This window comes from Polistes fuscatus, unplaced genomic scaffold (genome assembly GCF_010416935.1).
Source record: "Polistes fuscatus isolate 324 unplaced genomic scaffold, CU_Pfus_HIC Scaffold10, whole genome shotgun sequence".
NCBI classification, from domain to species: Eukaryota; Metazoa; Arthropoda; class Insecta; order Hymenoptera; family Vespidae; genus Polistes; species Polistes fuscatus.
The window spans coordinates 6,740,919-6,806,588 of NW_025112998.1; the positions used below are offsets into that span (position 1 = coordinate 6,740,919).

Genomic DNA, 65,670 nt, shown 5'->3' on the forward strand with positions numbered 1-65,670 from the left:
AACATTCTTTGTTAATTCCTATTTTTATTTCTATTGGTGTTAATCATCTTGCGGCTCGCTGACATCTGTGTATTTGTATCAATTCAAAGTGGTCCGAGTCCCGTGAAAGATTCATTGGGTTGGTCGATAAATATAAGAGAATTTTTTAATATATTATATTTAAACGAATGAAACTGTAATAATGTATTGGATTGATCATTGAATAATGTATAATAACTTGTAATTAAAAATATTGATTAGCGTTGTTTATTTAAATACAGAATATCGAAGATTCTGACATTACATATTGGCGAATTGAATATATTTGAAATATAATTAATTTCGATTAATTAATCACATTATTTTAGTTAGTAAGGCAATCAAATATTTCTGAACGTTCCTATCGTCTCAGATAACTTTTATTTATTTAATAATATAGTTTCTTTAATCGAATATATATAATAATAATTTGAAATTTGTTATTAATTTAAATAAGTTTCATCTTCGCGAACGAAAAATGCAATTATCTCGAACGTTTCAAAGGAATGTTCCAAGTGATCATCAAGACAAAGTTTATATTATATTAATCATTGGACCAAAGTTACGTCCACGTTCGCAAATAAACGATACGTTATAAATTTTAGAAAGTTTTCCCAGTGACGTAATGCATCTTCTGTCGAAGGTAATCCCAGGAAACAACGGAGAGAGCGAACGACTTTCACGAGAGCACAGCTCGATATTCTCGAAGGACTATTCTCCAAGACGAAGTATCCTGACATTTTTATGCGCGAGGAAGTAGCGATGAAGATCAACTTGCCGGAATCTAGAGTCCAAGTGAGTCTAATTATGGGACCTACCAGGTGATGTTTGAAATTTGATGTTGGAAATTATTGAAATCAGGGACGGTGACAGAAAAGTTAAGCCGATTAGAGAGTGATAGAAATTCAATCCTAAAGATGTAATGGAGAGATAGAGATGAAGATAGAAGGAAAGAATGGAGTTGTCTGTTGTTTTTCTCTCGAAGGGGTCAGAGGACCCACGCACGATGAGCTGCGCCGGCACGCGGACACCATAGACGCGCGGCCATCGATTTATCTTACCCGGCGCGACCTAACTCGCTCGTTCGCTTTAACCGAATTAGTCGTTTACCCTACAAGTACATCGACCCGTACCTATCCTCGTACTATGAAAAGACACGCAGCCCTTCTTTCCCTTCCGGCATACCTCGTAATTTAATCTCGAAAAATTCCGCTACAGTCATCCTAAAAAGTACTCCTACCTTAATCTTGCAAACAAATCACATTCTGATACGGGATATATTACTTTCTCATCCTGACATTCGCCATATTGGATGTATTTCTTTTTTTATCGATCAAATTCTTCAATGACAAACTGATAAAAATTTATTCGTTAAATTTGTTTAATTTACTTCCGGACGACATAAAGTATCCAAAATTAACCAACTAATCGTTACGTTGGACGAATGTTTTTAAATCAGATAATTTAAAGTGCCTTTCGGTTAAACGAACCCAGTTAAATTTCGACGTCTTCTGGTTCACTATAAAATGAGCACAAAAAAAAAAGGGACTGGACTTCGTAGAATTCTTTTCATTTAAACATTTTTTTTCGAACGACTTCGTGACGTTTACTATTGAAATTTTCGTTTCGGGCCAAGTACGTGCCGATGCATATTCCACCCTCATATTCCTTGGGGCGAGAAAGGACACACGTAGCATCCGCAATCGCGGGACGTAAAGAACACCTGGTTGACTCTTCTCCTGCAATTGAAATGAATACCACTAACGCAAAGTATAGTCTTGTGCACGTTCGTTGGCGTCTGCGAAAGCGATCGACGTTTCTTTGAGCCTTTCGACGAATAAAACGAAGTTATTCATACCAACTATCCCTTTCTTCCTTTATTATCATAACGATTCTACGTTTGTATTCCTTTTTTCTTTTTTCTTTTCATGTCGATCGATTTTTATTTCCCCTTTTTTCCTCCAAACGAGTCCCAAACGACTAGCATTTTATTTCTTAGTTTTCCCACGTTTTTTTATATTCTTTTTTTCTATTATGCGTGATATATGGGACAAACACGTCATATTGAATTTCGAATGGATATTTTTTTTCGGTAAAAGAATAAGAAAAAGAAGATAATTATTAATACCAGGACGAACTCCATTGTCTACTACCAACTACCAACTACCTGAGAATGATTCGATTAATGCAAATTTCTTAAATAATAAAAATAACTGCAACCATTCGAATACGAGTCGAACTTTTATTCTACGGTGGCACGAGTCTGCCTACTTATGGTGTCGCGTGTAACGACTTATGAGAGCGTCGAAGAAAAGGTTAAAAGTGTTTTCTTAGGGTATACCAAAGCAAAGTGAAACTAGAGAATTTGGTATAGGATAGGAGACGATGGGTCTAACGACAAGAATATACTCGAAGAATGCTACTAGCTCGTGTCGTTCCCTAGAAAATCCGTAGAAACCCAAGCTCGCCTCTCAGCTTCTAACATTGATCGCGTGGGGCTTCTTTCTCTCTCTCCACGTTTCTTCACTCACTTACTCTCTTTCTCTCTCTCTCTTATTACCCTTCCTATATCTATTTTCCAACAACAATTTTCATTTAACGTAGAAAATGAATAATAAAAATCGATTTATCAATAGTATTATTTATTTGTAATTATTTCTACCATTAGATGATAATCAAAACAATATAAGATTCCGGTATAAATAGGAAATACACCGCCATCTTTCGGTAAGCCAAAGACGTTTCCGGTACTTTTGCACGTGCGCGTCGTTCTGGGATCGATTTCGTTTCGACCTTACGAACGAATCTGAACTCGTATCCTCTTCTCGAGAAAAAAATGGCGTTTTTTAAAGAGAAAGAGAGAGTGAGATGAGAAAATGACAGACGGAGCTATCATTCTTCTGTGTAAAGTCATAGGAGACTCTAGCTAACTGATCAAGCAACGATCAATTCTATTCGATCGAAAGCGTTGACCGGGAATTAAAGGGTAGCGATGCATAGCTCATAGAAAATCGGCTTATTCTATTCAGAAACGTTTACTAGCCAGTAATAACTATATACATATAACTATAATTCCACTATAATACTATTGAATTAACGATAGATCTCTATAGAGAGTGAATACAATCGACGTTAGTCTTCTCCTTCCACTAAAAACGCTCGATTTCAATGATAACCAATAGCTTCTAATTCAATGACGTTTAATTATTGGCTATAATGTTTAATAATGTTTGACGATAATTATTTTGTAATTGACAAATACGCAGGTGTGGTTTAAAAATCGACGTGCCAAATGTAGACAACAACAAAAACAACAAGAACAGCAACAAGATAAGGCACCGAGATCGAAGAAACCTTCGGGAAATCCTACGAGTAATCCACCTCCTGGAAAGAGTCCTTCGATCGCTACCACACCCACGCCAGCTGCGGCTGTACCAGCTACGACTCCCCTGTAAGTATTACTCTTATCGATCTATACACTGGAAGATAATGTTATCTCGATGATAAGCATTCTGTTTTGAATATACGGATTATCTATTCAATTCCTGTTTCATGATAATTTAATCAATTTATATTACCGACTAAAAGTTTGGGTATACGTTGTATAAAACAGGTAATCTCTTATTGCATCATTTATATCTAATTATAATAGAGGTAAATATAACCTGCTGTAGCATTACTTTCTTCAATTCGTAGAAGACCTAATACTCGTACATAAGAGGGAAAGTAAAAAAGTTTTATGCATTTCGAGAATGTCAGCGGTCAGTAAATATCACAGAGAATAAGGAATGTCTTACTTCTGAGAAATTATCTATATGATTAAATAAATTAATAATGTGATCTAAACAGCATTGGTTGCTGTGAAAGCTTATTACTTACGATTTGAAGCATCTGATAAATTTCTATTAAAACACGTGCAATAATAAAAGATATTATTAATAAAATTTAACTTATAGAGTTTTTATATAAATTTGTAATGCAAATGTAGTAATTAAAGTGTCAGCGTATGCGAATTCTTCATCGAAATAATCAAATATTATTATCTGTTTTATACTAATCTAAGTAATGATTTTTTTTAGAAGCGGAGGTACCGGAGGATCAGCAGCTAGTTCGCCAGCCCTTTTAAGGGACTCACCTCAATATAAGCCTGCTGGGCCCGCCACTAGTTTACTTTTGGCTGCAAATACCACGCCTCCGAGCGTAAGTTATATATTTTGCTCAACTCTTGTTCTTACAAAAATATGAACTAGTAATTAAAACTGAATGAATCTTTACAGTTGAGTGGTACGGTGTATAGTAGCGGAGGAAGTAGCAGCAGTATTTGGAGTCCTGCTGTAACGGAAAATGGTGGGTTCGCGGGAGATCATCAGAGGTTAGCGTGGACAACAACAGCGTCTCAACAGCAATGCTATCAAAATTATTCTTCTTATTACACCAACATGGAGTACTTGTCTCCTGCATCGCATCAATTGAACGTTGTGGTAAATTATTTTAAAAGAGAAGAATAAAACAAAAAATTAATTCAAGCCGAGAGGAATTTTCGAAAATGCGTACTTTTTGTTGTTCAGGACGGAGGTGGAAGTGGATTGGACAATACGTGGAGCAAAACAAGAGACGAGAGCGCTTCTTCCTGGTTTTACAATACTGCTGGCTGGGGTGACCGAAAGTGAACATTAAGAGGAAAATAAATGAAGAAATATAAAGGAGTAAGAAAAAACCATGGCGTCCTTCGAGAATTTCAACGGCCGGGTACATATCATCGACAATAGGGAACGTCTTACTTTCGGAATTAATTTTAATAATAAAATATACGTGAGAGCAACGACGATGGCCTAAAATAGAAAGAAAAAATGCGATAATTATTTTTCCGGAGGATGATGCGACGTCGTCATCGTCATCTTCGTCGTCGTTGTCGATTGGTCACGTTTATAACAATTCTATCGAAAACATATCGATCGTACGCGAACTTCATCGGATATTATTATTATTATTATTATTATTATTATTATTATTATTATTATTATTATTATTATTATTGTATTATCAATGATTATGCTGCTAACTTACGCGAGAATCGAGTTTATTATTTCAGGGCTATGTCGTGTACGTATACTTAGAATAACATAGCTATCGATTAGGTTTACGAATGCGAATACTCAGAGAGAACGTGTGTTATACGTATGCGTACGTATTTGTATGTACGTGTATTCGCTTCGAATCATAAGTCTTATTAATTTTCACTTTAAATCGGTTCTCAAAGTGCTGCTAGTCATTACGAATATGAGTAAATATAATAAATGCCAAGCGAAGGTGAGATTAAATTTAGATCTATTGTATCGTTTTCGATTGATCGAAACAGAGTACAATCGAACCTCGTATAATACGCGGTACATCGTAAAACATAGTAATTACTTTGGAAAACGAGATATAAGAAACTAAGAATGAAATTAAATCGTACTCTGTGTTAGGGGAACAAAATTTTATAGGAGGTTTGATGGTATAGAAAATTTATGTTCTTTTCGCGATCAAAAGAAAATAATAAGAACAAAAAAGAATAAGAAACTGACCTAACTCTCCAGTTAATTCTTCTTCCTTCTTTCGCAACTCTTTATCAAGTGACTCCTCATCCAGACACCCGAAAATATAAACAAGAAAAAAAAAACATTATTAACGATCAACGAATTCGCTCGACGCGCACGATTAATTTGAAAATTGGAAATTACTTACATGACGATAAAAAAAAAAAAATCGACAACGATTCTACTATCAATTCGAAAATGGAAATGTTTCAAGATTATGTATATATCATTATAAATAGTACGATTCGATGATACTCAGAAGGAATTAATTAACTGTAACTAGTTCGTATAAAGAGTTGAACAAGTGCTCGAAGGAAAAATGATTGAAAGCCTTCACGTTTTACTTCGCGAATATTTGCAACTTGCTAGCGAGTGTGTGCGAGAGTGAATGAGAACGAACAAAAATTGTTTCGAAATGGATAACACATTCGGAATATGTTTAAACGCAACGTATCGGTTGAGCGCTATCTTAAGTGTACATATGAAATTATACATAAGGATATACATCGAATATCTATGTAAATATGTATTATTTTGCAGGTCAAACGCTATCCGAACGAATTATCTATTTAAGTGAACAAGAAGAAAGAAAGAAAGAATAAGAGAGATAGGATTTGAACATTTCAATAATGGTTTATCGTACTTCTCTAAGCGAGTCGAAGTTCTATCGTTAAATAGCATACAAATTGACAAATACAACTTCTTCTTCTTCTTCTTCTTCTTCCTCTTCTGTATTGATGTTCACAAATTTTCAGATACGTACGTTTCTTGGACGTAATTCGCGAGGATCAAGGAGAACGTATTTATTATTTTTGACAATCATTACTATCGTAATACTATCGTAAGTATTCGATATAAGCCACACGTCCAATCTCTTCGGTGATTCTATTTCTTTTCTTTCGTAAATTTTAACGTTAAATCAAAACTATCTTTTCTTTTTCAGATCAACGTTCGACGTAAAGATCCTCTCGTCCGTTACGTACGATTGTTGTTAATTTTTCTCTATCCTACTTTTTTGAGATTAATTTTATTTCACGTCAATAATTTTTTGACTTACGATAAATTTTCCAATTATAGATATTTATCATGGATTGGAAAATTTATCATCGGTCGGTAAAAAAAAATTGTTTCCGATGATAAAGAAGTATCGTTACGAAGCACGTACGATAAACCTCGATGATTTTCGCGACGTGCAAATCCGTTTTTAATGTAAGCTAGCAGAAATTGAGGATTAATATGTAAAGTATAAAAAAACAAAATCCAAGTATATATGTATACATATACATATATGTATAAATATATACGATTAATGTAGGATTGTAAGTACATATGTGACTGTTTAGACCGTTGTTACATAAAATATAATACGTAATGATACGAATAAGGAAAGAACAACGATGAACATGTCTTAAAATGTATGAAAATAATATATCGAATTTGAATTGTAAATCCTCTTGATATTTTTTCTCTCACTCAATCATCTATTTTCGTTGCTTTAATCTAAATTTTAATTGAAACAACACGACTTGCTTTATATACAATTGATAATAGACGAAAACAATACCTTCATACGATTCCAAGAAAAAGATCTGCCAATGCTTGTTCAGCATTAAAAAGTTGGTATAGAACCTCAACAGTTAAAAAAAATGAACTAGTGCATTTAATTGCAAGCTATTTGCTGATTCAAAATCCATAATTGCTAACTTTTTTAATTAATTATTTATTTAGTTATTGATAATTGAAAATGTAAAAACTTTTTTTTTATTTCTAAGTAAAGCAACGTAGTTTGCAACAGCAGAAAAAAATTATATACTATGCAGGTGCAGGCTGGCTAAAGCGATATCCGTAATAGTAGTGCTCTACTTTTTATCTTATCAACTGTCGGTAATAGCAGTTTACTACTTTTTAAATATCGATCGTCGGTAGTGACTTTATTAAATTATTATTTAATTAGTTTTTGATAATTGAAAATGTGAAAACGTCATAAGTGAGAGATTTTACTAACCTGACCATCAATGGGCGATAGTAGATACTTAATGCGATGATGGTACAATACTATAAAAGAATGCAATATTCTTTGATAGTATAGAATAGTATATGACATATACTTTGGTAGTATTTATAGTACAGTTATATTGTAATATAGAATCTTATATAATTATATTTAATTTTTAATATATAAACATGTGTGTGCCTTCAGAAATGCATTTATATATATTTTAAAATGAAGCAATTTAAGACATTCGAATAAAAAAGAATCCAGAAGGTTTGATGATAAATCCAACGATGATCACCTGTAACAAGAAGAAAACTATATTAATCATACAATCAAGTGATAGAATAGCCTGACATATAAGTGGTCCAATTCGCAGATGCACTTTTCAATTGAATCCTTTATTTACTTTTTATCAAATCTCTAATTACCGTTGCAATAAAATTAAATTTAAACGCGTGATTTTACATTTATATAAAATAAATAAAAATAAAGAAATATGAAAAATAAGAATACTAAGTTACTAAAAAAAATAATATCTATTAATTATTATGAGATATTTTTAAACCGCATTATATAGAAAAGAAAAATTGCAAATTTAATAAAATACGATCAAAGTGAAAAATTTTAAAGACGAAACAAGAAAAGAGAAATTACTGTAATATTTACCGAACGTTATTTAAACTTCAAAATTGAATAATATAAAAATTGTAATATTTCTGACTCTAACTAAACACATATGCATCTTTTGGACGATATGGCACACAGATTTGATGTGCCAAGGAGATGGAATGGTCCATCATCTCCAATTACAATTACAAATTAATGACGAGCAAATAAATAATACAATAGAATATAAAATACGACTAAAGAGCTATTTTCGAAAAGTTCGAACTTATTGTTGAACTTTTGAAAATAACTTAATAGTCTATGTAGTTGCCCTCTTCAGCCACAATTAAGTGGGGGCCTCTTCGGCATTAGCCTCTTCGGCATTTAGCCTCTTCTTTCTTCATCCCTGAAAACTGCATTGGACATTTTCTACGAGCGAGAGAGATAAGATCTTTCATACTAATTTTGCAAATTAACTTGTATTATGTTACAATTCTAATTCTTAATTATTAAAAAATTAATTTACATTTTCTGTTCAATAGTAAAGCTCGTGAACTATCAATGAACTTAGAGTTCATTGAAATATACACGAGCACAATTAAACGAATGTCCAAGCAGACAATTATCGATGACCTAATAACACGTCGCACTTTTAATGTCAAAAAATAAAATAGAATTGAAATAAATAAAGCAATAAATGTTATGCATTTTCTTGCAATATTTTCATTCAATTTATTCTTTATACTGAATTATATCAAATTTTTCAAATACTAAATCGCGATGGTGCGAAGTGTTAGTTATAATACTTAAAACTAAGTATCAAATTCATCAAAGTATTTGCGAATTTGTTCGACTCTATCTCGTTCGAGATAGAATCGAAATAGAAATGAATCTTTCAAATCGTTGCAAATTCCTTTGAATCTCATGATACATAATAAAAATTACAGAAGAGTTACAAAAAATATTTACAAAGTAAGCATAATAGAATGAATAAAAAAAAAATTATTGTAACAATTCTGTATAAACCAGGAGGCGGAATTTCCACTCTGGAGTGAAAGTAAGCCTAGTGCCTTTCCTGGGTCCTACCTACTTAAAATTAAAGTTTTCACATTCGCTCAAAGAAGTATGCTACCTGCCTGCCAATTACCCGTATTTAAAAAGAGCAAATACACATACGTACCCACCCACTCACTCCACGATTCTCTCACATACCACCAGGGTGCAAAAGCCTAAACTAGAGAGCATGCCCCGGGGCACCTCCGACACCCTAGTTCAAACGCGTGTTTTCTAAACTTATGGGAGTACGTACCAATGCTGTAATCGACTGCCAAGGCTAATGATTATTGCATAAAAGACTAAGACAAAAATACTGGTACATACTAGTATATGTGCATACTAGTAATGTACAAGTATATCAAAGTTTCCACAAATAAATGCGGTAACTCTACTATTCAAAACGATTTTATATATTACAAAAAAAAATGAGAAAAATTTAATATAAATAGAAAAATACAACCATGTGTATTTTTCATATCACACCTAACTCTAGGTGTGCTATACTAAGTAGTATTCTAAGTGATAAATAATGCATTAATTAAAAACTATCGCGAAACGATGTACAAAACACTCTACCTAAACGCACACACAGGTGTAAAGTACATCGTGCAATCACTAGCACAATGACAGCCGCCAATAGGGGAAAAACTTAAAACTAAACCTATACTAACCGTTTCTCACCCATACGAGTAGCACCTGGGCACACGTATAGATGAGAACGCAGAAAGTATAGGGGGGAGAAACGGGAGATTAGTACATTAGAAGCTGAAAATCCTGATCTAAAAAATATGATTAAAAACACATATATACATAAGACATAAATACATTTTTATAGAAATTTATCTAAGCGGCTAAGGACTCTACAATTTATTTGATAAAAAATAGCTTTTAATATCTTTTAATATATTTTAAAACCTCGGACGACTCCTTTCATTAAGTTGGCTGTTCTAATAAAAGAACTGGGCTTTGAGCCACCACTTAACTGCTAGAATCTATCCGTCGCGAATGAGTTTGTCTTCTTGCTCATTTATTTATAATATCGAAGTATCGATATATCAAAATTAATCGCGATTAGATAAACTAAGTACGGAGCAATGCATGTAAGACATTTATTACATGCTTTTCTGAACGAAACGAGTAAATTAATGCTCGATTTCGCCACTACTATTCACGAACAAAACAAGTAATAAAAAAGAAAGTGCATTAATTAATTGCACTGTTAATTAAATGATTTAATCGATGAGACAAGAAAACCTATCCTGAACTAATAAAAATACAATACAATACAATATAATATACAATTTTCATGAGTAACTCCTAGAAAGGAATTACTCATGTGCTCGTCACTAATTTATTGGAATAATTACAACCAGTAACTCGTGCCGATTAGGACCTTTCATCCTCGACATGATTGAGCACCGGAGGGACTTTAAATTTTAACTCACGACATAAGAAGTTCTACGATGGCTCCAAAACACTCCTACTTCAGCAAGTATTGTAGTCTGCGATGAAGATCCATCGAAGATCCATCGAAGATCCATCGAAGATCCATCGAGATCCATCGATGATCCATCGAAGATCCACCGAAGATCCATCGAAGATCCATCGAAGATCCATCGAAGAATTCATCCCATCTTTGATAAGGTAGAAAGTCCGTCGTCATATCTGTAAAATAAAATAGAACAAAACGATAAGTTATTTGCAATATAATCCAAAATCATATAAAATAAAATCGAATAAAATGTAAATAAAAATAGATACTTACAATGCATTCCAATGGGATGAAATTCAATTGCACCATGGCGATGCACCTCGCGTGAATCTAAAAACGCGGTATAAACGAAAATAAGAAACTATAGATGAGTTTCTTATCGCGAAACCGAAATTTTATTATACGGCGAACAACACTGATTCTAATTCGCGTTTGATTTTAATTTGTTTTACGCCCGATCACTGATTCTACACAACTAATTCAAAGACTGCTTTGCACACAGTCAATGCAAGTAGAAAAATCTTCATTGATGCACTGATTCTAATACGCGAACAGTCTGTGCGACTGTTTAAAGATAAAAATACAACTTTACTCGAACAAACTCTAATGCAATTACTGCATTGGTCGCAGTTAATTTAATATATAAATTTCAAAAATAGTTCGCGAACGCGACGGAATTGAAAAGAAAACGAACGAACGTGCTTCTAATCCGTGATTTTAATTATATTTAACGATACAACACTCCCGTATATTGCTTCGCGCACGATAGCAATGCACGAACACTTGCAACACTTCACAAACACAATTCACAAACACTTCCAACACTGATATATTCCCATGATGATCTGAAACAGAAATAAAAACAAAATTATAAATATCATTGTTGTAAGTAAAAAAATTATTATAATTATTGAGAAAGTGTTTAAAATAAAAATTGACTTACGTTTATTCTTCATTGATGAATGCACGATGGGTATCCTACCCTTAGGATGACGATGAGCACACGTTTAAACCGAATAAAAGAAACTTACGGAGTTTCTTAACCGAGCAAACGAAACTTTAACATGCGACGATCAACACTGACTTTACTTTCCGATTCTTTTGTATTTTATTTTTACGATGCAACACACGAGTACCTCATTGCCTACGCGCTCGATTGCAATGATGTTCTGAAACAGAAAAAGAAAAAGAACAATTAATATCATCGTTATAATAAAAAACCATTAAAGTTATCATAGAAACGTTTAATAGGAAAATATACTTACTTTTAGTCTTCATTGATGACTGCAGGATGGGTATCCTACCCTTAGGATGACGATGAATAAAATAAAATTAAATAAAACTCTGAAAAGCTGAAACATACTAAAAAGATTATAGAACAATATATCCTGTGAATCATTCCTGAAGGCATTGCACACTTTTAAAGATATTTTATCGTAAAGAATCAATATAAATTCAAGCAATATTAATTGCCTTTATCTCACTACTTGTATAAAACTACATATAAAGTATTTAATATCAGTAAAAATTGTTAATAAAAATCGATAACGTTATATATATATAATAGTTTAATACGTCACGTTCGTTAGATCTTAGCTCGTTGAAGGATTGATCAGGAATGATCACGTAATCGCGTCCTTCTTGTCGAACGTTCGGCTGTCTTCGTTTTGTTTTCGGCTGTCTTCGTTTCTTCTGTTCTCACTTCGAGAAATTCCTGGAATATACGTACACATTCGTTATTGCCCGTAGATAGAATATTTTGTTTTCTTATTTTCTCTCTCTCTCTCTCACTTTCGTTCTCACTCTTTGTATACATTTCTGTATGGTTTAAAAAAAAGAATAACGCTTACCTCGATGAATATGAAGATAAAAAAGAGTAAACACAATTGTTAGACTGAGTATATGTATTCCTGCTGGACTCTCCTAATGCTCGGTACCTAAAAAAGGAAAAAAAAAGATTACATTAGTATAACATAAAGAAAATCAAATATATGAGTGTATGTGTACGAGCTACCTATACTTATGCATATATGCCTGTATGTGTGTGTATGTTACAGGAATCGAATTTAATACGAAATACGATCTTTGAATACATAATTATGAAAAATAATTAATTAGAGCATCATTAGAGATGGTAGTAAGTATTGATACCATGAAAAAAGCTGGAAATTAGAAGAAATATTGTTAAGTAACATTGGTGAGATTTGGCGGGATATCGAGATATATCGATGTTATATTCTCACAAATTTCTTACGAACTTTTTAATATTTCGTTTTGAAAACATTCACGTATGAAAATCTTATGTGTAACTATCGTTTGATATGTAATAGAAAGGTGTAAAATACTTTTCAATTACCTGAATTAAACGAGATGACGCAGTACGCTGGAACATATACAGCTGACAGAAAATGGCGTTTCCTCTACCTTTCCCCTGCACCCCCTTCCGTTGCCACTGCGTTGCCTCTGCTGCGCATCTGCTGCGCGCGGTAGTATGCGCGGTAGTCAACTTTCAAAAAAAGTAGCGAAATCGACATTATCGTAATCTTTCGATTATATCATTTGGAAGTAATTTGCTAGAAGAATCTATTAGTATATAGGAAGATTATTTACGTTAGAAAATATTTTTTAATTACCTGAGATTAACGGTACGACGTAGCATCCGTCCGATCTCCAGCACCGGCGCCGCGAAAAGAAAGAAGAATGATCAGCAAAGAGCCCTGATTGGCTGATAATTATTGCAGAGATAAGTGACCAATCAAAAATTCCCAATTACCATATAGAAATTTAACGCACACAAGCTTGCCCAGTCACACGTCCGTAACTCGGCTTTCTTCATGACCACGCTAGTCAAGCTAGATATGATAATTTATTTATTAAATAAATAAAAAATTTATTCTATTTTTCTATTTAAGGTACAAGTATCTTGTTAATATTTAAAAAATAACGAAAAGAATAAAGACAATATGCACTATAAACCTTATCACACCGCACAGAAGAACATACATAATTTATTTATTACATAAATTAAATATCAATTTTATTATCAATTATAATTATCTAATTGTTAATCCAATTAATAATTATGCTTATCTATTTTATTTTTCTATTAGGTGTATACGTTCCTTGATAATATTTAAAAAATAACGAGTAAAATAAAGACAATATACACTAAAAACTTTATCACATGGCAACGTTCTGATTTAAACATTCCTTCAATTTTTATGTAATTGTTTAAACTAATATACATTTGTTTTAACATCCCTGTGCAATGATGACTTTGGATAATAAAATTTTTATCCAGAAAAATATCACATTAAAATTATTTTATATTCAAAGTATATTAATAAGTATGTAATGTTTAAACCAGTACATATGCGTTTAAACAATCTGAAATATAAGTAGAGTGTATCAGAATATTTAAAAAATTGTTAAATAATCGATAGGAATGTCTATTGTTGTCTAAAAGCTAGGAATATACGATCTATGTACCGTCCCCTTCGAAATCCACCGTTGAAATGAGCTCTTGTCCTCTATGAAAGTACTTTTATTAAACGTTGTTTATCTGACTTTCCTAACGTTACGCATGTGTATAAAGGGTGTCATACATCTAATACATAATATTTAAGATTGTAACGTTCTTATTTTAGTATTCTTTTAATTTTTGTGTAATTATTTTAATGCTCCTGCGCAGTGATGACTTGAAGGGTAAAATTTAGCTGCAATATAAGAAAAATGCATTGGTGCATTAAAATAATTGTTAATGTATACGTTATGTACACGTATATGGAAATGAAAAAAGAAAAAACATTTCTCTAAACAATTATACAACTAATATATTAAAACAATTAATAAACATTATACTAATGGAAAATGTGAATTATTAAAGTTTACCATTATGATAGAAGAAAGCTGACGTGTTTGCTCGTTTAAGTACCATTAAAAATTGCCAGGATTCATTTTAAAATCCTGTAAACTCTTCCTTTATGTATGTAGTCGATATATAAAACGATAAGAAAGCCTAAGCGATGCTGTGCTTTTCCAAATCTTCAAATACTTGCAAATCTACAAATCATAAGATTGTATTAGTAAAGTATCAAGTTATCCTTGTTAATATTTAAAAAATAACGTGTAAAATGAAAATAATATACACTAAAAACTATATCACATTGCACAGAAAAACACACAAAATTTATTTATTTAATAAATCAAAAATCAATTCTACTTTCCTATTAGATGTACACGTTCCTTGATAATATTTAAAAAATAAGGAATAGAATGAAGAGGTTATACAATAAAATCCGCACAGAAAAACACAATTATATAGAAAAGAAATCACGTTATAGAAATCTTTAAAACAAATGACATAAAGCACTGTAACCATCCTTAAAGAATTAAAATAACAAGAATTTTTCCATATCGATACAGAGTGTGGGAATTTATACTATCATAGTTGGCATGAGATATGTCAATTGTTTTGTTTTAATTTATTTTAATTCTTTAAGGATGGCTATAGTGCTTTATGTCATTTGTTTTAAAGATTTCTATAACTTGGTTTCTTATCTATACGATTGTGTTTTTCTGTGCAAGTTTTTAGTGTATATTGTCTTTATTTTGTACATTATTTTTTAAATATTAACAAGGAACGTGTTACACGTATAATAAACACTCATATACTTAATTTTCTTTATATTATACCAATGCTATGTTATTTTATACTTTTTTTAGGTTTCCAAACATTGGTAGAATACAGCATGAATACACATACTCATTGTCAGTCTAATTGTGTTTACTTTTTTATATTGATATCAGTTGTGGTAAGTTTATCTCTTTTCTTTTATAACATAAAGAAGAGTAATATAAAAAGTATCTGCAGGGAAAAGAGTGAGAGAGAGACATCTTATACAAATGTCAATACAAATATATCAGATTGCTTGATACTTTACTAATGCAATCCTATGATTTTCAGATTTGCAAGTATTTGAAGATTTGGAAAAGCACAGCATCTATTAGGCTTTCTTATTGTCTTAAATATCAAGTACATACACAAAAGAAGGATTTACAAGATTGTAAACTGAATCCAGAAAATTTTTTTATAGTTTCTAAACGAACAAAAACCTCAGCTTTCTTCTATCATAACGGTAAACTTAAAAAATTCATATTTTCCATTAGTATATTGTTTATTAATTGTTTGAATATATTGGTTGTATAATTGTTTAGAGAAATGTAATCTTATTTTTAATTTCCATATACGTGTACATTACGTATACATTAACAATTATTTTAATGCACTAATGCACTTTTCTTATATTGCAGCTAAATTTTACCCTCGAAGTCCTCAGTGCGCAGGAGCAATAAAAAAAATACATAAAAATGATAAAAATACGAAAATCATAACGTTATAATCTTAAATTTATCGATTAGATGGATTATTCACTTTATACACATGCGCAACGTTAGGAAAGTCATATAAACAACTTTCAATAAAAGTACTTTCATAGAGGACAACGTCTCATTTCAACGGTGGATTTCGAAGGGGACGGTACATAGATCATATATTCCGATCTTTTAGACAACAATAGACGCTTGCATCGATTAATTAACAATTATTATAATGCACTAATGCACTTTCTTTATGTTACAGCGGAATTTTATCCTCGAAGTCATCACTGCGCAGAAGCATTAAAATAATTACTTAAAATAGATAAAAATACGAAAATCATAACGTTTTAATCTTTAATTTAATTAAATAGATTTATTATTCTTTTTATACACATGCTCAACGTTCGGAAGGTCTTGTAAACAACTTTCACCAAAAGAACTTTAACAGAGAACAATGACTCAGATCAACGGCAGATTTCGAAGAGGACAGTGCATACATCATATATTCTAAGCTTTTTAACAACAATAGACGCTTGCATCGGTTAATTAACAATTATAATGCACTAATGCATCTCTTTATGTTACAGCAAAATTTTATCTTCGGAGTCATCACTGCGCAGGAGCATTAAAATAATTACATGAAATAGATAAAAATGCGAAAATCATAACGTTATAATCTTAAATTTATCGATTAGATGGATTATTCACTTTATACACATGCGCAACGATAGGAAAGTCACATAAACAACTTTCAATAAAAGTATTTTCATAGAGGACAACGTCTTATTTCAACGGTGGATTTCGAAGGGGACGGTACATAGATCATTTATTCCGATCTTATAAACAACAATAGACATTCCTATCGATTATTTAACAATTATTTTAATATTCTAATGCAATCTCTTTGTATTTCAGATTGTTTAAACACATATGTACTGGTTTAAACATTACATACTTATTAACATACTTTGAATATAAAATAATTTTAATGTGATATTTTTTTGGATAAAAATTTTATTATCAAAGTCATCATTGTACAGGGACGTTAAAACAAATGTATATTATTTTAAACAATTACATAAAAATTGAAGGTATGTTTAAATCAGAAAGTTGCAATGTGATAAAGTTGTTAGTCTATATTGTCTTTATTTTACTCGTTATTTTTTAAATATTAACAAGGAACGTATACACCTAATAGAAAAATAAATTGAATAAGAATAATTATTAATTGGATAATTAATTAGATAATTATAATTGATAATAAAATTGATATTTAATTTATTTAATAAATAAATTATGTATTTTTTTCTGTTCGGTGTTTATAGTGCATATTGTCTTTATTCTTTTCGTTATTTTTTAAATATTAACAAGATACGTGTACATAAAATAGTAAAATAGAATCAATTTTTTATTTATGTTTTATTTTATTATGTTTATTATTTATATTATTTATGTTATTATGTTTTTACGTGTGAAGGGGGAAGCTTGTGTGTTTTACATTTTCAATTATCAATAACTAATTAAATAAATTATTAAAAAAGCTAGCATTTATGGATTTTGAATTAGCAAATAGCTAGCAATTAAATGCATTAGTTCATTTTTTTCAGCTGTTTAGGTTTTTTGATAGCTTTTTAATGCTTTTTTATAGTCAACTAACATGGCCTGTTGGTATAGGCAGGTATCTCTCGTCGGTATTTATACCTTTAAACCAACCGAAGATAACAGTATTAAAGTGAGACATTTTAGAACTAACCGATATATCGATTATCGGTTTAAAAGGGTTGGCGGAAAGAAAGGAGGAGTGAGAGTGAGAGAGATAGAGTGAGAGAGAGAGAGAGAGAGTATAAGTTACATGAATTGGATGCAACGAGAAGTGACGCCAAGTGGTTACTGAGGGAAGTTAGGGACGTATAAAGAGGAAAGTTGCAGCGGTGATATCAGAGTCTATGGTGGTAGTGGGGGAAGGCAGATCGAGGGTCGCGTATCGAGGGGTCGCGTCAAGTTGGCGTGGGTCACCGGCCGCAGTACCGCGCGTCGCTTCGTCTCGTTCGATTCGTTTTCTTTCGTTTCTTTACGTCAAAGACGATTCTGACTTTGTGTCTCTCTTCTCTTACTTTACTTCAAGAGAGAAGTTTAACAGTAGTGTTAGTAACGATACGCGTCGGAGACATTTCGTGAAGGGAAAATGACAGTTACTTGAGACTTCGCGAGTCAATCTCGGTTAAAGAACGAACCAATAAAGTAAGAGAAAAAAAGGACTAAAATAAGAGAAGAAAATATCGTGATATAGATATTTGGATCGTTGTCTTTCTTCTCTCTCTCTCTCTTTCCCTTTCTCTCTCGTTGAGAAGGAATAGTGGTGGTGGTGGTGGCAGCAGCGAGTCTCGAGGGAAGTACGAAAAGGATGCGGTGCATCGAGTCGTTGGCGTTCCTCGTCCTATGCCTGCGTGAGTATTACACATACATCTTTGCATATATACATACGTAAGGTACTAACGTACAACATTACGACTACGATTCTTTTTCTCTCCCCCGAGTGAACGACGCGAGCTCTTTCTCTCTCTTTCTCTTTAACTCATTCACTCGCTCACTCTCCGACTCTCTCTCTTTCATTCTACAGTGCAGTGGACGAACGAGGGGATGAATCATGGGGCTCGAGCGAGAAAAAAATTATCGTGTCGAATGATACTCCTTTTTACATGAAAATATTGTATTGCACTTTATTCACTCTCTATCTCTCTTTTGCTCTCTCGGCTTTTTCCAAACGAAATGAAAGCCCCTAAATCATCCAATCTTTCCTTCTCTCTCTATTTCTCTCCTTTATCGACTTTCCTATAACCCTGCTATCGAACCAGCCTTTTTTCTTCCTCTTATAAATTCCTCGACCGTTCCTCCTCCTCCTCCTCCTCCTTCTGATTTGCTTTTTCTCTCTCTTTCTCTCATTCTCTTTATTCCTACCTTTTCTTCCTTCACTCTTTTACGAAGCAACGAACCGAAGGAAGCCCGTTCTTTGACCATATTAACGCGAGAAAGCTCTTATTTTTCTTCTTTTTTTCTTCCACTCGAAAACTCGTTCCCTTTGCTCGTGGTTTTCTTCGCCGGCATCGAGATAATTACAGTTAATTGAAGGCAACCCTGATCGTGAGCGGTCGCTGAAATAATGACGACTTCGAACCGGCTCTCTGTCTCTTTCTCTCTCTTCCCATCTCCCTTTCTCCCTTTTAGCTATCTCGGTCTCGCTCGTTCTCAGCCCTTTTGGGACGGCTCGAAACGCCGAAATATTTCGGAACCTCGAACATCACACACGCGTCGAGCCCCGGCTGCGTAATTGCTTCGAGAACTCGCGCTCCTCCGCCATCTTTTATATTTTCTTTCCTTATTTTTCTTATTTTTGTCTTCTATGTATGTTAAATTAAACATAAATATAAAAATATATACACTTTCGCGTATATTTCGAAAAAAAGAAGAAAAGAAAATGCTGATTTATATCCCGCAATAAACCCGAAACGTCTTCTGTTTGTAACTTCTTCTACTTAATGGACTTTCAAATATTTCCTCCAAGTCTCGTGGATTATTTTTACGATCATTTATATTTTATTTGTATGCCAATACTATCTTCCCTTTTCATGTATTTTTTTTTCTTCTGCTTCTTCTTCTTCTTCTTCTTCTACTTCGGAAGAGGAAAAGATATTCAATGATGAGAATGTTTGACAGAGAAAGAGAGAGAGAAAGAGAGAGAGAGTTCAATGTCTTTCTTGAAAATCGATCGGGAAAGTGCTTTTTAAGGAAAGCTCGGAACAAGATGGAAGCTCCCTCTCGAGACACTATTACTAAGTGCCCTATAAATAACGACAGGACTCGCGCCTTTTATTTTTTGGATACTTCACATAAAGGGTAGACATATTGGACTATTGGATAAATTCTAAAGGTTAACATTGAAAAATATGAATTGTCTATCAAATTCACCAAAGCACATTACTTTTATTATAATATCGATAATTCGATGATGATTTAATCATAACGTTCATATTCTCAATCAATCAAGCTTCAATACCATTCATTATTTTCTACAAAAAATAGAAATTAATTTTCGAGGGACATAATCGGAAATAAAATCTTCCGATCGTATAACAAACTACCGTTCTCGATATGTTAGGAATGCAAGAAGGAGCAATTATTAGGGCAGCCGGTGTGTTGGGCTTGATCTTCGATGATATCTCAGGTTTAAACCTGCAGGACGCTCTGTAGTAGTTCACGTTGGTCGAGTTCTCTTTCCCCCTTTCCTCTCCCTCTATCTTTCTCTCTCTCTCTCTTCAAAGGGAACCGTAGAACCGGTTCGATAGTCGCACGCATACACACACACACACACAAAGCTATGCACGCAACACGTACACACATATCCGCGCGTAGATATATATAGGTATACAGAGTCGGCTTGTAAAACACAAGTTTCAAGCTGACCTGGCAGAAAAGGGGTAGCTGATAGAGATGGATAGCGAGATCTAGATGAAGATAGACGTAGAAAAGAGTCGAGGAGAAAGAGAGTTTATTCAGTAGTAGCATCGACCTAGGTAATATCCAAAAGACAAGCTTACCCTTAGCTTAATGTCTTACCCCTCTGGAAACGCCCCCCATCCTCCACCATATCCCTTCTCGTATCGGTGGCCCATAGTTACCCCTTCCGTCGGTTCCTTTTCCTTTACCACCAGCTCCACTTGGCTATTCATCCTGGTCCGGTGGTCCTAATTACACGTCTCGGGTTACGGATGAGAACGACGTTCTTAGAGTTTGGAGACGTCTTGTGCGATGAAAAGGGGTACACTCTTCCTCTCTCTTTCTGTGTTTCATCATCCTTCTTCTTTTTCTTTTTTCTTTTTTATTATACACTGGTTACCACTAAAGCCTTTCCCTTTTGTCCAAAACTCAACGTGCTTGGCTATTTTATACACCGAATGTTATTCAGACATGGAGTTACTTACGAGCGCTCCCTTTATCTTTTCTGTGTTTCTCAGTCACACTCTGTGAGAGTATTTCTGAAACCTTTGGGTCGTGCGTGTTCTTCTTAGTGTGGAGGACGAGTTGATGATGGTGGTGGTGGTAGCGGTGGTAGCGGTGGTGATGTAGGAAGGAGACGAGAAAAATTGTATTAGCCCTTTGATCCCTCTGCTGCTGCTGCTGCTGCTGCTGATGGTAGAACGACTCGAAAGAAAGCGAATAAAGGACCGGCTCCTGCATAATACGGCTATTTACGCATAAAGAACGAAAACGGCCGTGCTTTTCCTTTCGCCAGTCTTTCTGGCACGCGCGTGTTACGCGATTATATAGGGTGTCCCATTTCGATCGATTCACTTTGTTCAATGTCGTTGAAATTTGCGTTTATCTTTGTTCCGAGATAATATATAGAGATGAAATCATGTTTCAACGTTTCAAATTATATTTGAAAACTTTGAAAATTGTCGCGTTAATCGTTTTTCAGCTTAAATTTTAAATACATTTTATTGATTTATTTTTCAATATTTAAACGTAAAACAGAATAATGAATTGATGTTGAATTTAGTCTAGCCAAGTGAACACTTTAATCCTAGAAATTCCGTATCTTCCAATACGAGACTAGCGTATAAAGGGCTTACACGCATGCAAACTCGTATTCGCGATTTACATCGAAATCGTTTTATCCATTTCCAATGTAATTCCCATCTATGTGTACGCGAATAGCAGGTAAAAGTCTTCGGATTCTCGTTTAATGTGAGATTCATTCGTTTACTTTTTGTTGTTGTTGTTGTTTTACGTTTTCTTTTTCTTTTGTACATTTTGTTTCGATAATCTCTTAGGACAGTTAAGGATTGGAGACAACAAAAGTAGAAGGAGAAGAAGAAAGAGAAAGAGTAACGTGTTATCGCTATCTACGCTTGAACGACGATGGGTAGTTCCTGTCGTTTAGTATATATCATCACAAACCAGATATCTACCTTCCGTTGATGTCTTTTGCACAGGAAATGCCCTTTGCGCCCCTTTCTTTTCCTTTTTATGTTCATCTATAGATATTCATTAATTTCTTTTATATCCTCGTTTATATTCATATCTATAAATGTAATGGCTGAATCCTACCACCAAATGCACCATTTTATTTTCTACGGTTTCCAAGGGCTCGTAAATTATCATCATCGTCCTGCAATTTTGTCTTTTATATTTCTCCTCATTTTTAACATGATATACATTTTTTACGTAATAGCTTATACCAATACAATTGTTTTTATTATATGTTCAATTATATTTATTATTTTACAAGAGATAAGATTAAAGTAGCTATTTCAAGTAATTTGTTCCTGTAATAATATACGATTACGATTAATATTTTGCTATAAAGATTTGTATGCGATTACTATGGGAATGGTATAATGGGACACCGATTTGAACAATTCGTGTGAACATATGAACATATAAATAATTCGTTTAGAGTTATTTTGAGAAAAGAGCGAATTTTATCTCATCCTGTTTTACCAAGATTATTATATTAAAATCTATATATAGATATTATTGTATAATCCTGGTGATAAATGATAAGAAATATTACTAATTTGTTCAATAATATTTATAGCTTTGATTTATTTTTTTTATTTTCCATGTAATAATTCTATTTTTGTTTTTAAAACAAGCAGAGATACACGCGCATCAATTCCGATAAGAAAAGGTGATAATAAAAATGCTCATCGTGAACGAGCATCGAGTCACGTTCGAATAGATTCGTTATTAATATGTTTGCTGACTGGCTTTCATATACCTTTGAATAAATACAAACATAATATACGCGTATCGCGAACGATATGTGGCGGGGGCGGGGGGGGGGGCGGGCGGGAGCAGGAGTCTTTGAAAATCATTGAGGCATCTTATTAGAGAAAAAAAAATAAGCACCTCTGTCGTGTTCGATCGAAATCCTTTTTCATTCTCCATTTCGAATAAAAGGAATTCGTTCTTTTATTCCAAAATTTGAATGGTGGTCGGTGAAGCAGTCAATTGATCAGCCAGTAAGATGTCTGTGCCAACCCCATAGCAGAAATTTTTCACTTTTCCCGTGAAATTCTTTCGCCCATCTGATTCTGATTTATTTCTTTTTTTATTTTTTTTTTTTTTAACCCTACTACAGTCATCCCATTGAAAAGAACATTTGCTCGTTACGTAACGCGTGAGTTCAGCTTTCGAAGGGCATGACGAGGACGACGATGAGTACTCTTTCTCTCTCTCTCTCTCTCTTTTCCTCTTGTCGCCTATCCTACGTTCTTTTCAGTGTCATCAGTGTTATTCACCGAATCACGGAACGACGAATTTTAAGTTGGTTTAAGCGCTTCGTATTTTTCTACGGGAATGAAAAAATAAATTTGCAGTATAGGGAAGATAAATATCGTTATACATTTGTTATTTGATATATTACTAAATATATATTTTATATGGATATAAAAAATATAAAACATGATCTTAAAAACACGGTTTAATATTAAAATTAATGAGAGAAATTTGAAGATTATTATTTTTTTCTTTTATTATTCATTCCTAGCTTAATAGAAGGGTTCATCATAAAATTCGTACAAATTTATATAAATATACATATATTCGCGTATTTGTATTCACACATATGCAATAACAAGGTATGCAGAAATCGACTAATAGACGACGAAGAAAAATAATGTCGAAATAATATAACGAATATTAATAGGAAAGTTTAGACATAAAATGAAGTGATTTCGAAGAAAGACATAGGAAAGAATAAAGAGAGTTTTCTAAGAATAGTCGAAAATGTTTGCCCTCGCATTTCCTACTCAGAGAGAGATTTTCTCACCCTCGGTGAAAATCATTACGGTCGTGGCTCGAGACTCGTCTCGAAGATGAAGAGAGAGAAAAAGAACGAAAGAAAGAGAGAGAGAGAGATAGAGAGAGAGATAGAGGGAGAAGTGCATCACATGCACACCTAATCCGTCGTCTCGAGCTTTTTCTCTCGAGCTTTTTTTCTCGTCGCCTTTCGTCTTTATTCGCGTTCACGAGACAGGAGGTTGGTCCCTGCGAGTGGCTGCACCTACAAGGCTTTTTCTCTTTCTCGCACTTGGTTCACCAAGATATCCTGATTCTCAGCTGGGCTTGTACCTTCTTCAGAAGCGAAAGAAAAAGAAAGAGAAAGAGAGAGAGAGAGAGAGAGAGAGAGTGGAAGGAAAGCCCTTGCCTTAGCCCTGAGAGCTTGGCTACGCGCTGAGAAAGAAAGAAGGGACACCTCTCAGGACTCGCATTCAGAATCTCGTGAAAAACATCAGCGGAAGCGTGAAATTCACGCTGATGCTCGGAGCGTCTGGAACGCGGCACTCTGAACACAATTTATAGTTGGCGAGGTGAAGAAACAGAGAGAGAGAGAGAAAGAGAGAGAAAGAGAAAATAAAAAAGCTGCAGAGTTCCTGTTAATTTTTTTCTTTCATGCACCAACGTTCCCTCATTCATTTTTCTCTCTCAATTTTTTAATTCAAAACAAAAAATTGACATTTCATACGTAGGGGTTTGTATAGTAATCTCACGAATTAACGGATTTTGCAAATTGACGCTGACATATATGTTTGTTTTTTTTTTTAAGTTTCCTCATCTAAATACAGTTTTAGTAAACGTTTATACAAGTTTTTCCGAAAGTTAGTATATGTAATATTTCACTCTCCTTTTCCAACATCCGCAGCTCATTGACCTCATTGACCACGAGTCAAAACGAGATTCTTCAACGGCACCCTACCTCGTACGGGCCCAGCAGGTGTGGTCATTAATCCTTAAATACGTGATTTCTTCCTTTTTTAACGGAGATATATATCTTTTCACTTCTTACGAGAAAAATAGAAAGAAAAGTGTAACGTGTTGAAGGGTGATCAAAATGAAAGATGGAGAATATCGTTCTGAGAGAGAAAGAGAGAGAGAGAGAGAGAGAGAGAGAGAAAACGTTGCTTTCGTCGCTCGTGTCAGGGATGGTCTTCAAATGAAACGAAACTAACTTTTTATTCCCCTTCTCTTTTTTTTTTTTTTTTAGAATTATATTTAAATTGAGGAAAGGTATTTAATCGAGGATAAAGACTACACCTGCATCATGCAATATACATATAAACTTATGTAAATATGTAATACATGTGATCCAGGCTCGTTTAGAAAGTTTCGACGTATAGATAGGATCCTTTCCATGGGGATTTTCTTTGGGTAGATAAAAGCCAACTGATTAAATATTCTCGGTAGTTGCTTGCCGAAATTCCCACGAGTTTTCCCCTTCCCTCTCTCTCTCTATTTTTTTTTCTTTCCTTCTATGTCCATCTTGAATGTTGAGTTCTATGGCGAATCATCTTTTATGGCTCGTTGAAAAATCTTTCGGTAGTTATGATATTTCTTATCCTTTTTCCTCCTCATCCTCTTCTTCTTCTTCTTCTTCTTCTACTTTTACTTTTACTTCTTCTTCTTCTTCTTCTTTTTTTTCACCTTTTGTACTTTTTATTTTAATGAGATAGTCGTTAGTCGAGAGTCACGTGTGCATTCATCGAAATAAAAAAAGAAAGAAAACGAGAGAGAGAGAGAGAGAGAGAGAGAGAGGAAGAGAGAAGGATTTTTCGAGATATAACGAGCCAAGTTCCTGTTCCGTGGACTTCGACTTCCTTCCTTCCTTCCTTCCTTCCATTTTTCCTTTTTTTGTTTTTCCTTTTTTTTTTCCTTCTCGAAGGAGGAAAGGGTGGGAGGGGATCATTTGGGGTGCACCGGTGAATAGTAATCGACGTCAGAGATACGAAGGGACGAAAGTCAAGAGTCTCTTCTAGCTTTTTCTTCCAGAAAATGCTTTTTCCTTCATTTTTCTTATATTGTTCCTTTGATTCGTTTCATTTCTTCGTTCGTGTTCCTTTATTTTTATTTCCTTCGAGGATAGTAACGGTATCATCTCTCTCGTTTCTCTTTTTGACACAACTTTTAATGCCGATTCTTTTCGTTCGTATTTTTAATTCACTTGTAAAATTACTTTATTTTGTCGGAATCTTTCCAACGTTTGTTTGTTTGTTAACGGTAGGACAAGAAAACAAGACTAGCGAAATATCTTGCTATGCAGGCAGAATAAGTTTATTTCAAACAAACGTATTATATATTAATGTTTCAATTAACGTTTGTTACATGATTACGTTACGTGCTGTATAACCGTACTCTTCCACACAACTACAATTTGATTTTGGTATCGGTTATTTTTTATCGTTAATTCAATTTCTTTTTTTGTTTATCATTTTTATCACGAATTTTTCGTCGTACATTTTTTTAGTTTCATCTCGAAGCTCTTCATTTTTCGTACCATTTTATTCTCCATTTGTAGTTTGATTTTTTTCCCCGTCCATTCACGGGACAAGCTTTTTTTTTCCATTGGAGCATTATTTTTGTCTTTTTTTTTTTTTTTCTCTCTCTCTCATCTTTATCTTGTTTTCTCGATTAACCGTGACTAAAATTGCGTCGGGGGGTTCGACAGGAAACAGATAAGACCATTCCACGGTGCGATATCCACTCGTGTGTTGGGCTTTTTCCGAAAAACTTAGAAGACATTCTCCATCGGCGCACACGGAACATGTCTCTCCGTCTAAAAATCTTGGGAGGCTTGTGTAAACGTCATAAAACGTTCGCGGCTGCAGCTGTTGGTGAAGAGAAGCGGGAATATAGAAAGAGAGGGAAATGGAGATGTTTAGGTTCGAAAGCAATCTCGTGAGTAGGTCGTAAAAGCGGTCGTGTTTACCCCTCCGGCAGGTTTCACGATCGGTAACGAATACGAGCTTAGACTGTAAGCTTAGACATTATTTTTTCTCTCTTCTTCTTCTTCTTCCTCTTCTTCCTCTACTACTACTTCTTTTTATTTTTTCTTTTTTCTTTTCCTTTCTTCGTGGGTGTTGAATTAGTTGGACTATCTGTCGTGAAAATTGTTCCGACAATAAAAGCACCTCGTTGGTCGTTTCTTTTATTTTACAAAAAGAAATAAGAAATTATATCCAATAAAAATAAACTTCGAAGAGTGCAATCAGCTCATCGGATTAGTTATTAACCCTTTGAGCGATGTAGGCGCATATATGCGTTCGACGAAAGCAATCCGCGTGGATTGAGGACGGATTTATGCGCTTATCATTTTTTTCGATCTTCCTTTGCTCGAATTTCTTTTCATTTTTTTTTCCTCTTTATTATTTTATCAAAATAGTTAAACGTTAATAGAAAAATTATGCAGCGGCCGGTGATTGCAATCGTTATTATTTTTTTTACGATCGAAGGAATGAAAATTGTTATTTAGCTTGCAACATATTTCTGTGTAACTTTCAATCATTTTTTCTCTTTTCCCCAGTATCATTTTATCTAAGTTAAGTAAACACCATGAAATCTTTTGATCCCTTCCGATAGCGATTATACTTTTATCTAACGTAGAATTTTTCTTTAACTATGAGCCACTAGAAAAAAAGTCAATTTTCTACGAGCAGCACGTTCTTATTTTCGTTTAATTCAATTTTATTTTTAATCAACTAAAAATGAATAATGATTTCAATAATGAAATCATCGTCGGGTGGTCGGAGATTAAAAATTCAACGCGCGTTCGTTTAAAAATGTGTAGAAGTATTATTAAAATAATATTCGATATATATAAATAAGAGAAAACAAAAATAAAAAAATAAATAAAAATAAGCGAGAGAACGCGGACAATCGTTGAAAAGCTGCATCGAATGAATCTAAACTTTTCTCCCTTTCGGCTACTCGGCACGCGCGGAAAGTAATTAATTTTAGTTTTCACAGAAGAGAGGAAACAGAAAGAGAGAGAGAGAGAGAGAGAGAAGGACAGAGAAAAAAGTCGATAATAATCGTTTATAGCAGCGAACGGTGCACCTCTACTCCAATTATTTGTTGCGAACGCATACCGAAAGCTTCGAATTAATTTCGTTTCCTACCACTTGATACCTACTTTGGCTGTAATACAATTATCTGCAAGTGACAATCAAATTATCTTGCACGATCGATCAAACGATATTAGTTAACGTTAAATACGATCTCTTATTTTTTTTTTATATACAAAACATCCAAATTATTTCTTTCGATCCTGAGACGATGGTTCCAAGATAAAAATATAACGAACGAGATCTATTTCTATTATTATTAATCTTTTGATTGCTATGGATGCATATATGCGTATGGTAACAAATAAAAGTGCATAAACTATATTTAAAATATATAAATAAAAAAACATAATTCATCTTTGAAAGAAATTATTTTAATACGGTATAATAAACATTATTTTTCTATACTTGTTGTTTCCATTTTTTATAAATAAAATATTTGATATTTTTTGAAGGAGAGTTATTGTAGTATATATCACACACACACACACATTACACACAGAGAGGAATAAAATATGATAGAATGAGATAGATAAATGCATCTAGCAGGGAAAGAGGGAAAGATGAAATATGATTGAATGAAATAGACAGATGCATCCTGCAATGAAGAGTGAGAGAGAGAGAGAGAGAGAGAGGATAAGCGGGCAGGTGGAGGGGTAGGGGGTGGAGGGGGAAGGTAGATGCATCTTCCGCAGGCGTAGAAACAACGATCGATTTTCACTCCAGCGCTTGGACAAATTAATCTGCCCTGGTAGAGCTACTGTTGTTGATAAAACCGGTCGGTGGATCGAGCGGTCGATGGAACGAATACCGGACCTGGCACCATCAATATTAGCATCCCTTTTGAATTCGACGAATTCACGTTGCGAAAGGAACTACCGATTGTCGCTATTGTAGGAAGTAAAAAAAAAAAAAAGAGAAAAAAGATAAAAGAAAAAAAGAAGCAAAAAAAAACAAGAAAAATAGAGAGAGAAAGAGAGAGAGAGGAATAAAAAACATATATACAGGGTGTTAAAAAATATATCGAATCCTATATTTAAAGAGTTCGTAGTACTCACCGAAATGCTCGAGTTTGATGAAACACCTTGTATACGGTCGCCGATATCGTAGTTTCAAGTTTTTTCTCTTTTTTCTTTTTTTTTTTTTTTTTTTTTATCGCCGTACGGTTTTGTCTCTCTGTGTGATCGGTTCATTTCGTTCGCACAAGGGACCTTTTAATTGATGCATCCTATTGTCCATCTCTTTTTTGGTCCTTTTCTCTGAATTCGAATCGTTTGTATTTTTATTCAGATACAAAAATGTGGTAGGTTGATTCCGAAATAATAATAATAAAAAAAATTGTGGATTTTCGTTTGAACAAATATGATAAATGGTTAAAATTTTCCAAAGAATTTATTCCTTTATTTTTTTCTGTTTTTTTATTTATCTGTCTCTTTGGTAATTTAAAAAAAAATATATATATATATATATTTGTTAGAACGTATAAATATTTGCAGCTATCGGTAAATTGCGTGTTATCTCTTGGGAAATATACGTCTATGATGGTATACACCATATATATGTATATGTGTATATTATACTTATATATAGACACGTCATGATGGAACGCGACGAGAGAAAAATTTGAAATATTAAAAAAGATTTCATTTCATCCGAAAACTCGAGTCCTGACCATGAACCTGTCGGTTTATCAAAGGGATACGTATTTCCGATGGCTGATATATCAAAGGATAATCCCTAGGGATAGCACGCTTTTTATTAATTACCTATTAAGCTAATTAACTTTCTCGTCTGGCGAACAGATTCGTCAAAAGGATTCTAATTTATTTCTTTTTTTTCACGATATAATAATAATTACAATAATAATAATAATAATGATAATAAAATTATCATAAATATTTATATGTAAAATAATTTCAATTTTATACTTAATTACACATCTTTATAGATAAATTAAATAATTAATTAAATTGACCAGGCTAATTACTTCCTTGTAATTAAATCGTATAAATTGATGTTGAAATTTTGTTATTAATAAAAAAATAATTTTGTCGTTTATCAGTGAGGCCAACTCTCGCGGAAGATGGTGACTTATACTTTTCGGTCAGCCCTGCTGAACATTCGGTGGTCGAAGGACATCCTGTTCGACTTAGATGCGAGGCTCAACCGAGTAGTCGTGTTCAGTACTCTTGGAAGATCGATGGAAAACCATTGGCACCGAGTCCAAGAAGACATCACGTTGGGGGCGATCTCTACATAACTAGGGTCGATCGAATACTCGATAGTGGAAACTTTGTTTGTGTTGCGACCCTCGCTGAAACTGCTTATTCGATCGAAAGCTCGCCAGCTAAGATCGACGTACAATGTGAGTAATTATTTATTCATTATATAATAATATTTTCATCGTTATATTTCAGAAATTTTCTTTGGAGAACATTACAACGACGTAATATGTTTTGTTCATATGCATTAACAGATTGAAATGTTTGCGTTTCGATAATTCGTAACATTCGAAATGATAAAACAATTATGCTTTTCTCGATGATTTGATAATTGACTGATTGGATTAAAAGAATGAATCATTAGCAATATAAAATGGTCACTTTGAACTCGTTGCCAGGTGAAAGATAAAAATCTACACTCTAAAAGATTATTTTTCTCTACCTCTGTTTTTGTCCTCGCATATATTCGATTCATTCCTAATTGCAGCCGATAAACCGTTATACCTTTCGCGTTCACGTTGCTTAATCAACAAAGGTAGACACCAGAGAGACCCGAACCCATCGCCCGAGGGATTTCAGAACGACGCTACAGAGATTACAACGCGACTATATCATTGTCACGGCACTTTTTAATCGTCGTTTCTCCGCGAAAAGCATAGATCAAACGTTCCGCGTTCAGAAATTACAGAACTGCCGAGGGTGTAACAAGAAAGAAAGAAAGAGAGAGAGAAGGAAAAAGATAAAACAAAGAGGAAGAGCAATAAAATGGAATAGGAAGAAGAAAGAGTAAGGATAACAGAGAAAATCTGCGAGATAGGGGATGAAGAGGGTGAAACAGAGACAGGACGAGCAAGGAAAAATCGATTGGCGATAGGAATCCCTCCCTCCTATTCCCTTCCCCCCTCCCCAGACTACGACCAATGTGCACTTTCCAATTGAATAGCGTTTATGTTGATTCGTTTAAAAAAAAAACAGAACAAAGTCATTCAATGAATTAACTGTATAGATAAATTATTAATTATCCGTTAATTTATTTTTTAATCGAGAATTTTTCTACGCAACGACAAATAGTGCATTCGTATTTCCATTATTAGATATATAAATATGCTTAATAGTTTTTTTTCTTTTTTTGTTGACATTAAATCATTTATTATTTATTCATACGAATTTTTATATTCATTACGTTTGTAATGATTCATTTGTTTAGACTGTCGAATACATTACGTAACTCATTTATTAACATTCGTATGTATAATTGTATTATTAATAATTCATTTATTAATATTACTATCTACATTGACTTACTAATTATTCATTTATTTAGATTGTCAGGTAAATGTATTTATATTATTATACATACATATATATTATATTATATTAATTATTCATTTATATGAAGTTATCAAATTCGATATAATATTATTATTTATTAAAATATACAGGGTAATGTGAATACGACATATTATTTATACATTTTTCATTTGCGCGTGTACGTACATAACGCATACACGCGTATTAATGTATAGGTGGTGTCCACCTATGGGGTAAGAATAATTCTCCATCGTTTTCTCGGAAAAAGCATTAATTCAACTCGACGTTTGGTCTAGTGACGCATAACGCTATCCAATTATTATTCGACCGCGCGACATTAATTAAGCAAGATAATTTGCCCTCGAACCGAGCTGCCCAACATGGCGTCGTCGTGTACTATACCCCTCTCTCTCTCTCTCTCTTTTTCTCTTTCTCTACAACCCGTTCAGTCGCGTCAAGCTTTACGTTTTAATGATTCGAGAACACTGAGAAAGTAAGAGAGAGAAAGAGAGAAGGTTTATGCGACTGGTGAGGAAAGGGAAGACGGGAAATAAATCCGACGGCTTGTTCGCCAAAAAGAACGAATGGGAAAAAAATATTTTTATATATATATATATATATAGACATACACACACGCGTGTAAAAACATCAACGCATATATTCACGCACGTGCACGTACGCGGCCACATAATATCATGGTGCGAACATGCTTTCCTTTTTTTCTCCTTTTTTTTTTTTTTTTTTTGTATCAGAAACGCACAAACGAGCGCTTTCGTCGAATAGAGTAAAACCGCGAAGGAAAACGTGCGTGCGAGAGTGGGGGGGAGGCTGGAGGGGGGCCCGAGGGGGTAGGTTGTAACGACAAGTTTTGTGAGGGACGTGTGAAAAAATAAAAATAAGTAAAAAATAAAAATAAAAATAAAATAATAATAATAATAATAAAATAAAATAAAAAGCAGGCGTTGAACAGTGAGACCTCGAGACTTGGTGACTGGCTCGTGCGCTGTATTGAACGAGTAATGAAGAAATTTGCAGAAAAAAAAGTGCATATTATTAAATCGGCAGGGAGACGAAGATGGAATGTCGAGACCAAGAGAGAAAAAGAGAGAGAGAGAGAAAGAGAAAAAAAAAATACGACGATGGGCGTCGTTAGCGGACCCGTCGCCTCGTTATTATGTATCGTTTCATAATTATTATTACACCCGGCTGCCACTGCCGGTGGAGTGCATCGAGCGTGAGTACGTTTTAACGCGTCCTTGATACACCGACGCCCGGCTCGATTCCCTTTGATAATTGCAACAAATATAATAATCATCGTGAATATAAGTATGAGCATAAGAGTGAGAGAGATAATGATGATGATGATGATGATGATGATGATGATGAAAATGATGATGAAAATGATGATGATAATAAGATAGTAGAAATAGTTATCACAATATTATCCTAATGATCGTCTTAAATATCATCGTTTTCCTCGTTTACGAAAAGATAAATGTTTATCTTGACTAATTTGACTTTCTTTTATTTCGTATTTCAAAGGTAAAAAGGTGGTACACGGTATGATAATCGACGAGGTCCGTGTTTATTAATTGTATTATTAATTGGTAATTAGTTTTAATGGTAGAGTAATTAAGGGTGGTATTTATTCGGATGAATTTTCTCGATCACCTGATTTATTTGAATATTTTTCAAAATGATTTTCTTGACATTTCTTCTAATATAATTTATCGAGTTCGATCGAAGGAGTAGAAGGATTTCTCGTTATTGGACCACGACGACGGTGAGCTCGTCAATGCGTGTTTAATTAATCGACGTCTAGGTAGAAGCTACATCGAGAGTTCTATTCCTCGCGAATGATCCGACGATAATCTCGAGCTCGGTTATCCGTGAAATAAAATCTGACGCGTAGTAAAACGAGCTAGTATACGTGAATATCTTCATCTGTATATATGTGTGTGTGTATATGTTTGCGTATACGCATAAATACACGTATGTGTATTTATATAAATACGTATAGAAAATTTACGGGTATAATATACGAAAAACGCGATAAAAGAAGATGCTACGAGACAGGAAAATACATGGGAGAGAAAAAAGACAAAAAATTCGCGTGATATTCGCCCTAACGCTCGCTTGAATTTTCTAAAGGAATACTCGACGTGCTCGTTTTCCGTTAATTTTTCTTTTTTTACTATACATATATATCTCACTATTTAAATTCGTCAGAATATATACACGTAAACACGCAAAAAATACGCGTGTACACCTACACAAGGGACAACTACGTATATTACATAAATCGAGAAGAGCATACGCGTACGTGCCCTCGCATAATCGAATCGCGTCATTCAAAAGCCAGCATTTTCGTCGATTAAATCCATCTGCACGAATGTGTGTAATTAAAATTTTCGATGTTTTTCTACTTCGCATTTCGTTCCTTTTTTTTTTATTTTTCTTTGTTTTTGTTCTGAAATTAGTTCATCGCTCCAACGATGCGCTACATTTCCTCTTTTTTCATTCCGTAGAGTTTATTCCGCGAGTTTTATTCGCTGATATTTAGTTTTTAAATATTTATCATAGAGAACAAGAAAAAAGTAGTAAAAGTAAGATAATAAATCTAATTATTATTTATTCGTGTATTTAATATCGAAATGCGTTAGTTTTAATATTTTAATCATAGATTTCGCGTTGGCGCGATGAATGAATGAATTAAATCGTATGAAAAATGTGAAAATCGTAGCGTTTTAAATCGCGAACAATTTGAAAATGAAAACAATTCATCGCTCGTTCCTCGTAAACAAAACAAAGAATATCTCTCGTCGTGGAAACAAACCAAAAAGTATCATTTCTTCTCGGAGAAAATGGGGGAAGGGGGTTGAATGGGAGGAGGGGGATGGAGGGCGTGGGTATGACGAAGGGCCAGAAAAAGAGAGAGAGTGGAATGAGAAGGAGGAAGATGAGATCGAGGTGGCTGCGAGACGCGACAATGAATAGGAAGTTGTTTAGCCTGGAGCAGAGCCCATTGCATATGGGGGTGAGTTGGTTCGTGAGAGTCCTAGGAGGGGTGCGTGCTTCGCTCGCAGGAAGATACTATCTGATTTATATTCTGCAAACACGGATCGTTTCCTCGACAATATTTATTTTTATTCATTTATCTCTCGTATCCATTATTTATTCGTAATAATTTCTTGTAAATTTTCAATCGGGGCGGGGGGGGGTTCGGGGGTTAGGGGCGGGGCAAGAGGATTATCTCGCATCGATTTGCATTTTAATTTCGTTCACTTTTAATACACCGTATGCGTGCGCGAGATTAATTATGATGTATTTAAAAGACCACGTATATAATTGGTTAAATTATTGAAAATGGAAATGTTTAAAATTACGATTGTGTGTTGTCTTCTAGCGAATGAAATTCGTTTAAAGAGTCGAAGAGAGAGAGAGAGAGAAAAGGAGAAGAGAGACAAGCTCGAGGAATTATCTTATCTCGATTAATGCGACAAGAAGAGAGAAAGAAGCTTCTTCCAGGGATATTGCTAATGACATAATACTCAGGAACGAGAGCATTACTGCGAAGACGTTAACGCGATTACGAGGGACAAGCGAGTGTAGGATAATAAGTCCGAAAATGGCTGGTACCGTCTCGTCGCGTAAAATCTTATCTTTTACTAACTATGTTGAAGTTTTAGCGTGTATTATAGGCCTCGATTAAACTTCCTTTCTCTCTTTCTCTATCATCTTGAAGATCGTTCAGAAAGAAGAATCAAGGGATGATGATACCGCTTACGGGGTTGGTGTTTGTCGAGTTTTTGAAGATTAGCAGCATCCCTTCTTCTTGCACTCATAATATGCAGCTCGAATCGACAATTAGGTACCACTCTTTGTTGTCTAACGACAATGAGCCAACGTTTTCCAGTATTATTCTTCTTCGTTTATGAACAGAAAGAAAAGGGAAAAAGAAAGAAAGAGAAAGGGAGAGATAGTAGACCGGACTTTTTGGCTCAGCCATTGAAATGAAATCAAATTAGACGAAGGTTTTGCAACGGAACCAACGTCTCTCCCTTTCACTTTCTCATTCTCATTCTCATTCTCATTTTCATTCGCTCGTCATGTTCTTCGCTTTTGTTCGTAATTCGTGATATATATTATTAACATCGACCAAAAGTCAAATTACGTTTCCTTGAGTTTTTATAGTTTTGGGGGTAATTTACAAAATTTATATATTCCAGTATGAATAAATCCTCTTTTATTAGATATACTATATAAAATAATAATAATAATAATTACTTTCTGATTTCATAAACGAAAAAATAATATTCGTATGCTCATAGGAAGATTTTAAAAGTCTTCCCCGTGGGATGTTGGGGAGAAAAAAAAAGAAGAATTTCAATGGGAAATACGTAGGGTGGTACTTAACAACTCAAAGCGTGCAAAAGTTTGCCTTTCTTTTTCGTTCTCCATTTTTCGGATCACAGTACACACCACCGATGAAGTACACATCACCGATGATGGATTCTAGAATCGAGATTTGTCCCCCTACTCCTCCTCCTCCTCCTCCCTCTTTCTCTCTGTCATTCTTTTTTTTTCCTCTCTCCACGTAATGTACAGAACCCGAGTGAACAATTAGATCTCTCGTATTGTACCTCGTTACAATGGGGAACGTTTTCCAGAGCTATTACGTTGGCGATAGGGTTACGTACACCCTTCGATGAGTAGTAGGTACGACGTTGAAAGGTGCTGTTACGCCTGCGAGTGGAATTAGTCTTCACCATACTAGACTGGAGCCTAAGTATTTGATCGATTGGTTAAAGAAAAGAAAAGAAAAGAAAAGAAAAAGAAAACAGGTGAGATAGAAGAAGAAGAAGAAATACGTGAATGAATTTTAACTAACGATAAATAAGTATGTTCGTCATTGACTATTTTTCCCGTTCGATTTATTCGAATTAAGGGATGATTTACCGTTAAGAAAAAACTGACTTGTGTATCCTGGTGGTGTCTACGAATTATATCCCCTTTAAAGGGAGAAAATCCACGAGATCTCTTAGCGAGGCTATCGTGGGGTCTCTCTTTCTCTTTTTTTTTTTCGCTCTTTCTCGTACAGGTGGAGAACTCAATTCAGGGAGGGTTTGCTTGCATTTTCATTGTTTCGCCACGGTGTTGGCTACACGTCGTCGCCGTCGTCGTCGTCGTCGTCGTCGTCGTCGTCGTCGGGGCTCGCTGAGAGAGTGAAAGAGTCGAGCAGAAGGGGGGAAACAGAAGGAGTTGGTAGAGTAGTAGAAGGGGTAGAAGAGGGTAAGCTAATCGTTGGGCCTGTAGCCCGAGGCGGTTGCATTTTTAAAAAACACCATCACCAGCAACGGCAGCTACGATGCTAGGAATGGCGCCTCTTATGAGAGTGACGTGTACATTTTCTTTCTTTCTCTCTCTTTCTCACTCAGTTTGTCGAATGAACGACCCGCATCATCCATCCTTCTTCCACTCGTTACATTGTGCCGATAGAAACGCACCATGTGCAACGTCCAACACCCTCGTCGTCCTAGCCTCAAACTCACCCCCGGTGTACTCTTTCCTGAAAGATCCAACCGTGAAAGTACGCCACGCTTTATTTATATCCATTCACTCGACGACGAGAGTCTCCTGATAGGACACGAGCTCTAGAGATTCTCAAAAAAAAAAGAAAAAAATATTCTTTTCTTTCGTTTCTTTTTCATTCAGAAGAGAAATCCTGAAATAAAGATGAACAAATTCATTTTATTTCTACCGGTTGGTGGAATAAAATTGGCAGCCAGCCCCCCCCCCCGCTACCTCATACCCTATTGTTTTTTCTTTTCCATCAAAAGGATATTTTTTATTGAAATAATATACGATTCTTTTTCTTTTATATTTATTATCCCTTTCTTTCTTTTTAGGAAGCTTAGAAATGACTTTTATTCGAAAAGAGATTAAACTTTCTCGGAACAAGTTTCAATTAAATAAATTAATCTTTAGCTTTAGGGATTTCTTGATTTTTTAATTTTTATGAAAATAGTATTTTCACCTTCCTTCCTTCCTTCCTTCCTTTTCCTTCTCTACTTATTTTCTCGACTAGGAATTTGTATATTATAATGAGTATTTTAGGTATTTTATTTTCATACTAATTGTAAGAGTACTTCAGCTTAAAAAATTCGATCGTTTTTTTTTCTTTTGATTTTCAGCTCACTTTGCTTTTCTGAGAAATATACAACGGGTTTTGTGTATTATTATTTTCATAATTGCGGTATCGTGAGACTAGAAAAATAAAAATCCTTTCTTCCTTCTTCTTCTTCTTTTTTTTTTTTTTACTTCTCACGAAAATTAGAAAAGAGATTCCCTACGCGTTTGTGAATTTAGAAGAGAAACTTGTTCGAGGATATAATAAACAACACGCTCGATCTTGGTCGATCTTCTTGGAATTTATGATCGCCCATTCTCATAATTACTATAGTTAGATAGACCGCAGGGCGATAATCTCGAGGGACCAAGCGTGAGCTCCGATCCGAGCAGGTACGTGCTACGAAAATCGTTGCGTGATCGTTCTCAAAAAAGACAAATCTATCAAATCGTTCCACTTACTCGTAAATTCGTTCAGAAAAATCATTTCCATTCACGGTCTAACATAAATTCCAAAGAAGATTTATTCGGAAGGATTGAGAAAACAAAATCTACGAGAATTTCGATGGTAGTTAAAGAGGATTCATATTCTATAGGGTGACACCTTTCGACTTGGTTAATTTTAGGATCGTTCTGTAAAACGACGAGTGAACGCGATTAATGGCCCGACGACGAGAACGTTGTGTTCGAGAATGGAAGAATAAGAAGACATACGTAAAGGTAAGAGAGAGAGGGAGAGAGAGAGAGAGAGAGAGGAAGAGAGGAAGAGGGAAGATAAAAAGGCAGGACAGAAGGGGTGGGAAAACGAAAAGAAAGGAGCACCCTACCACGAAGAAAGCAAGGGTTGAATGCAGGAAGACTCCACCTTTTAATTAATTACGCTTCTCTTACTAATTAACCTTGCACGTTTTCACTAATTAGTTGTGCGACTCGAAGAGAGCAAGCGAGAGAGAAAGAAAACAAGTTTAACGTATATACACCTATATATATATATATATTTTATTATGTATATATATATGCATTATATATGTATAAGTACGAGAAGTTGTTCGCGTTACACGAATGCATAGGAACGAAACGAGTCGTCCTCGACTCGAACGAGACACCTGTTCGTCCGAACGACACGAAGAGAGTGCATTCGATGCAACTACGAACATCCAAATGCATCGCCTTAAAAGTGCATCGCGTGCACTTTAGTATCGCGATATCTTTTAAAGTCTGCTCTCTCTTTTTCGCATTTCTGTTTTCCTTTTTTTCTCTCTCCCTCTCTCTTCTTTCTCTTTCTTTCCTCTCTCCACGCGAAGTTATAAATTCTTCCAGAACGTTAGAAATATTTATTCACATAAACGCACACATACGTATCGACGGTATTTCGGTAATAGAAATAAAGTAAGCAATTAAATGTTTAAATAAATAGCAATTTCGGGAGACGATAAGACAAGCGGAAAATATGAAATATTATAACGTTCCGTAATAACAAACAAATTTGCGAGACCGAAGTTTTAAGACGGTAAAAGCGGTATTCAAATATCCCGCCACTTATTTTTATTCACTCACCGAAATATTCAAGCAAGCATCGCCGGAGTGCACCCGATATTTCGCTGATTCATCCAGCGAAATTATGCGAACGGAGGCGAGTAGCGGAAAAGGTTCGTTCGAACGTACGAGTCTAGACCTTCGGTGTATTTGCAAACCATTAATTCTTTTGGTAGAACGACGACTACGACTACAAAACGAGAGAAGATACACGAATCCGTGATGCGAATGATGATACGCTTTCGATATTCGGAAATCAATGCGATTCGAACACCACCTCCTCCTCCTCCTCCTTCTCCACCAAGATTCGTTGCATAGACGTATGGGGGACGATCGTTTTCGCGATCATTTCGAAATCGATTCATTTATGTATTCGAGTCTATACTCCTAAATTGTTATTTTTTTTTTCTGTGTCCTACCTTTTCCTTTTCCTTACTTTTTCGTTCGTTTCGCATCGGGAAAATTTGATACGAGAATTCGAATTCGCATTGGTAAAACAATCGATACGTTTGAATAGGATGATTTTCAACGTGTCGATTACTTTTAATGATTATAGTATAATACTTTCTTTCTAATATTATGCGATAATAATTATAAACTATGAAATTTTTTCTTAACTTAGGGGAAAACAAGGATGGACAAATTAGAACAATTAGGGACGTTTTAATTGTTATACTATACTGGAAAGAATAGATCGAAACTTATCGGAAACTCGATAAAGTACTGGAGGCCGTTAAATATCTCGCGTTCGGCTCAATTTCGTGCATCCGCTCGAAAGAGCCCATCGTGTTCGACCCTTTCTAGAAGCAAGAGGAGAACACGTATATACCTACTGGTTGGTGGTAGTGGTTATATACCTACTACCATCTATGTAAGAGAATGAGAGGAAGGATAGCAGCAGTCATTGTGAACGACGTTTCGGATTCCCAGCTCACGAGAATGCTCGCTTTTGTTTGACGCGATGCGCGTTCTCTTCTTCATCGTCATTCGTACACCTCCGTGTCTCTCTTCCTGATTCCGCTTCGCGCTACCTATCAACCCCCTTTACAAGGGGGTCGCTTCCGTGAAACGAGGTGTCTACGATGACGTTCGCACTGCATTTTCTATTCTCGAAGGGACAAAATTTTAATAAGAAAAAAAGACACAAAAAAATGATCAAAAGATAGTAGACGAATTTTCATCACTTTTTCTTCCTTTAATTATTTTTCGAATACAAATACAAAGTACCCGTTAGAAGGTACCTCGCGACGGATGATAAGAAATACGATTAAATAATAATATTGGAAGATTGAGAGGTATTAGAAATTTAAAAATAATCATGAAAAAAATAAGAAAAGAAAAACAAGGAAAGATTGGAAGTACACACATGGCTGGTCACGCGAAATTCCGGCAAAAGTTTTGTCCAAAGTTTGGACGTAAACGTTGACGTTGCGATTCCTTTCATCTTGCGGATTGCATGGACCAAGGAAGCCTATAATAGTTACCGAAACGTATTTCGAGATAGTATCTTCTCCGTGCTCCGGTTTTTCTCTTTTTTTTTCCTTCTTCCTCTCTTTCAAGTTTCTTCCGTTTTTTCTTTTTTCTTTTTTTATTTTCATCCCTCTTTTTACTCGTTTCGTTTCTTTCGTTATTATCTTTTTTTTCTCTCTCTCTTTCCCTTTCTCTCATTCTTTCTGCCTTTTTCATTCCACCGTTCTAGATAACTACGTACTGTTTGATTCATAAGACGATTTGTCTGTTTGTTTAAGTTACTTCATTGTAAGATTTCTAAAGACTTTCTTTTGCCGAAATGTGATTCGTTTAATAATAACATTGCGACTCGCTTCTTAAACTTCTTTCCTTTTTATTCTTGTCTTATAATTAGTATTTTTATTAAATAGTATTATCGAACAATCTTATCTTGGAAAAGAGTAAAGTCCTCTTAATTTTAATAATAATAATAATATAATAATAATAATAATTATTATTATTAACCGATGTTATTATTTAAAAAGCATAAAAAAGGGGGGGAGGGGTGAAATGGTTTTAATTAAAAATGCATCGACATTCGAGTGTTCCGCGTTTTTCCGATTAAAAGTTTACTTTTTTAAAGTTTCCACCAATATAGGATTCATCGAGTGGTCCTCGTAATTGCAATATACGTTTGATATGAAATATTTTCTCTATCGTTGGGGAAAAAGATTTAATTTCATTTTCGAATTATATTCTTTTTGTTCTATCTCGTTTTCCGTCTATCACATAAATACAAATAACTTTTGAAGTATTCGATGAAAAATTAATATTCGATAAAATTATTTGAAAAAAAAAGAAAAAAAAATACAGTTAATTCTACGAAAGGATAATTAAAGTATAATTAACAAAGCGATAACGACTTTGATCGATAACGACTTTGATCGTTTGTTTAACAATTAATTTTCTAATATATATAGGTAAACGAACGAACAATATTTGCCGTTCAAACAAAGCTCCTCCTCGGTTTTATCGGTACAGTGATCGTCGATAGGGTTGTGTTGCGTTTAGATCAAACAGCACCGACGAAACGAATCTAATGACGAATTTGATAAAAGCTTCGAACGAGACTGGAGCCTCGTTGAGGTTGCGCCTCGATAACGCATCGATAACTCGAATCGCTCAATCGTTCGATTATTGTATCCTCTTGATTGCGAGGAGAGGAAGTAAATACGCAGATACGCGTATATGTATGATGATATATGGTCGGTGAACGATATCTACCGAGTGTTTCAATAAAATAAACACTTACAATGTATTCAATCGAGAGATAGAATTTATTTACACGACAATAATATTCAATATTAATAGATTATTTTTCATTTTACTCAACAATCCGACGTAATAAAACAATTTTTTACGTATTTAGGAAGAAATGAAAAAGAGAAGGAGGAAATAGGAAAAAATTTGGTATTAAATCCCAAGTGGGTAGAGTTTTAAAAATAATTGCTACTTAGGTGATTCACTCGGTACACGTTAAGGGTCATGTCGGGATGGACCCGTTGAATCCATCAAAATTTCTCAAGTACATTTCTACCGCTAATAAATCTTAAGTATTATACGCGAGGGGCCAACTCTTGAGTTGCAGACGATGCCAGTATTTCTTACAGCCCTATAGTCAACCAAGGTATCCAGCTTTTCACGAATCAAAATAATTACCAAGAGTATTCTCTCTCCCTCTCTCTCTCTCTCTTTCTCTACTTTCCTATCTTCTTTCACCCTTTCTCACCATTTCTCTATCTCTCTTTCTTTCTCTCTCTGTTTTTGTATTCCACGTAGGGTGGTTTTGAAGATTGGTACTCGGAGCACGTTCGCAATACACTTACTCCCCTTGCATCCACCTTCTTACTCTCTCTCTCTCTCTCTCTTTCTATTTCTCTTTCTCTTGTTCCATCTTTCTCTCTTCAGCTTCCGAATTAAACTATTTGGAAGCAAATGAGAATGTACGTACGCCTATATTGTTCTTCGATACCCACAATGGGATGACTAATTACTATTCAAGAGGTAGTAGCCTCCTCCTGCATCATTATACTTGGCAATCCGACAATGATGATTCTCCTGTTCGATCAATCGATCTGTAAGATCGATCTATGTACCACCTATACGCGAATCGTGCTTCGTGCTTTCTGATTTATGAGTATTAACGTGAAACAAAGATAGATACGTAAATACAGAAAAAGAGAAAGAGAGAGAGAACGAGAGAGAGAGATTGAGTGAGTTATGGGGAAAGGGTACGAGAGATACTATGGAAATAAAAGAAAAGGAAAGTAGATGAGGAGAGGACAATCGCGTAAAAAGCACGAACGCTTTCGACGACGAAATAATTAAAAGCACCGGGGCGATGAGGCAACGCGCCTTTTTTAGCGGCTTCGTTTTAGAGCACCTGTTTCTCTTCCTCTCTCTCTCTCTTACTCTCGTACTCTTTCTCTTTCTGTGTTTCAATTTCTTTTATTTTTTTGTTCTTTTTTTTCTTTTTATTTCTCTTTTTTTTTTTTTACTTTTTTTTCTTTTTTTTTTTTATGTATTTTCTGGCTCCTCTGCCGAGCAGAAAACGAGCCGCATTTCACGTTTTTCAACGAGTACACTCGGCCCCGTTCACTTTGACACGTACCCGGAAATATCACTTTCGATTTTAACGAAATTTTACAGACGATTTACCTGCCTAGTAGTCATCCATCCATACACGCATTATGCTATATATATATATATGCTTGTGTTGAAAAATTCAGTTTAAATATAGTAAAGTAGAAAATATCTTTTCAGTGGATTTGTGCTTTGGTGTAGCTATCGAAGCGATTAATTCATTATAACTTTGTTTCGTTTGTACTCCTTTTTCTTTTTTTTTCCTTTTTTTTTTTTAATTAAAATTGGTCCTAGTTAACCATTTCATACGCGATTATCCATAATCGTATGGTTGAACCAAATAAATATTCCATTCGTGTTTATTCTATATACTGTTGTACTTTTAATTACGAACGGGTTGAATAGTTTGGCCCAAAGTGAGACTCAATTCAAACAACAGACAGACGTAAAAGCTCATTTCACGTGCGAGAACCGTAGCCGTGGGACGTGTCGATTTACCTGTCTGTTTGTTGCTTAGCTAAAGGGCCAGCCAAGTTTCCTCGTCGATGTCTCGACAGTTTCGGTTGGAGGAGACCTAGCTAGCGCGTTGCTCGAAATAGATAAGAAGCCAACAGGAATAAGGATGGAAGGAAGGAAGGAAGGAAGAAGAGAATGCTTATGGTGGTGGCGTGTAACCTACGACGAAGACGACCTACGAATTGGGAGGGGTTAAAAAGAGTCAGAGGGTGAGAGAGAGAGGGAACGGAGGGTTGCGAAGGTACCAACCTTCGCAGGCAACCGTTAGATAAAGAGAGAGAGAGCGAGAGGGGTGGGGTGGGGAGGGTGGGAGAGGTAGAAGGGGACGGAAGGGGAAAGACCAGGATGCAGGGTGGCTCCGTTCGGGGGTCGGTCGTTGCCATGGGGATGGTTGGAAAGGGAGGAGAGGAGAGGAGAGGGTCGGTCGATGCAAACGCACCATAAAGTTTTATGGCTCTCCAGAACTGTACCTATCCGCCCTCGTCTATGCTGGCTCTGGGTCGTCTCTCCCTTTCTCTCCCTTTCTCTCTCTCTCTCTCTCTCTCTTTATGTCTATCTGTCTATCCGTCTCTCTTTCTTTTTTCCTTTTATTCCCAACTAGAAAATAGTTTACTTTTCTTATTTCTCCTTTCTTCCTTTCTCGACTATTTTATTGTTCAACTGTTTTATGATTCTTATTTATTATTAGCATTATACTGTGATAATACGTTTATATACAGTAGTATATTGTATTCGTCTTCCTTTCTCGTTTAGTTTGGCTTTTTTTATTTGAAAATTTAAGTTTTTCATTATACTATTCGATCGTGGAAATAATTTTCATACACTTTTTTTATTATTATTATTATATTATTTTAAATACGGAATTACAAATATTAGAGAGCATGGGTTATGAAATTTGATGCTGATCGAATAAATAGTAGTAATAGTGAAAAATGATATAATATGGTTTCGCACTTCTTAATCGCAACGCGATGGAAAAAATAAGTTAAATATGATCTCTGCCTTCTCTTTTTTATTTCTCTTTCCGATTAAATATGTAACGAGCATCGTCCTCTCTCTCTCTCTTTCTCTCTTTTTCTTTCGCATCGGAAAATCAACGCTCGTTAAAATCTCTCCTCGGTAAAGTCTCTCTCTTCGCCGAGTCGTTTCTCATAATTATGGGATGTATCATAAGTCAAGTTCTTCTTTCGACAACGAAGGAAAGCAAAAGGTTGGAAGTGAATTCGTCTGGAAGGAGAAAAGCGTAATCGATATCTCGACGAGTCGGAGTGCATCGACGATTCTCTATTTTTCTCTTTCTTTCTTTCTTACCCGCGAAACTCGAATACTAAATTCGTCGGAGGCGAACATTGTCGTCCTGAGTTTTATTAAGAGAGAGAGAGAGAGAAAGAGCGAGGGAGGAAAAGAACTCGAAAGAACAAACGAATATTCTCTTTTTTTCTTACTCTTTATTCTGTTTTTTTTTATTTCTGTAGTTTCGCCCACGTTGACAACAAAATTCGCGAGAGAATTGGAACTATTTATGCGGAAAGTTTTCCCAACCCTTTCGATGATCGATGAAATTAAGTAAATGCGGTTCGTAGATTGTAATTGAAAAATTTGTTTTTCAAAACATTAGCTGTCTTTATTTTTATCGGATATATTTTATTTCTAATATTTCATTTAATATATTAAAAGTAATATTATTTATATATTAAAGTTGAAATGAATTTGTTGTCATTCGGGGATCGACAAGATAACTCGTCGCATAATTCGGTGCATAATTCGGTGCATAATAATTCTGGCCAATTGAAGAGGTCGTAATTGGATGTAGGAGAAGTTCGCGACACAAATGTTAATGCGATGAGGATAGGTGAAATATAATAGTAGAAAACACGATATCAAGTTAGTGAGCTGCGAAAACAAAGGGTTAAAGAGCGTGAGAATTCGTCGATCCGTAGCATCATCGATTTTTAGTTTCATCTCATTGTTACGAGAATGCAGCTGGTTGAGTGCTCGTGTCACGAGTGGTATCTCTGTTTTTTCATACGACCAGTGTTTTATATGTCTACTATACCCGTTGAATTTATGTGTATGCATATATATATGTATATATATGTGTGTGAACTCATGTGAACACACGAATGTTGAATGTATGAACGAAGTATACGAACGAAGTATATATGAACGTTGAATGTTTGCGTAAACATGAATGTTAAATGTACGTCTGATGTATATTCGAGTTATGTATCAAGTATATGGACGTTGAATCTATGTTGGATGTACATTAAGTATTTATATAGTACATGAACGTATCTATGAAGATAAACACGCACTATATATACAGATATATAAATTTAAGAAGAAGTATATTACATATACTTCTACATATAGAAAATATACTAATGTATATCGGACGTATATCGCATAAAGTAAGTATATGGTATACTATGAAGTACATTAAAACATACTTTATGCATACTATATGCATTATAAATTTTATTTCTATAAAAAAACATTGACATATTCAAAAAAAAAAAGAAAGTATACGTTTGCATGGGACGTACTTCGAAAGTAGATAAGCATTTCTTTGTCTCTTCTCCTGCTTACGTGATACTCATTATCAAATTAGTTCACTTCTTCTCTTTTCCTATTCCTTTTTCGTAGTTAACGGTCCCTATAGGGAAAGAACATGAGAAGTGGAAGGGGTTGGAGGACCTCTTTCGACACGACATAATCCACTAATAATTCAACGAGACTAGACGCGCCTCTCTATCCATCTACCTTTCTCTCTCTCTCTCTCTCTCTCTTCCACTCTTTCTTTCTCTTCTGTATTCTCTGGAGCTTTGGAGAGAGAAAAGCACGTGGTTTGTTTGCACGCCTAGGATAAACACAGAGCTCGGTGGCGGAACCGCATCGTCGTCTCGTTCCACGGAAAACGACAGCCATGTTCGTATACGTACACACACACACAGATTCAGCATATATGTAGATATATATTTACACACAGAGGCACTATTCTAACCCTTGATATTCCGCTTCTACTCGCCACCGAAACTTCCTTTTTCGGTGTTACAAGCTTTGGCATCGTCCTTTTCGGCGGTCTTCTTTCAAGTTCTCGCCAAAAGTTTCATACACACGAAGCTTCACTTTCGTTGATGCGTTTACAATAACGCGTGTAAATGGTCTCCCGGGAACGTCCTCTCTCTCTCTCTCTCTCTCTCTCTTGTTCAAGCGTAGAAGCGTAAAAGCTCGAGCTTCTCGACGAGCATTTAAATTAATCGCGAGAGCGTCGAAATGGTCACCGACGAGCAGCAGCGTAAAGTTTTTCCGCTTTGTACGAGAGGGTTGTTAGAAGAGGACAGAAAAGGAGGAAAAGAAGAAGGAGAAGAAGGAGGAGGAAGATACTTTGAGAGAGAGAGAGAGAGAGAGGAGAGAAAAAGAAGAGAAGAGTTTAACCCTTTGGCGGGCGTAGAGAAGTGTCGAAAGTCGGGAACTTCCAAAGGAATGAAAAGACCTCGATGACTCTTCGTGGGACGTCAAGATCGAGATCGTTTTCTCGCGTCTGGATTTCGTCAATAATGACGACGTCAAAGAACGGATTGGTTTATCGCAAGCTTCTATATCCAGATGAAAGATACAATAAGAGACGTTTTCGAAAGGCTTTTATCATTCTCGATTCCAAATGGAATGGATTTACTTTCGTGTTTTTGTTTTTTTTCATGAGAAAAAAAAGAAAGGATAAAGGGAATACAAAAAATCAACGCTTTACCGATCGAGGTAGTTCAACCGCAGATTCTACTAACAGATTCTAATAAGATTCTAATAACTAATTTATATTTTCGTGTATTAATAAATGACTGTTCATCGCACCACGTCAATTGATTAATAAGCTACCGGGCCGTGAAAAAAAAAGCCTATTAATAGACTAGCGGTCGGTAAAGTGTTAATATTTTTGAAATTAACTAAAACCGTTATGTAATTAACTAAAAGATGTTATGTTACAACATGTAATCAAACACTACTTCTAACCCGTCCAAATTTCCTAAGACACCTATTTTAATAGATTAGAATAATTTTTAGAAAGTATAGCAGTAGTAGAGAGAAAGAAAGAGAGAATATGTATAGTAGATAATTTGTTATTTCAATAATCAGAATATGAAAGGAAACATATTAATTTGGTAAACCTCGGGGAGTTCCCTTTCGTGGAAATAAATCTTCAAAAAAGACGACCGACAGACAGACCGGCGATGAAGAAGCTTCTTAGGTTTATTTTCGAACGACAGGCCGCGCCAACGAATTGTATATTTATCGAGGAAACAATTCGCCGAACTTTTACTACATTTAATTCCGTCCTCGTTGGAGGTTCACGTACATCGAGATACTGGGTGGTCCATGGATGCTACTACGCGCTTCTTCTTCTTCTTCTTCTTCTTTAAGCTTCTTCCTTCCCCTTTTTCTACGGATATGTCGACAACGACGATTAACATCGACTTTGTCTTCCCCGAATACGATTACTTTCTTACCAAATTATTCTATTCTTTGAAACTTTACCCCCGTTGCAAGAAATCATTGCAAAGATAGTCGTCCGATTTGTCGTTCATATTTTTTTTCTTTTTTACAACTTGAATATCAACTTGTTATATACAATTTGGCCGTAATTAACATTGAATTTATTTTAATCGATGGTCGAACAAGTTCAATTATTAGATCACATTTTCGTCATTTAGGCGTACACGTGGTACGATACAAAGTTAGGTAGTTTTTATTCGTCGGACGGATTCAAGGTTGGAAACTCCGGAAGTGCAGCTGCTATCTATTTCTCTTTCTCTTTCTCTTTTTCTATCCCCTTCTTTCTTAGGTCACGCGAAATTTATACGAAAGTTAATCTCGTCTTGCGAGCTTGTAGGACCTGGTCGAAACGAAGGAGAAACGTGTAAAAGGAGTAGGATGGTACGTGTACGATGATAATAATAAACGTTCCTCTTTCTCTCTCTCTATCTCTCTCTTTCTTTCGTACGCGCGTACACACGCTCGTTCACTCTTCTCTCCATCTTTCTCAACTTCAATCCTTCTTTCTCGCAGCATATGCGGGACCGTGGCGGTGCCTTTGATCTCTCGCTTCGTTTGTGCATTTAAACACGGCTTTCCGAGTAGTAGAGAGGAGCCTAAGAGAGAGAGAGAGAGAAGATGAGAGCGAGAAAAGCGACTCGAGTGGTCGGGCAAAATCTCGTGCAGACCTCAGAGACGCAAAGTGAGTTTCGCGATTACAAACGAGCCCTCCTTCTTACTCTTTACCATCCCTTCGACGTCCACCTATCTTCCCCCTCTCTCTTTCTCTTATACACCCTTCCACTTTTTCTCTACTTTGTCACTCTTTATTGCTGGCATCGTAGCAGTACCCTTCGAATATCCGCTTTTTTCGAGGATAACTCCTCAAGATGAATGCTCTTTAATGGACTCAATGCCGTGGAAATATTTTACGCTGGTTCCATTTTCGGTTATATTTCGAAAACGAACCTTTCAACGTTTCCGGATAAATAAATGCTAGGGAGATTGATTAAGTCGGACAACGAATCGATAATATAATCCGTGTATTTATATTTCATTTGGAATGAAATCTAAAATAAGAAAATATCAAAATAAATCATTCGGTTAGATTATCTCCCTCCCCCCCCAAAAAATGAAATGATTTTTCATTAGAAATATGCTATAGTTAAAGGTGCATCTATTTGGAATTATTTCTACGTCTGTGGATGGAAATAAAGTTCGCGTTATAAAATATAGAAGGCTGCTGCTGGTAGGAAACACGTTAAAAAGAATACTCGTGAAGAATCAATGACTCACGAGACGTCGTTAGCCAAATTAATCTCGAAAGTGATTCTCCCTTCTCCTCGGACGATCAATCGTTGGGATTCGAATAGCTTGCTGAGTTGGGATTAAGTTCGTACGTGTATATGTTCTTCGGATAGAGCTCGTTTTTCGTTCTTCCTCATGTCGAAAGGGTTACCTACCATCCTTCTACCAGAGGTGTGCGATAAAAAGTCGATGATGGCAACAGCTTGCCATGGGTTCAAGTAAAAGGATTGGACGGTTATGGCGGAGGGCCAGTCAACCGTTAATAATGCTACCTCAGGGAAACTTCGCGTAGAGTCAGTAGTCCTCATCGTCATCATCCTCTTCTTTCATTTTCTTTTTCTTTTTCTTTTTCTTCTTCTTCTTCTTCTTCTTCTTCGTCGTGGTCTACCTCGACGTCATAGTCCTCTACCTCGTTGTCGCCATTTTACGGGTAACCAGACATCCATGTAAAGTAAATTCTCATCGCATTCGTTTCGTACTTTCTCTCGCGTTTTTTTTTTTTTTTCTTGTTCTTTCTTTCTTTATTTCTATCTATCTTCTTCTCTTCTTGTCCTCGCTCTTTCAAAACGTATCTCCTGAATCGATGTGCTACGCTGCTTTCGCGTGAATTCAGTGCTCGTCGAGGATTCGACTGAAAGGAAGATTGGAAAAAAGAAAATAAAAGAGAGAGAAAGAGAGAAGAGGAGACGTTCGCGAGAGAGTTTCCCGATACATCGTCTGTAATTAACGAGACTCGTCTCTATTCCCTTCTTCTTCTTCTTATTTTCTTTTTTTTCTTTTACTTTTCTTTTTATATACGGTGAATCTTACTTATTCGGATAAAACGATCGTACAAATTATATTTTTCTATTAACACAATATTTACGAACTTGTGAAAGCTTATTTGTATTTTTTTTTCTTTTTTTTAATTGTGCCCATAATTATGAAAGTGGTCTAAGTCAAAATTAAAAAAAAAATAAGTTTATTAGTTATTTTACACTACATTATTTGAAACTTAATTAATTCAATGTAATTTTCACGATATTGTCAAAAATGAACGACGAAAAAGAAGACATTTATTTATAATTTGAAAAGTCGACGATATGACAGGTGAGAAAAAAACAGAAGGAACTTTTTCTCTCGTTCGAATAAAAGGAAGGAAACCCCTCACGCGTTGTCCAAACGCGTCACTCCGATCTTCCCAAACTCATCCGATGACAAGTCCTTAACCTTCTACTCGCGTGTCTTCTTACTAACCAAGGTATCGAGTTCGGTTTCTCTTAAAAGGAACACGAAAATCTATATGTATTACAAGCTGAGGGATTACTTACGAAATAAAATAGAAAGACAAAATAAATAAAACGTCTATTTGCGAAATATGAGACGGGAAAAGAATCCAATCGGTTCACGCGAAAACAAATAATATGTTTACAATTTTACAAAATTATAATCAAACTGACGTCAAATAAAACAAATTTAATCGAATAAAATATAGGATGTATACATATACAAAGATAGAAATTTTGAGAGAAATCATGTAACAAAAGTGCAAAGGAAAAAGTTAAATGTGAAAAGAGAGTACTAGAGAAAAGTCATAAAGCTAGTAAGTTTTCTTTTGTTTCTCTCGGTTTTTTCTCTCTTTTCCTTTTTTTCTTTTTTGGTTTGTTTTTTTTTTGTTTGAAGGAATTATATAGCGAGCGTCCGTCTAGACGCAACCCTGTCGAGAGAAGACTCCGCAGGTTGGACAAACGAAATGTACGGATGGACGATTGCAAGAGGGGGGCGTTAGGAAAGAGGGTGGGAAGAGGGTGGGAAGAGTAGCTTGGCGAGCAGGTGAGGAGAGGAGAGGAGAGAAGGAGGAGAGGATTCTGCGCTCGTCCGTGTGCCTCCATGCTACCGATCTTTTATTTAGTTCGATTAAATCCGTAGCGAGCCATCCGTTTGGTTTTATTCCCATTTCCAGGTCCTCTCTTCTCGATCACGTTCAAGCAAAAAGACACTAGGACGAAATCGAGCTGACATTCTCAGGCATCAGTCCTGATTTTCTTTCTTTCATTCTTTCTCTTTTTTTTTTCATTTTCTTTCCCTTACGGTACTTTTATTTCTCCTTCAATTTCGCCTTAGATCTCCTTCTCCTTCTTCTTCTCCTTCTTCCTCTTCTTCTTTTCGTCCACAAGAAATCGTTTTACCTCGAACATTTTCTCGTTAACGCGGTATTGGACACGACCGGAACCATTTTCTTCCCGTTCACATTTCTATCTTATTTTCTTTTCAATACTCATTTATAATTCATTTGAAAGTACGTCGATTCGATGAAAACTTTGATCTCATATTTGATTATAATAAAATATATAATAGATCGAAAGAGAATGATTAATTCTTCTCATTATATTCCATAGATATATTTCAAAGAAAAATTCGGGTAATTATATTATTAACCGTTTCATTGATTTGCGATTAATTAAATTGACATTTTTTGTCTTTGATTTCAGGGATAAGCGAGGCAAGCGTGCAACTGCAGCAACCAAAATTGCCATCACCCATTCAGGTCGGTGGCGAGGTCGAGCTACGGTGTCACGTCGATGGATCCGGAGACATGAAATACGGCTGGTTCAAGTTAGTTATAGAACTTTAGCTATTCCGTTCGCCGTACATGTCGGCGCGTAATAAACGTTGGGGCCAATAATTTCTCGAAAAGCTGCGATGAGAGGGAGAGAGAGAGAGGGAGAGAGAAGAGAAAGACAGATAGAGTAGATAGATAGAGTGAGTAACAGGCAGGTAGAAAGAGAGAATGATGGTGCGGTGCTGGGACAATGCAAACGTGAACCTAATTTGCTTGGTAACTGACACCAGCATTTATGGCACCGACCGTGAATTACTTACGAAGTGACACTCTTAGTTTCAACGTGTCCATCAACCGATCTTTCACGAGCCAACCTTCCCGACTAAATATTTTTTCCCAATAATTGGAAAGAGTTAAAGTAAAAGGGGTCTCTCTCTCTCTCTTTCTCTTTCTTTCTTTCTTTATTTATTAATTTGTATCTTTTTTTTACGAGATAGACAAATTCGAATTTCTAATAATAATTTTACTCCTAGTTTAGATTTTCATTATATAGTGCAAACAATTATTATAATAAATTATTAAAATAGGTGTCTTAGGAAATTTGAAAATTAGGAATCTTGTTCAACAAGATCAAAAGTAACGTTCAAAAAGAATTTCTAACCCGTCCAAATTTTCTAAGACACCTATTTTAATAATTTTATTTTCTGGACAAGATAAAAACAAATTAAATTATAATAAATATTTAGAAAAATATATGTATGTATATTAATTTGTTTAGGAACAAAGTCAGCTTAACGAAAAGCGATCGGCTCGAAATAAAGAAAAAGAGATTGCACATACATCGCGTAATGCCAGAAGACAGCGGAATGTACACTTGCGTTGCGCAAAACGAAGCTGGTTCATCCCCCATTAGCGATAGTTACCCTCTGGTGGTTACCGGAAACGAGACGGCTACGATCAAACTTGTCCCAAGGAATTTGATTGTAAAACGTGGCGAGCCAGCGGTTTTTGATTGTTTCTTCGAGGATGCTGACGTTGTCCAGTGGTTTTTTAATAATATGGGACCGGTAGAATCGGACGAAGAAAAGACCGTTTACGAAAATGGCACCCTTCAGATACGCGTCGCTGAACTCCGGGATAATGGCTTTTATTCCTGTCATGGGCAAAGGGGTGACACCACGCAAACCTACACGGTCGAATTAAAAATTGCTTGTAAGATGTTCGTTATTTCTTCGTTTATTTCATTGCGATTATCCGTAGAATTTGTGATCGCACATTTTGTGCTACTAGTATAATACGTGGGTGTTGTTAAATGGATCATAATTTTCTAATAGATCGAATATATACTACCACGAAGATCCATTTAAATGAATCATAATAAGCTTCTAATCTCGACGATAAAAATTCGGCATTTGTCAATCTATCCATTCATTCATATCTCTTTTAGCTCTGAATAATCTCTCCGCGGCATCATTCGAACCCACTTTACCGAATCAAGTGGCTATAGTCGGCGAAGATCAGGAATTACAAGTAAGCTGTTTGCAACCCTGTGGTGTGCCGACTCCTAAGGTTTATTGGAGAGATCCCAAGGGACATATTATAAGCGACACAGGTCCCATTCGCGTCCAGGACAATACCCTCATTATTGCGAAAGCTCAAATAAACGAGGACGACGGAAATTATACTTGCGTGGCTGAGAATCTGGCTGGTGAGACGGACATGTCCGTACAAGTGGTCATATCAAGTGAGTTTGACATTGAACATTTTACCGATCGTTTCAAATTAGCCTAATTGATTGAATTAATTTGATAATAATTAATGGAAATTATATTCCCGTTAGCTCGACCAACATTGTTGAGTTCGCCGGAATCTTTAAGCGTGATGGAAAGTGAACCAGTTACAATGACTTGTTCCTATTCCGGCATGGAAGCACCCGTTACGCACGTTCGATGGTTCAAAGATGGCGAACCCTTAAAAGAAACCGGTGGACCAACGAGACATCGGGTGACCGATCATCACGGTAACGTCACCTTACACTTCAAAAGCGTTGACCTATCGGATAAAGGTATCTACGCTTGCGAGATCGAAACTAAAGGCTTCATACCGATTTTCTCCGATCCTGCTACCTTAACCATCGAGGAAAAGCTTAAATTTTCCCCACCGCCCGTAAACAAACGTCTAGAACTTGGATCGACGGCTAAAGTTTCTTGCAAAGCTCAAGGTGCTACTAATCCTACGGTTAAGTGGATTAAAGAAGGTAACGGGGAAGATTTTCCAAAACATGTGCAGGATATCAACGGGACGCTTCATTTTAATGGCGTTTTGGAAGAAGACAAAGGTCGTTATACTTGCATAGCTAGTAATATGCAAGGATCGATCAATCATACGATTAACATCGATGTAGTGAGTGAGTAGAAATTTGAAAGAAACTTTTCTACTTTCTATTAAAGCAATATTCAACTTTGTTCTTTCTTGTTATTTGCTTTGGTTAAGAATCGTTCGAGTTATCATAGAAACTATATTGGAGATTGATTTCTTTGAAGATTATTTTTCATATGCAATACTCGTTACAGTTGCACCCAAGTTCACGATTCAACCGCAAAATCCCACCGAAGCGATAGAAGGCTACCCAGTAATGTTGCATTGTGCCGCCGAAGGCGATCCTAAACCTACCATACAATGGGACAAAGACTCCCGTATGAATAATTTGGACAATCCCCGTTTCGAAGTTCTTCCTAATGGAAGTCTTTACATCAAGGAAGTCTATCTTGGCGATGAAGGAAAATACGGTTGCACGGCTGGGAATAGTGGTGGTTTGAAGAGAGAAGAAGTTCAGTTAAATGTGAAAGGTATGGTCTTTCTTGATCTTTCTTGATCTTTCTTTTTCTTTCCGCTCAAAGTAATCTATTCTTTTTCTTGGCTTTCTCAGCTGGCGACAGTTATAGGTCGGATTTGGATTTGGAAGCTGGCGACGATGGCTCGATGATGACAAAGACCGTGACTATCACGCTTAGCGCTGCAGCAGCTTACATGGTCCTCGTTGTTGGTCTAATGTTGTACTGCCGTTATCGGCGTCGCAGGAGGAAGCAACAGTATCTTCAAGAACAAGCCGAAGGTACATATTTGAAACATACTAATCGAATATAATCCTATATTTGGAACGAACAAACATATCATCAAATTTGTATTTCCTTTGAAATTTTCTTCGAATAGAAAAATTAGAGAACGGCGAAGTTCAGGAGGAACAAACGGAATTGAAGGAGACCACCACCACCACCACCCACAAAGCTAATTCTACGAGCAAGAAGAAAGAAAATCGCGATTCTCAAAACAAGAGCGACGGAGCTGACACGGCGCAGAGTCAAAGTAGCAATCAATCGAAGAGATCAAAGTCGAATTACGACAAGATAGCGGTATCGCGAACCAATTTGAAGGAACTTAAGCCGTTGGGTCGAGGTGAGTTCGGTGAGATTTATGCGACCAAGTATCAATTGGACGGGGATAAGGAAAGTCTCGTGATGGTGAAAAGTTTGACTAATACGAAGGACGAGATAGCTTTACAGGAATTCAAACGACACTTGGATCTATTGCACAAGCTCAATCACGAGAATGTTGTTAAATTGATTGGATTGTGCCGGGAAGAGGAACCTGATTATATGATTTTAGAATATACGGATTGGGGAGATCTCAAACAATTTTTGATCGCTTCGAGAAAGGACAACAATAGTAGTCCATCGCACGAGACGAAGCAACCTCGTGCCCCGCAGCTGTCGGTAGCACAGATATTGTCCTTGTCCAATCAGGCTGCCAGAGGTTTGAAACACCTCGCTGACAATCGATTGGTCCACAAGGACATAGCTGCTCGTAATTGTTTGATCGCCAGTAATCTGACCATCAAGATCTCTCTTCCTTGCATGAGCAAGGAACCTTATCATCAAGAGTATACGAAACATCGGAATCACGTCATCCCTCTGAGATGGCTTCCTTACGAAGCCGTCTACGAGGACGAGTATTCGACCAAAAGTGACGTCTACTCTTTCTCTTGTCTCGTATGGGAGATGTTCCATCAGGGCGAGTTACCTTTCAACAAGATGAACGACGAATCCGTGCTGGCTCAGTTGAAGTCTCAAACGCTAACGTGGAAGCCTCACAAAGCTGCCCCACCGACTTTACAGGAACTTCAGGTGCAGTGTTGGGCGAACGATCCGAGAGAGAGGCCAACCTTCGACGAGGTTGTCTCGAAAATAGGTGAAATCGTCGTCGATAGTTGTCTCTAAGTTATTTGTCGTTGTCGTCGTGAAAGAAAAGAAAAGAAAAGAAAAAAACAAAACAAAATACAAGTAACATACGAGCCTCCAAATTAACTGAATACTGCGATAGGGATAATAATTGTGTAAGGCTGGTGTAGGCGCAAACGACGTGATCGAACGTTATGGTTGCTTCGATGTGAAAACAGGAAATAATATAATAGAAAAAACAAAACGAACAAAAAAAAAAAATAACCAAATCGTCCAAGATTGCAAGATCTTAAATGTTCTTTCTCGTCGAGTGTATATAACTTAACGTTTATATCGTTATTTTGATATAAAGATTACTTTACACGGAAACTTTAGAGATATGGTAGAGTGTACTTAAGCTCGAAATTTTTAATATACATTTTTTATTACTGGTTTCACATCGTCGTACTGGCTGTCGTACGTTGAACAAAGATCGATAGGCTTCATCGCGAAAATCATGACTGTCGTTATTAAATAATTAATAGGCCTCGCGCAACGCTTGATATCGATCATATATCTTAGCATGTTGAAGTATATAGAATCATCAGGCCTTTGTGTAAATGGAAACGCTTACTCGCTGATTACTCGTCGAAAAGGTATCGTCGTATTAAAAGCGATACGTCCTCCACTATGATACGAAGATAACATCTCATTCGAGCATCCTTTCGATATACAGGAAGTTCGAGATGATAATAAAAAAAAAAAAATATTCGATTGGTTCTTAAAGCACTTTCATAATAAAAAAAATAAAACCCCAAAAAAATGATTTTATGAACGTTCACGAGGGAATATTTCGATGATTATTTTTCATTAAGAAATCAGCTTTAGAATCTAAGGAATTATTCATCTCTCACTTCCATAATAACATTCTGTATACACGTGGTGACATATTTTAGATAACGAGTATAAAGTATGAAAATGAAAAGAAAAAGAAAAAAAAGAAAGAAAGAAAGAAAGAAAATCTATTCGATGGTCGGCCGTTATGAAGGAGGAATTATTTTACACCTGGCGGCGATGATGCATTAGCCATCGGAATCGCGTAATCGAGGCGGCACGTTTTGCGTGATTGCGAGCGTCGCTGATTAAACTCTTCGCAATCATTATTCGTATTACGGTGTTTTTGTCGCGTCCATTAGATAAGGGTAATGATATTTATTTCTAATTAGGATGTCCGCTCCAATGAATGCTACCGTGTCCAGGTTAAATAATATTAATATTAATATTATTAATATAATAATTAACAAAAATAATAATAATAATAATAATAATAATAATAATAATAATAATAACAATAATAATAACGATAATCATCCATACGAATCCAATACACGTAAACGATATTATACACTTAAATGCAATACTTAGTATTCAATATCAATATGTAATAATTATAATAATAATAATAATAATAATAATAATAATAATAATAATAATAATAATAATAATAATAATAATAATAGGTATGGTCACTACATCGAATACTCTTAAGATAAGTAACTCGATAGGAAAATCGAAGAAAAGTAACGACGCGAACGTTTTTCATCGAAATCATTTTTTAAGAGAAAGCAAGAAGAAGAATGGTCACGAATAATTAAGAAAGTATCGCTATTATGTTATTGCAATTATTATAACGACGAACGCGATCTTGTCTACGCATCATAATTTGATTTTTATTCTTTTTTTACTTTTATATATCGCAACAATTTTCGCCATTCGTACGTCGTTGTTGAAAAACAAAATGAATGAAAGAGAACAAAAATGAGAGACAGACTTGTATATACCGACTGTGTAAGTTGGATTCTTTTAACGTTTCTTTTTATTTTTATTTTTTTGTTTTTTTTTTCATTGTTCAATGAATTGTTATAAATTTTCACTATTTTTTTTTTTGCATCGTACGCGATAACGATAATTTTTATAATATATATACATATACATATATATATACATATAATTTTATTTTATTTTATTTTATTTTTTACTTTGTAATATTTGTAGATAGATTTTAAAATGATTTCCAGCGCAAATTATGTGAGATCTTTTACCGTTAAATAAGAAGGAAAATATTTGAAAATAGTATGGTCCCAACCGTACAACATATTAACAACGAAATAATTAATTTAAGTTTAGGACGATAGAGATGATCATGTTGATTAGAATTTTGTTTTCTCAAGTATACTACAACGATGAAACAGACTTTTCAATAATTACGTATAATTGATTTAAACGTATCAACGATATTATTGTAAACCTTATCGTTTAAGTTTTTCGTAAGGCATACAGAAAAAGAATACAAAAAAGCGAAAACTTTTGTTGTTTAAAGTCGTAAAGAGTTAAAATAATTTAATGATAAATGATGATAGTAATCGTGTACGTATTTTATTACGTATCTATGCCTAAGTATTCCAATTATACTTGCTATCGGTATTTATGCGAGTTATGATCGATTGAAAAGAGACAAATCTAATTGCGTATATAATTTATACAAAATGAAAGCACATTGTAAACAATTAAGCTTTTTATTTTTTGTTTTCTTTTTTTTGTTTTTTAACTGAGCACGAAGCATGCACGTGTCGTTAAAGAAAAAATTCGATCGATCGTTTAAATATCTTATCTTTTTATACGAATCATTGGAAAACAATTCGTAAAGATTCGCATAAATTTTCGGATATTATCGAACCCCGATTGATTTTCCAAATTTCGAATAAAAATATTGAACGAATGAAAAAAAAAAAAGATAAAAAGATAAGATGTGATAAGATTCGGATAAATTCGATAGGGAAAGAAAAATACCTTTAGCTTTGTCCTTTTCTTCATTGGACGACTCTGTATACGTGTAAACGCATAATGTATCATACATGCATACATACTCACATACTATTCTACCGCATATAGGCATACAAATTATCAAGGTATCAAACACTGCCAATGGTATCTAATGCGATATTAAAGTGTCATAATCATGTAACGATAAGTGTGAGCGTTCGCGAAATTTCTAGACAAGAATATAAGAAGAATAAGAAATACACACACATTGAATGGAAAAATATAAGGGAAAACACAGAGAAAATACGAAAATGCACTTTCGTCGACCATGAAAAAAAAAAAAAAAAAGAAAAAAAGAAAAACGAACAGAATTCTTCCTTAAACTCGCTTCCGTTTTCATTTGAAATGTTTCGCGAAGAGATCGTGAAAATGATTTTCACGATAATCCGTTATAATTTGAGATAATTCAATATCATATACTTGTGGTAAAAAAGAAAAAAAGAAAGAAAAGAGAAAAAAAAAGAAAAAAAAGGGAAAAAGAAAACTAATTATTAAAACCGAAGGAAATTTTTGAGATCGTTCCAGTCGACAATTTCTGAGATGCTTCCTAGATGTTTTTATACGATATTTAAACACTAAGAAGTATTCTTATATGTATTATAAGTGCATGTTAGGAACATACCTTGCAACGATCTCTAATCCCTATTCTACCCACCCACCCCCTCCACTGTCCCAGTATACTTCAAGGTCGTGTGAAAGAATAAGAAAAAAAAAAAGAAAAGGAAAGAATTTACAAAAGCAAAGCCGTACGTTCATATCATTTTTTAGAAAGCTGTTTTACGAAAAGATGATCACCTATCGTCGCATCGTCTTAGCAAGATAAAGCGACCTGTCTATGCCTAATCCTAATATCTAGTCATGTACGGTGACGTGGCGAGTAAAAAAAAGAAAAATAAGGAAAAAGTAAGAAAAAAAGGAAAAAAAAAAAAAAAAAGAAAACAAAAACACGAAAGAAAAAAAGATAACAGCGAATCGGCGATTTATACACAAACCTTTCATATCCTTAGGCGCTCGGAATCTATTTCTTTTTTACAGTATTTTGTAAATATTTGTACTTTTTTATCTACGTCGTACTCTCAAATTTTTGGAATAATATGTGCTACGATTAAATAAAATAAAGAAGGAGAAACGAAAGGTATATATATATTATATATTTATATATATATATATATATATTATATACATATATATGCATGTATTATGACCCCTCATTCATTTACGTTTTTTTTTTTTTTTATTGTAATATTTCTAATTGTTTATTTTCACAATCTTGACTTAGTTTTCGAGAAAAATTCTGCGTTGAAAAATTCTCTGAAATTATTCTACACCGAACTATAAATTATAAATACATTTTGTTGTTGTTCTTTACGCTTTTTCGTGTTCATTTTTCTCTGTAATGTTTATACTGTATTTTCTACAGCTCGATTTATTCTATTTCGTTGACTTAAAATTAGACGAGCTGTGATCGTGACGTTATAATAACTAACTTGTGAAATTATAATATTTCTTGCACTCTTCTCTGCTCTCAGAAAATTAATTTATTTTTTAGAATAGATCTTTGCGATTATTAATATATTATAAAATTTAGAATATTCGAACCATAAAAATTAGCTTGCACTACTATTGTTCATTATTATTAATAATACGTGTCTGATGATTCCTTTTATTATAATCGTGAATCTCTCGTTAGCAAAATGAATTTAATTAAATTACGAATAATGGAGAAATACGATTTTCTTGAAAATGAGGCTCAAACGAAAAAATATCAAATCATTTCTTCGGCTTATTTTTACACGTTGAATTATCCATTTCTTTGATATACATCCTGCATATTAAGGATTAGAGCGACGCAGGGGAAGAAGAAAAATGGGTAAGAAAAAAAATAGGTTTGTATATTACCTAATCAAATTTATTTTTACGTAATTTCATGGTACAGTCTAAACCTATTACGATATATAAAATAACGTAGTCGTTTTAATGTAAAATCGGGTGAAAGTAAAGTTAAGAGTAAGAAAAACAATAGGGGGTGAAAGAATATATATATATAGATATATATATATATATATAAAAGGAAAATATACGCCGACTAAGTAGCGCCCAGAAAAGAATCGAGTCAGAGGCAGTCGTACAGTGATCCGATATCTCTAAAATCAACTGCTAGATATATATATGTATATATATATGTGTATGTATATATATATATATATATATATATATATATAAAAAGTTATCATCAACGCATCGACGCAAAGAGTATGTCCGTAGATAATATTTATATATTTATATATATATATATATATACATATATATATAAATATATATAAATATAAATATATCTATATATATATATATTTATATAAATTCTAATTGAGAATTATATTTAATCCATATTACTTAGTATACTTAATTCATTAATATAATATGCAGCCTCACTCTCTAATAGTACTAAATATAATTGGTAATTGTATTAATGCGATAATAATTATCGTTTAAATATAGATTATTAACATTCTAAATAATATAATAGTCGGAATTCGTATTAATAATAATAATAATAATAAACAATAGTACAAAGTATTTTGTATGCTTTTAGTTTTTTAAATGTTATCATATAGTAATATAATTACAATAGCGTATTCTGAAAAATAGATTAGGGTCCCGTGGGCAGAGGGCGGAGTAGCATCGTCAATCGACCCCAAATTTCTCGATAACATCTACCATCAATTTTCAATTATATCCGTCATTAGAAATCTTCAAATTGTCAAGTTGCTTATTCGAAAGTTGCGTCCCTAAGACGAGTTCCGAAGCATCGTAGGCGTCTTACACATCGGATACTTTCTGTCTTCGGTTCATTTTCAAAATGGCAACGTGCTTCATTTATATCCTTCCCTTTCTTTCGATTTCTTTTCTTTTCCGTCGACAACGATTCCTAATGACATACGTTCGTCAATCAATTTTCTTTTTTTTGTTCACCTTGTCGCGTCTATTAACGAGTCTCTGCCACTCTGCCTAGAGAACCCACTATAACAGGGCACTATGAACAGCAGTCTGCTGGCTAAGTGACTTTCCGAATCAACGATCGCTTCATTTCACTCATTCGTCTCTCTCTCACTCTCTCATTCTCTCTTTCTTTTTCTCTCTCTCGCGCACCCCATACATTCATTCACCCTCTTTCTTTCAATGTTCTCTCGTTCTCATTCGTCCGCATACACATTTCCCTTTTTCGCACTATATCTTTCTCTCTATTCTCCCTTCCAATCGTCGTCATTTATATTTTTTACATATTTCATCAACGCCATTTTTTTGTCGATATTATAAAACGTCAACCGTCGTCCTTTCGATCGGTTCCACAATTTGAGAAAAATGATCAAATCAAAGATATATCGGTAACGTTGTCGACGAATACGGGAATATGATTCGTCGTTGGCAGCGTATATGAGAACGACAAATCAACATCGAAGAAAAATTGTAGAAACGGTGATTATTTATTTGACGACGCGAAGAGGGGGGGGGGCGGGAATATATCCTGGGATCGGACGATCCTTTCTTTTTATTTTTCCCCGAAATTTAGAAACCCGTACTAGAAAAAATGTACGTACGATTGAGAAGCGAGTTACCACGAGCATAAACGGTATCATCTCTCTTTCACATAATCATCGCACTCGTTAAAATCCATTTAAGAGAAGCTCTCCTCGCCAGCATGCTTTTCCTATATCTGCATTCACACTACGTATCAGCCAATAGTAAACCACTACTACTGTACCTTTTTTTCGCGTTATGATATTTTTTTTTTTTTTATTATTATTTACTTTACTTCTTTTAATTAATCGTTAAGGTAATTTTTTTTTCTTTTTCATTTAATCGGTTCGTTTTAAATATTAAACGTGCCGTGTCTCTACCATCAGCCTACTTGTATCAACTACATATCGTTCTTCAGTTTTTTTACTTTTTTATATTTTAATTATCCTCGTTTTCTTATTTTTTTATTCTTTTTTTTTCTTTGTTTGTTTGTTTGTTTGTTTGTTTGTGTTATACTCACGCCTATTATTTCTCACATCATCCTCATCGATATATACGTGTATACGTGTGTGCTCTCGTCTATTTATACGTATGTATATCCTTTGAACGTGATACTAAATACTAGGATCGCGTTTTTCACGAACGAAGAAAAACGTTCCTCCTTCGTGACGTTCACTCACTCTCTCTCTCTCTCTTTCTCACTTTCTCTCTTTCTTTCTCTCTCGTCTACACTTTTTTAAATTTCTTCTCTCATGTAATTTATCATACAAATTACGGCGAGTCGCATGACCGTTCTCCCCTTACAATAATAACAATCCAACACACCGTGAAACGCCCAATCGCATCTCCGCGCAAACACACCTGCTCTCCTCGTACACACATACACACACACACACACACCACTATCACGCAACACACGCAGACACTTCTCCCTTACGTTTTTTCAATTTCATTCTGTTCATACGCACGCACACACGCGTACGCGTATATACACGTAAAGTACAATACACACGTTTTTCACACAGCAGCATCGTCATGTCTTCGTCGTCGTTATCATATCGTCACGTTATCTTCTATGTTAATTATTTATTTATTTATTATTATTTTTTTTTTATTATTATTATTATTTTTATTTAGGTATTTTTTTATTTTCCCTTAAGTATATCCTGTAGCTGATACACATGTAGTAGTACACAAATAATGAGTGTTAATTTTCTTGTTTATTTTTTTTCCATTTTTTTTTTCCTTTATACTTCTTCGATGAAATAAAAAAAGCAGGGGGAAAAAAGCAAGATGATGATAGCCGTTCGAATAGAGGACATCGGACAGAAGCGAAGCTGAGGAGGAGTCGACATATTTTGTTCAATTCGAATTTGACAACAATGACGACACAATCGACACTATTTTATATACACACTCATGCACATACACACACAACGTGTACACGTGGAGCACGTTCTCCTACTCTAATCAACGAATGATGATGACGATGATGATCCATCCATCATCTTCCTCGTAAGAAATTCATTATCGCGGGATCGCACACGCTTGGGCGTCTTATCGGTTATCAAAAAGAGAGACATGTTAGTTAGCATAATACGTGTGGCCGAGCGAGAATATGTATTTTATATGTATCTCTTCATTTTTATTTTTATTTTATTTCTTTTCCCCCCTTTCCAACGCGACGTAGAACGCGTCATGGCGCCGGGCTGCTTTTCTTTCTTTCTTTCTTTCTTTTTTTCTTTCTGTCTTTCTTTTTTCCTTCTTTTTCCACCCCACCATCCCCGCCATCTTGTCTTTTTCATATTTTTTATACGGTACAGCCGAATTCTAATTACAGTAAAAAATAGCGTAAACGGCACTGTATTAGGAAGAAGCAAAATACGTGTTCTATATTTTCATTAACTTTATCGTTGATAAATGGTATTAGTTGTGTTGTAATTTTCTTCTTTTTTTTTTTTTCTTTATAAATCTTCTCTTATCCCTATATATGTCATTATCGTTATCGTTATTGTTATAATTATTATTATTTTATTAATCATTAATTATGATTACTATTATTATCATTATCATTATCGTTATGTAATAATACCATTATTAATATTATTATTACCATTATCATTAGTATTGTTATTATTATTATTATTATTATTAGTATCATTAATTATTCTTACTTACCCATTTTACAATGTAACGAGAACCCAAACTACGTGCCGGGTTTATTTTATTTTACTTTTTTTTTTTTCTTTTTTTTTTCTTATAATCATTTAGAAAGTCCGCCTCGAAACATTTCATCTCTCTCGCCTTCTCAGAGAAAAAGGAAACAAGACGCACGTTTAATCGCATTAACAATGGCTATTACGAGCTTACCTCAAAGAGAAGTAATCGTAAGCGCTTCTCCAACGTGTTTCGACCCGATCGAATAAGTTTCATTCGATTTATTTCTATTATTTTTCATTAAAACGTTCGAGTCGCGTAAAGAAAGAAAGGAAAAAACGAAAAAAGAGAAACGATCGTGGATGACGAGTCGCGAAAATGGCATTTCCCGATTGCCGAGAATATAGAACGTTACGATCATCGATCACTACTGGCTTCTCCTTTTTCGTTTCGTCGAAATTTTTTTAGGTACTAATTATTCAACCTCGTTACAACGCCCATACTCGTTACAAGTTTTTTTTTATTTTTTTTCGTACAACACACTCTCGGCGTACTTTGTATATATTTATTATATAACTATGATTCCTAAAGTTTTTTTCCGAATTATTATTATATAATATAATTATTAATTATTAATTATTATTATTATTATTATAACTGCTAGTTCCTTAATGATAGA

At 34.9% G+C, this 65,670-nt stretch overlaps 2 protein-coding genes across 4 annotated transcripts in view; both read left to right on the forward strand.

Moving 5' to 3' along the window:
- The window catches only part of LOC122524138 (homeobox protein OTX2-B-like), a 7,332-nt gene extending 286 nt beyond the window's left edge, over window positions 1-7,046 (forward strand). For 2 of the 3 annotated variants that reach the window (XM_043646238.1, XM_043646247.1), the window contains exons 2-7: window positions 662-813; window positions 3,285-3,469; window positions 4,098-4,218; window positions 4,296-4,499; window positions 4,587-4,724; window positions 6,138-7,046. In XM_043646238.1, the coding sequence (XP_043502173.1) occupies window positions 662-813; window positions 3,285-3,469; window positions 4,098-4,218; window positions 4,296-4,499; window positions 4,587-4,688 (764 nt within the window). In that variant the 3' untranslated portion in view covers window positions 4,689-4,724; window positions 6,138-7,046. The remainder of the gene's footprint in view (window positions 1-661; window positions 814-3,284; window positions 3,470-4,097; window positions 4,219-4,295; window positions 4,500-4,586; window positions 4,725-6,137) is intronic. The other variant, XR_006305478.1, reaches the window with a different exon arrangement.
- An 11,037-nt stretch (window positions 7,047-18,083) lies between these two features.
- Window positions 18,084-57,411, forward strand: LOC122525703 (tyrosine-protein kinase-like otk). The gene is made up of 9 exons (XM_043648626.1): window positions 18,084-18,573; window positions 30,092-30,394; window positions 52,145-52,268; window positions 52,994-53,427; window positions 53,663-53,959; window positions 54,056-54,622; window positions 54,789-55,064; window positions 55,145-55,330; window positions 55,429-57,411. Exons 1-9 carry the CDS (start codon window positions 18,531-18,533, stop codon window positions 56,490-56,492), a joined length of 3,294 nt encoding a protein of 1,097 aa, XP_043504561.1. The 5' UTR covers window positions 18,084-18,530; the 3' UTR covers window positions 56,493-57,411.
- Window positions 57,412-65,670: the final 8,259 nt, after the last annotated feature.

Bases quoted from the DNA above. Each gene is read 5' to 3' on its own strand.
- LOC122525703 (XM_043648626.1), top strand. From the start codon at position 18,531: ATGCGGTGCATCGAGTCGTTGGCGTTCCTCGTCCTATGCCTGC. The intron at 30,395-52,144 runs GTGAGTAATTAT...CTTTGATTTCAG, and splicing joins AGCTAAGATCGACGTACAAT to GGATAAGCGAGGCAAGCGTG. The intron at 52,269-52,993 runs GTTAGTTATAGA...TAATTTGTTTAG, and splicing joins ATGAAATACGGCTGGTTCAA to GAACAAAGTCAGCTTAACGA.